Source organism: Zosterops lateralis, assembly GCF_965231275.1.
Source record: "Zosterops lateralis genome assembly, chromosome: 5".
Lineage (NCBI taxonomy): Eukaryota > Metazoa > Chordata > Aves > Passeriformes > Zosteropidae > Zosterops > Zosterops lateralis.
The window spans coordinates 1,976,727-2,046,863 of record NC_139766.1 but is presented as its reverse complement, the minus strand read 5'-3'; the positions used below and the strand labels follow the sequence as shown (position 1 = coordinate 2,046,863).

Genomic DNA, 70,137 nt, shown 5'->3' with positions numbered 1-70,137 from the left:
ATCCTCCCACACTCAGGGACACAGGGATTTTGGCTGTGTCCCTTTTTCCAAGAAACCCCGGGAGCTGTTTGGGATCCTTGGAATCTCCCCAGCGCCAGGAGATTCCCGGTGATTCCAGAGGCCGAGGGACCTGGAGGGAGTGTGGGATGAGGAACAGCTTTTCCCACCCGTGGGAGGTTTGGGATGAGGAACAACATCAGCAGCTTTGGGGTTGGAAACGTCTCGTTTTGGCAGGAAAAAAGGCGATTCCTGCCAAAACTCCTGGCAGGAAAAACCGCGGCTTGGAACTCCCGCCTGCCTGAGGGGGAGTTCAGGGAAAGTTGGGAATGTTTTCAGGCATCCTCCCCCATCCCGGTGTTTTCCCTGAGGAGTTCCCAGCTCCAGGAGGGGGGACACCCCAGAGCTGTCACCTGTTGGGGAAGATGAATCAGGGAAACCTTATCAATATGATTGCTTAGCAAAAGATTCTGAAAATATGAAACCTGTAATCGAAATAGAAATAAAAATTGGCTTTGAATTGTAGGATACTGAGCCTTAGTTACTGTATAACCTGAAAATAACAGCCTGGCCAGCTGAAGGAGAATCTCTTTTGATTGAACAATTACCTTTTTAATTGAATCCCTTTTAATTGAACAAGACCTTTCTGCTGGCTGAGGGATCCAAAGGTCAATGGAGCAAAACAGAAAGGTCTAAAGAGTAGTTTTTAGAGTTTAAAATATAACACATGGTAATGTGGCAGTTCTTATAGGCTGTGTGGAGATTCTATAGGATTTTGTGTCTGGATATTCTATAGGATTTTGTGTCTTGTATCAGTTGGTCACTGTAAATTAGAATATTCATCACAAAAGGAGATAGAATGGATTGTAACCAGGACCTCGCTCTCTCTTTTCCCTGCTCTCTTTTCCTCTCTGGTCTCTGCTCTTTTCCCTTCTCTCTTCCCTCTCTCTTTTCCCTGTTCTCTTTTCCCTGCTCTCTTTTCCCTGCTCTTTTCCCTGCTCTCTTGTCTCTGCTCTTTCCCCTGCTCTTTTCCCCCCTGCTCTTTTCCCTGCTCTTTTCCCTGCTCTTTCCCCTGCTCTTTTCCCCCCCTGCTCTTTTCCCTGCTCTTTTCCCTGCTCTTTCCCCTCTCTCTTTTCCCTGCTCTCTTTTCCCTGCTCTCTTTTCCCTGCTCTCTTTTCCCTGCTCTCTTTTCCCTGCACTCTTCCCCCTGTCGCCTTGCTCTCTCTCTCCCTTCTTGGCCCAAACCCTCTTATTTTCTCTCTCCCCATTCTCTCTTTGGGGTCCCCTCCAGCCCAGGCTGGTGTCTGAAGGCAAAAGGCCCTTTTTACCCACCACCCTCGTAATAAACCCACATATTCCAGAATATCTCAAGTTTTCAGAGTCCCTTGTCCCTGTAAGTCACGGATGCTCCTACAGGGACACGGTGACATTTGTCCCCTCTGCAGCGCTCGGAGCCGAAACTTGGGCAATTTTTGGCTGCTGGAGCAAATCCACGATGCTCCTGACCGCTCCCATCCCATCCTGAGCATTCCTGGGATCCCAAAGTGCTGGAACATGGCTCAGGGGTGGCCGCTGTCACATCGATGTCCCCAACACCGCTCTGGCTCCCAGCACTGCCGGGAGCGGGGGAATTGCGGTGGCTGATCCGTGTCCCCGAGACGTGTTTTCCTCTCTGTGACATCCTTTTGCATTTTTCTCCTCGTTTTGGCTCTTTTCACGCCTTTCAGGACCTGAACCATCAGTGCTGGCAGCTGCAGGAGGAGGGGGTTCTTCCCTTTTCCTGCGGGAGGGTGGGAAAAGTCGGGTTTTTTTTAATCCAAATCTTTATTTTTTCTGCCTAAAGAGTGACTGAGGGTGGGCTGTGAGATCCTGGGGAATTCCCGGCTCCCCAAATCCCTCTGGCCTTATCTGGCCAGGAGAGATCCCGGAGTTTGGGGTGCCCCAGAGGGGATGTTTGGGATGTTGGGGAGTGGGATATGTGGGATATGTGGGAAATACAGGATCTGAGGGATATATGGGATATATGGGATATTGGGGATATTGGGGAGTGGGATATATGGGAAATGTGGGAAATGTGGGAAATGTGGGATATATGGGAAATGTGGGAAATATGGGATATTGGGGAGTGGGATATGTGGGATATTGGGGAGTGGGAAATATGGGAAATGTGGGATATGTGAGATATGTTTGGTATATAGGATATATGGGATATTGGGGACTGGGATATGTGGGAAATATGGGAAATGTGGGAAATATGGGATATGTGGGAAATATGGGAAATGTGGGAAATATGGGATATGTGGGATATTGGGGATATTGGGGAGTGGGATATGTGGGCTATGTGGGATATTGGGGAGTGGGAAATATGGGAAATGTGGGATATGTGGGATATGTTTGATATATGAGATATATGGGATATTGGAGAATGGGATATATGGGCAATGTGGGAAATATGGGATATGTGGGATATGTGGGATATTGGGGAGTGCGATATGTGGGATATGTTGGATATATGAGAAATGTAGGAAATGTGGGAAATGTGAATTCTCCCACAGTGGGACAATGGGGACAGATCCCAGACAGGGTGGGAGTCACTTTTCCCTCCCTCAACTCCAGGAATTCCCGGATTTTAACCCCTCAGGAGAGGCGACAACCCACCTTTTTGGGGACCCCAAACCACCCCTTTGGGAACCCCAACCCACCCCATTGGGGACCCCAACCCACCCTTTTGGGGACCCAAATCCACCCCTTTGGGGACCCCAGCCCACCCCTTTGGGGACCCCACAGACGAGGCGGCAGCGCTGCCGCAGCCCCCGCCCCGTTCCGAGCCCCTCACGGTTTGTTTTTCTTTTTACTGGAGAATTCCGGCCGGCCCGGGGCCGGGAAGAGCCTCGGGAGCGGGGGGAGCCCGGAGAGACCCCCAGAGCAGCTCCCAGAGCAGGGGGAGCCCGGAGAGACCCCCAGAACAGCCCCCGGAGCAGGGGGAGCCCGGAGAGACCCCCAGAGCGGCCCCTGGAGCCCGGAGAGACCCCCAGAGCAGCCCCTGGAGCGGGGGGAGCCCGGAGAGACCCCCAGAGCAGCCCCTGGAGCCCGGAGAGACCCCCAGAGCGGCCCCTGGAGCGGGGGGAGCCCGGAGAGACCCCCAGAGCAGCCCCTGGAGCGGGGGGAGCCCGGAGAGACCCCCAGAGCGGGGGGAGCCCGGAGAGACCCCCAGAGCAACCCCTGGAGCGGGGGGAGCCCGGAGAGACCCCCAGAGCAGCCCCTGGAGCGGGGGGAGCCCGGAGAGACCCCCAGAGCAGGGCTGGGGGGCAGCCAGGGACACCCGGGAGGGGACATGGGGACACGGGGACAGGGGGACACCGTGGCAGGGACAGGGGTACCCTGGGAGAGAACATGGGGACAAGGGGGACCCAGTGGCACAACCAGGGACATCCCGGGAGGGGATATGGGGATAGAGGGACTGGGGGACCCCATGGCAGGGACAGGGACATCCTGGCAGGGGACACGGGGACAGAGCGGACGCCATGGCACGGCCTGTGTGTGTGTGTGTGTGTGTGTGAACAGGTGTGTGCACATGGAGAGAGAGTGTGTGTGTGTGTGTGTGTGTGTGTGTACAGGTGTACAGGTGTGTGCACATGGAGTGTGTGTGTGTGAACAGGTGTGTGCACATGGAGAGTGTGTGTGTGTGTGTGTGTGTGCGAACAGGTGTGTGCACATGGAGTGTGTGTGTGTGTGTACAGGTGTGTGCACATGGAGTGTGTGTGTGTGTGTGAACAGGTGTGTGCACATGGAGAGTGTGTGTGTGTGTGTACAGGTGTGTACATATGGAGCGTGTGTGTGTGAACAGGTGTGTGCACATGGAGTGTGTGTGTGTGTGTGAGAACAGGTGTGTGCACATGGAGTGTGTGTGTGTGTGTGTGTGTACAGGTGTGTGCACATGGAGTGTGTGTGTGTGTGTGTGTGTACAGGTGTGTGCACATGGAGTGTGTGTGTGTGTGAACAGGTGTGTGCACATGGAGTGTGTGTGTGTGTGTGTGTACAGGTGTGTGCACATGGAGTGTGTGTGTGTGTGTGTGTGAACAGGTGTGTGCACATGGAGTGTGTGTGTGTGTGTGTGTACAGGTGTGTGCACATGGAGTGTGTGTGTGTGTGAACAGGTGTGTGCACATGGAGTGTGTGTGTGTGTGTGTGTACAGGTGTGTGCACATGGAGTGTGTGTGTGTGTACAGGTGTGTGCACATGGAGTGTGTGTGTGTGTGTGTGAACAGGTGTGTGCACATGGAGTGTGTGTGTGTGTGAACAGGTGTGTGCACATGGAGTGTGTGTGTGTGTGTGTGAACAGGTGTGTGCACATGGAGTGTGTGTGTGTGTGAACAGGTGTGTGCACATGGAGTGTGTGTGTGTGTGTGTGTGTGAACAGGTGTGTGCACATGGAGTGTGTGTGTGTGTGTGTGAACAGGTGTGTGCACATGGAGAGTGTGTGTGTGTATGTGTGTGAACAGGTGTGTGCACATGGAGTGTGTGTGTGTGTATGTGTGTGAACAGGTGTGTGCACATGGAGTGTGTGTGTGTGTGAACAGGTGTGTGCACATGGAGTGTGTGTGTGTGTGAACAGGTGTGTGCACATGGTGTGTGTGTGTGTGTGTGTGAACAGGTGTGTGCACATGGAGTGTGTGTGTGTGTGTGTGTGAACAGGTGTGTGTACATGGTGTGTGTGTGTGTGTGAACAGGTGTGTGCACATGGAGAGTGTGTGTGTGTGTGAACAGGTGTGTGCACATGGAGTGTGTGTGTGTGTGTGTGTGAACAGGTGTGTGCACATGGAGTGTGTGTGTGTGTGTGTGTGAACAGGTGTGTGCACATGGAGTGTGTGTGTGTGTGTGTGAACAGGTGTGTGCACATGGAGAGTGTGTGTGTGTGTGAACAGGTGTGTGCACATGGAGTGTGTGTGTGTGTGTGTGAACAGGTGTGTGCACATGGAGTGTGTGTGTGTGTGTGTGAACAGGTGTGTGCACATGGAGCGTGTATGTGTGTGTGTGTGTGTGTGTGAACAGGTGTGTGCACATGGAGCGTGTATGTGTGTGTGTGTGTGAACAGGTGTGTGCACATGGAGCGTGTATGTGTGTGTGTGTGTGAACAGGTGTGTGCACATGGAGTGTGTGTGTGTATGTGAACAGGTGTGTGCACATGGAGCGTGTATGTGTGTGTGTGTACAGGTGTGTGCACATGGAGTGTGTGTGTGTGTGTGTGTGAACAGGTGTGTGCACATGGAGTGTGTGTGTGTGTGTGTGTGTACAGGTGTGTGCACATGGAGTGTGTGTGTGTGTGTGTGTGAACAGGTGTGTGCACATGGAGTGTGTGTACCTGTGTTCATTCCCGGGCTTGTCACCGGGAATGTGGGAATTGCGGCTTTGGGATGGGATGGGATCCCGGGAATGGGATGAGGTGGGATCCTGGGAATGCGGGAATGGCAGATTTTGGGATGGGAATGGGATCCCAGGAATGAGATTTTGGGATGGGATCCCGCGAACATGGGACTGAGATTTTGGGATGGGATGGAATCCCAGGAATGGCAGATTATGGATGGGATGGGATCCTGGGAATGGCAGATTTTGGGATGGGATCCCAGGAATTGTAGCTTTGGGATGAGATGGGATCCTGGGAATGTGGGAATGGCAGATTTCGGGATGGGATGGGATCCTGGGAATGTGGGAATGGCAGATTTTGGGATGAGATCCCGGGAATAAGATTTTGAGAGGGGATGGGACCCTGGGAATGTGGGAATGGCAAATTTTGGGATGGGATGGGCTGGGGTTCCGAGAATGTGGGAATTGCGGCTTTGGGATGGGCTGGGATCCCGGGAATGTGAAATGGCAGATTTCGGGCTGGGCTGGGGTCCCGGGAATGGGGAATTTGGGAATTGGGGAATTGGGGTGGCACGGCCCTGCCCCTCGGGCGCGCTGCCCTTGGCGGGGCGAGGGCAAAGGAAGGAAACGATCCAGCCCTTCCCTCGCTGGGTGGGATCCAGCCCCGCTCCCGGAGCGCCGGGAAAAAACCGGGAAAACCGGGAAAAGGGGGGGCTGGACTGGGGCTGGGCTGGGGGTGGCTGCACCCCCTCCCCTGTGGGGTCCCCTCGGCCTTGGGGTCACCTCGGTGCCACAGTGGGGACAATGTCCCCCATCCCGGTTTGCATCCCGGTTATCCCCATCCGTGCGGGATGGGGATGATGATGATGGAGAAAAAGGTTCCTCTAAATCCTCTGCAGCTCCAGGCCCGGGAAATCCCAGTTTGTCCCCAGAAAAGCTGGGAAGGAGCAAACTGGGAGCACTGGGAGGGAGGGAGGGAGGGAGGGGCTGTCTGTGTCCTGTCCCAGCTCCCGGGTTGGGGACATGATGTCACCCCGATGATGATGATGATGGTGGTGATGAAGGTTCCTCCCAACCCGCTGCAGCTCCAGGCCCGGGAAATCCCAGTTTGTCCCCAGAAAAGCTGGGAAGGAGCAAACTGGGGGCACTGGGAGGGAGGAGAGGGGCTGTCCGTGTCCTGTCCCACTCCTGGGTGAGGACATGATGTCACCCCGGTGATGATGATGATGATGATGATGATGATGATGATGATGATGGTGAAGGTTCCTCTAAACCCACTGCAGCTCCAGGCTGGGGAAATCCCAGTTTGTCCCCAGGAAAGCTGGGAAGGAGCAAACTGGGAGCACTGGGAGGGAGGGAGGGTCTGTCTGTGTCCTGTCACGGGTTGGGGACATTATGTCACCCCGGTGATGATGATGATGATGATGAAGAAAAAGGTTCCTATAAACCAGCTCTAGGTCCAGGCTGGGGAAATCCCAGTTTGTCCCCAGAAAAGCTGGGAAGGAGCAAACTGGGAGCACTGGGAGAGAGGGGAGGGGCTGTCCGTGTCCTGTCCCTGGGTTGGGGACACGCTGCCACTCCAATGATGATGATGATGAAGGTTCCTCCCAACCCCCCGCAGCTCCAGGCCTGGGAAGTCCCAGTTTGTCCCCAGAAAAGCTGGGAAGGAGCAAACTGGGAGCGCTGGGAGGGAGGGGAGGTGCTGTCCCACTCCCGGGCTGGGGACACGCTGCCACCCCGCTGTCCTGGAGGGGGACACGGGTGTCCCCACCGGCTGTGGCTCCGGCCTGGTTTCCCAGCCGCGGGTTCTCCGTCCTGCTGTTCCCGGGTTTCCTGTCCCGGCGGCATTTCCATGGGCCGGGCCTGAATTCCCGGAAAGCGCTACCTCATCCCTGTCGGGCCGCCAGGGACGCAAACACGGGCGGAGCCCCCGCCCTTGTCCCTGTCCCCACCCTCCAGAACCTTCCCCGGCTCGGGGACAGCGGGGCCAGCCAGGGCTGGGGGGGTTGGGACACCTGGACACCTCCAAAAAATCCCAGTGCGGCCCCAGGATAATCCCAAGTGTTGCTCTGAAAGCCCTCGCCTGTTCCCTTTGGGGTTTGGGGTCTCCTGGTTTAGGGGGTGACACTTTGTCCCCTCCCCGGTGTCCCCCACCGGTGTCACCCCCGTGGTCACAGCATGTCCCGCTCCAGGTCACCGCATTCCCGGCCAGGGGTTTCCTGGCCTTGATCCCAATGATTCCAGGGGGTTGATCCCAATGATCCCAGGGGTTTGGTCCCAATGATGCCAGGGGTTTGGTCCCAATGATCCCAAGGGTTTGATCCCAATGATCCCAGGGGTTTTCTGACCTTAATCCCAATGATCCCAGGGGTTTGATCCCAATGATCCCAGGGGTTTGGTCCCAATGATCCAAATGATCCCAGGGGTTTGATCCCAATGATTTCTGGGGGCTTCCTGACCTTGATCCCAATGATTCCAGGGGTTTGATCCCAGTGATCCCAGGGGCTTGATCCCAATGATTCCAGGGGTTTGATCCCAATGATTCCAGGGGTTTCCTGATCTTGATCCCAATGATCCCAGGGGTTTGATCCCAATGATTCCAATGATCCCAGGGGCTTGATCTCAATGATCCCAATGATTCAAGGGGCTTGATCCAATGATCCCAATGATCCCAGGGGTTTGATCCCAATGATCCCAGGGGCTTGGTCCAAATGATCCCAGGGGTTTGATCCAAATGATCCCAGGAGTTTGATCCCAATGATGCCAGGGGTTTCCTGACCTTGATCCCAATGATTCCAATGATCCCAGGGGCTTGATCCCAATGATCCCAATGATCCCAGGGGTTTCCTGACCTTGATCCCAATGATTCTAGGGGTTTGATCCCAGTGATCCAAATGATCTCAGTGATTCCAACAGATGAAATGATCCCAAACCTCAATGATCCCAACCCCCCCAATGATCTCAGTGACCCCAATGATCCAAATGATTCCATCAATCTCAGTGCTCCAAATTATCCCAATTTTCCTGATGCTCTGAACAGTCTCACCAATCCCAATGATCCCAGGGGTTTCATCCCAATGATCCCAGTGATCTCAGTGACCCCAATGATCCAAATGATCCCAGCAATCTCAGTGCTCCAAATTATCCCAGTTTCCCCAGTGTTCTGAACAGTCTCACTGATCCCAATGATCCCACAACCCCCATGATCTCAGTGATCCTAATGATGTGAACAATCCTAATTATCTCAGCCATCCCGGCAATCTCAGTGACCCCAATGATCCAACTGATCCCGATTATCTCGACCATCCCAATTATCCCAGCGCTCCCGACTCGGTGATCCCGATGATCCCAAATATCTCGGCTGTCAGAACGATCCCAATATTCTGCTTTTGTGGCTCCCACGGGTGGATTCTTCCCATTATGGACAATTTTGGGAATGACAGGATGGACCCTTTGCCTCCTTCCCTTGGGGTCTCAGAGCTCTGATCCCAAATCTGGGATCCCCCAGGCTTTGTCCAACCCTCTGGATCTCCCAGCTCTGATCCCAAATCTGGGACCTCCCATCTCTGATCCCACCCTTGGGATGTCACAGATCTGATCCCAAATCTGGGATCTCCCAGCTCTGCTCCCACCCTCGGGATCCCCCAGCTCTGATCCCAAATCTGGGACACCCCAGGCTCTGCTCCTGTGCTCAGGATCTCCCATATCTGATCCCAAATCTGGGACAGCTCAGCTCTGATCCCAAATCTGGGACAGCTCAGCTCTGATCCCAAATCTGGGACCTCCCATCTCTGATCCCAAATCTGTCCCCCAGGTTCTGCTCCCACCCTCAGGATCTCCCAGCTCTGATCCCAAATCTGGGACCCCCTGGGCTCTGATCCCACCCTCGGGATCCCCCATCTCTGATCCCAAATCTGGGACCCCCCGGGCCCTGATCCCACTCTTGGGATCTCCCATCTCTGATCCCAAATCTGGGATCTCCCATCTCTGATCCCACCCTTGGGATGCCACAGATCTGATCCCAAATTTGGGATTTCCCATCTCTGATCCCAAATCTGTCCTCCAGGTTCTGCTCTCACGCTCAGGATCTCCCAGCTCTGATCCCAAATTTGGGACCCCCCGGGCTCTGTTCCCACCCTTGGGATCTCCCAGCTCTGATCCCAAATCTGGGATCTCCCATCTCTGATCCCACCCTTGGGATGCCACAGATCTGATCCCAAATTTGGGATTTCCCATCTCTGATCCCAAATCTGTCCTCCAGGTTCTGCTCTCATGCTCAGGATCTCCCAGCTCTGATCCTAAATCTGAGATCTCCAAGCTCTGATACCAAATCTGGGACCCCCCGGGCTCTGTTCTCACCCTTGGGATCTCCCAGTTCCGATCCCAAATCAGGGATACCCCGGGCTCTGTTCCCACCCTCAGGATCTCCCAGCTCTGATTCCAAATCTGGGACCTCCCAGCCCTGATCCCACCCTTGGGATCCCCATCTCAGATCCCAAATCTGGGATCCCCCAGCTCTGCTCCCACCCTCGGGATCCCCCCAGCTCTGCTCCCACCCTCGGGATCCCCCCAGCTCTGCTCCCACCCTCGGGATCCCCCCAGCTCTGATCCCCCTCTTGGGATCCCCTGGGCTCTGCTCCCATGCTCAAGATCCCCCATCTCTGATCCCAAATCTGGGATCCCTGGGCTCTGATCCCAAATCTGGGATCTCCCAGCTCTGATCCCAAATCTGCGACCCCCCAGGCTCTGCTCCCCCCCCTCGGGATCCCCCATCTCAGATCCCAAATCTGTGACCCCCCTCTCACACCCCAACCCCACCCAGGACCCCCCTTTGGGGACGGGGCCGGACCGCGGGGAGGAGAATCCCGGGACCATCCCCGAGCTGGGGACAGAGCCAGTGACAAACCAGGGTGACAAACCAGTGACAGCCAGGGACACGCAGTGACAACCCCAGGGTGACACTGGGGTGGGGTGTGGGGTGTCCCCCCCATCCCGCCCGGCTTGGGGACACTTGTCCCCTCTCTCTGGGTGGCCGCGGGCGGGCGGGGAGCGGCGGGAGGATCCGGGATTGGGGCTGGTCCTGCCTCCTCCTCCTCCTCCTCCTCCTCCTCCTCCTCCTCCTCCTCCTCCCACATCTGCAGCTGGAATTGCAATTTGAGGCGCTGCCCGGGCCGGGCCCAGGGAGGGAGTGGGAGGAAACCGGAGAGCGCGGGGGGCTGCGCGGGGCCCCCGGCGGGGACACAGCCACAACCGCGGGCGGGACACGGGGACACAGCGACAGGGCCACCGAGCCCGGTGACAAAGCCCCGAGGGGTCCCCACACCCCTAATTTGTGTCCCCCCACCCCACCCCACACACACAGAGAGCGGTGAGTGGCCGGAGGGAGCAGGGAGAGAGGGAGGGAGGGGGGACAGGAGGGTTTGGGGACACGGAGGGAGGTGGCACCGCGTCCTGGGGTCACTGTGCGGTTTGGGGACATCCAGGGGGTGGCATTGGGGGGGTGGGGTGTTCCTGGTGGGAATTGTGGGGTGGGGGGTTGTGGGGGCGCGGGGGGGAAAAGGGGGTGGGCGTTGGGGTATTGTCCCCGTGTGGTCTGTCCTAGGGGACACCGCCGTGACCTTTGGGGACACCACTGGGGCCTTTGGGGACACTGCTGGGACACGGTCCCCGTGTGGTCTGTCCTGGGGGACACCGCGGGGACCTGCGGGGACACCGCGGGGACACCGCCGGGACCTCTGGGGACACCGCTGGGACATTGTCCCCGTGTGGTCTGTCCTGGGGGACACCGCCGGGACCTTTAGGGATACCACGGGGACCGTTGGGGACACCGCAGGGACCATTGGGGACACCGCTGGGACATTGTCCCTGTGTGGTCTGTCCTGGGGGACACTGCTGGGGCCATTGGGGACACCACGGGGACCACTGGGGACACCACGGGGACCATTGGGGACACCGCCAGGACCTTTGGGGACACTGTGGGGACCACTGGGGACACAACGGGGGCCATTGGGGACATCATGGGGACCACTGGGGACACCGCTGGGACCTTTGGGGACACCACGGGGACCTTTGGGGACACCAGGGGACACCACAGGGACACCGCTGTGACACCGTGCAGAGGTGGCAGCTCGTGTCGGGGGACTCGTGTGTCCCAACAAGGGCCGAGGGGACAGGGAAAGGCTCCAGGGAACCCTAAAAGCTTCCCTGGAGGATTTGGGGTGTCCCCAAACCCCACAAGAGCTTCCCTGGAGGATTTGGGGTGTCCCCAAACCCCACAAGAGCTTCCCTGGAGGGTTTGGGGTGTTCCCAACCCCTTGGCCTGGCACCGCGGGAATTTGGGGACAAACAGCTGCTTCTGTCCCAGCACATCTGGATGGGAGTCACAGAACTGCCCTGAGCCTCACAGGGGTCCTGTGGGGTCACCACGAGTTTGTGGGGTCACCCCGAGTTCGTGGGGTCACTCCAAGTTGTGGGGACACCCCAAGTGTGTAGGGTCACCAGGAGTTTGTGGGATCACCCTGAATTATGGGGACACCCAAGTTCATGGGGTCACTCCGAGTTGTGAGAGAAACCCGAGTTGTGGGGACACCTGAGTTATGGGGTTACCCCGAGTTATGGAGACACTTGAGTTTATGGGAACACCCCGAGTTTATGAGATCACCCCGAATTTGTGGGGTCACACTGAGTTGTGGGGACACCCCGAGCTATGGGGTCACCTCGAGTTGTGGGGACAACCTGAGTTGTGGGATTATCCCGAATTTGTGGGATCATCACAAGGTTTTGGGGTCACCCAGAGTTATGGGGTCACTCCGAGTTTGTGGGGACACCTTGAATTATGGGGTCACCTAGAGTTTGTGGGGACACCCCAAGTATGTGGGGACACCCTGAGTTGTGGGGACACCCCAAGTATGTGGGGACACCCTGAGTTGTGGGATCACCACGATTTTGTGGGATCACCCCGAATTTGTGGGATCACCCTGAATTATGGGGTCACCCAGAGTTTGTGGGGACACCCCAAGTATGTGGGATCACCACGAGTTTGTGGGGTCACCCCGAGTTGTGGGGACAACCTGAGTTACGGGGACACCCCGTGTTGTAGGATCACACTGAGCTGTGGGATCACCCCGAAGTGGGAGGGAGTTTGTGGGATCACCCCAAATTATGGGGTCACCATGAGTTGTGGGGACACTCCGAGTTTGTGGGGTCATTCCGAGTTATGGGGACACCCCAAATTATGGGGACACTCTGAGTTTGTGGAGCCACCCTGAATTATGGGGTCACCCCGAGTTTGTGGGGACATTCCGAGTTATGGGGACACCCCGAATTATGGAGACACCCGAGTTGTGGGATCACCCTGAGCTATGGGGATACCTGGAGTTATGGGGTCACCCCGAGTTGTGGGGACACTCCGAATTTGTGGAGACAACCTGAGTTGTGGGGTCACCCCGAATTATGGGGACAACCCAAGTTTGTGGGACACTCTGAGTTGTGACATCAACCCGAGTTGTGGGATCACCTCGAGTTTTTGGGGTCACCCAGAGTTTGTGGGGACACTCCGAGTTGTGGGATCACCCTGAGCTATGTGAGTTATGGGGTCATCCTGAGTTGTGGGGACACTCCAAGTTTGTGGGGATAACCTGAGTTATGGGGACAACCCGAGTTTGTGGGACACTCCAAGTTGTGACATCAACCCGATTTGTGGGGTCACCACGAGCTTGTGGGGTCACCCTGAATTTGTGGGATCACCCTGAATTATGGGAACACCCAAGTTCATGGGGTCACCCCGAGTTGTGAGAGAAACCCGAGTTGTGGGGACACCCGAATTATGGGGTCATTCTGAATTTGTGGGATCACCCCGAATTATGGGGACACTCTGAGTTTGTGGGGACACCCCGAGGTGGTAGGAAGTTTATGGGGTCACCTCGAGTTGTGGGGTCACCTCGAATTATGGGGACACCCAGAGTTTGTGGGGACACTCCGAGTTTGTGAGGACAACCTGAGTTATGGGGACACCCCAAATTATGGGGACACTCTGAGTTTGTGGGGACAGCCTGAGTTGTGGGATCACCGCGAGTTTGTGGGATCACCCTGAATTTGTGGGATCACCCTGAATTATGGGGACACCCAAGTTTATGGGGTCACCTCGAGTTGTGAGATAAACCCGAGTTGTGGGGACACCCGAATTTATGGGGTCACCTCGAGTTATGGGGACACCCTGAGTTGTGACATCACCCCGAGTTATGGGGTCACCCCGCCGGCCCGGCCGCTGTCCCCGCTGTCCCCGCTGTCCCCAGCCCGTGTCGCCTCCCCCGCCCCGATCCCGATCCCAAACTTTGTTTCCTTTCCCCGTTTCCGTGAACTCCCCGCAGAGGCGGAAACGGTGGAAAATCCTAAAAAAAAAAAAAAAAAAATCAAAAATCCCCGGGATCCCGCCCTGGAAAGGGACCCCCAGAGTGAGGGGGGGGGAGTGTCCCTCCTGTGTCCCCTGGGTGACAACAGGGTGGCCTGGGGACACCTGGGAGGGCTTGGGGACATCCACTCTCCTGGCCAGGAAAACTCCCCATTTTGGTGGAAAAAAATCCCCATTTGGGTGGGAAAAGCCACATTTTTGGTGGGAAAAACCCCATCTTGGTGGAAAAAAAGTCATATTTTGGTGAAAAAACCCACCCCATTTTCATGAGAAAAGCCCCATTTTGGTGGAAAAAAAAATTAGTGAAAAAAATCCCCATTTTTGATGAAAAAAAGCGCCCGTTTTGATGGAAAACCCCCTCATTTTGCTTGGAAAAAAACCAAAACATTTTGGTGGGAAAAACTCCATTTTTGATGGAAAATCCCCCATTTTGGTGGAAAAAAAAAATCTCCATTTTGGTGGAGAAAACCTGAATTTGGTGGACACCCCCCCCCCCACCCCCCCTTTTGGTGGAAAAAAAAAAAACATTTTGGTGGAAAAAATCCCCATTTTGGTGGAAAAGTCCCATTTTTGATGGAAAACCCTCCTATTTTGGTGGGAAAAACCCCCATTTTGATGGAAAAACCTTCCATTTTGGTGGAAAAAACCCATTTTGATGCGAAAAGCCCCATTTTTGATGGAAAAAAAACCCCAAAAAAACCTATTTTGATGGACAAAAAAAATAATTTTGGCAGAAAAAAACCCTGGACCACCCTCAGGACCCCCCAGGGTGTCACCTCACACAGCTCTGGGGTGGCCAGAGCTGGACCCCCCAAATTCCAGGGAAAACCTCCCCACTCGAGGGTTTTTTTGGGATTTTTTTTTTTTTTTGGGGGGGAGGCTGTGGGGTCGGGAAGGGAGCCAGGAATTGGGGTGTTATCCCAGGAAAAAAAGATTTGGGGTTGCTCCAGGCTGGGTTAAAATCCCTGGAATTTTTTTTTGGGATTTTTTTTCCTTAACAATCCCCCCCAAAAAAAACCACCCCCAGGCTTTTAAAAATGTGCAGGAGCAGCGATTTCCACACAGCTGTGCCCTGCACATCTGGATCCTGCACATCTGTCTGAGCTGCTCGGTGACGGGAACTCGTGTCCCTGTCCCCACGGTGACACCTGGGGACACCCTGGGCGGTGACAATTGTCCGTGTCCCAAACTGGGACAGTCACACCCCCTTGTGAGCTGGGATTTGGGGTCCCCTCCTCCTGACCCTACAAATCCCAGCCTGGATTTGGGGTCTTCACCTGCCGACCCTACAAATCCCAGCCTGGATTTGGGGTCTTCTTGTGTCAACCCTACAAATCCCAGCCTGGATTCGGGGTCTTCTCCTCCTGATCCTACAAATCCCAGCCTGGATTTGGGGTCTTCTCCTCCTGCCGACCCTACAAATCCCAGACTGGATTTGGGGTTCTCTCCTGCTGACCCTACAAATCCCAGCCTGGATTTGGGGTCTTTTCCTGCCAACCCTACAAATCCCAGCCTGGATTTGGGGTCTTTTCCTGCCAACCCTACAAATCCCAGCCTGGATTTGGGGTTCTCTCCTCCTGACCCTACAAATCCCAGCTGGGATTTGGGGTCCCCTCCTGCCGACCCCACAAATCCCAGCCTCATCCACGGGGTGGTTTTTGGGATGGGGTGACACTGAGGGGACACTGAGGGGACACTGGGGACACTGGGGACACCAAGGGGACACTGAGGGTTCACGGGGATGGATTTTGTCCCTCTCTTTTGCAGGTGGCGGCGCGGCCATGGCGATGCTCCTGGAGCCCGGGATGCAGAGCCTGAGGATGGGTGAGGATGTCCCCAGGGGGTGGCACTGGCTGGGATGTCCCCTGACCCCCCCCCCCGCCCCCCCCGCCCCAGGATGGTCATTCCATGTCCAGGTCCTGCTGTCCCCACTCTGTGTCCCCTCTGCAGCTCCCACACTGGGATAGCCAGGACCAGCTGTGGAGGAGACCTGATCCTGTTATCCCAAACCTCATCATTCCATCCCAAACCTAATCCTTATATCCCATATCTGAGCCCTCCATCCCAGATCTAATCCTGCCATCCCAAACCTCATCCTGCCGTCCCAAACCTGATCCCGCCATCCCAAACCTGATCCTGCCATCCCAAACCTGATCCCACCATCCCAAATGTGTCCTTCCATCCCAAACCTGATCTTTACATCCCAAACCTGATCCCGCCATCCCAAACCTGATCCCGCCATCCCAAACCTCATCCCACCATCCCAAACTTGATCCCTCCATCTCAAACCTCCTCCTGCCATTCCAAACATGATCATCCCATCCCAAACCTAATCCTTCCACCCCAAATCTGTGCCCACCATCCCAAACCTCATCTCTCCATCCCAAACCTGATCCCACCATCCAAAACCTGATCCTGCCATCCCAAACCTTATTGTTCCATCCCAAACCTGATCCCACCATCCCAAATGTGTCCTTCCATCCCAAACCTGATCTTTACATCCCAAACCTGATCCTGCCATCCCAAACCTGATCCCACCATCCCAAATCTGAGCCCTCCATTCCAAACCTGATTCTGCCATCCCAAGTCTCATCTCACTATCCCAAACCTCATCCTGCCATTTCAAACCTGATCCTCCCAATGTCCCAAACCAGATCCCATCATCCCAAACCTCATCTTGCCATCCCAAATCTGAGCCCTCCATCCCAATCCTGATCCCACATTCCCAGACCTGATCCCGCCATCCCAAACCTGATCCTGTTATCCCAAACCTGATCCTGCCATCCCACACCTGATCATTCCATCCCAAACCTAATCCTTCCACCCCAAATCTGAGCCCTCCATCCCAAACCTGTGCCTGTCATCCCAAACCTGTGCCTGTTATCTCAAACCTGAGCCTTTCACCCCAAATCTGAGCCCACCATCCCAAACCTCATCTCTCCATCCCAAACCTGATCCCACCATCCCAAACCTGATTGTGCCATCCCAAACCTCATCTCTCCATCCCAAACCTCATCCCGTCATCCCAAACCTGATCCCACCATCCCAAACCTCATCTCTCCATCCCAAACCTCATCCTTCCATCCCAAATCTTAGCCCTCCATCCAAACCTGATCCTGCCATCCCCATCCTGATTCCACATTCTCAAATCTGAGCTCGCCATCCCAAACCTCATCTCTCCATCCTAAACCTCATCCCATCATCCCAAACCTGATCCCACCATCCCAAACCTGATCCCTCCATCCCAAACCTCCTTCTGCCATCCCAGACTTGCTCTTTCCATCCGAAACCTGATCCTTCCATCTCAAACCTGATCCTGCCATCCCAAACTCGAGGCTTCCATCCCACCTCCTTCCTTCTCAATCCTGAGCCACCATCCCAAATCTGACCCCTCCATCCCAAACCTCATCCTTCTATCCCAAACCTGATCCCTCCACCCCAAACCAAACCAGGACTGTGGAGGCCTGTGGGGCAGGAATTCCCCGCCCGATCCCGATCCCGATCCTTCTCCGCAGGAACGAGGTTTCATGTCCCAGGCTCTCTGGGGGGGTCACGGGTCTCCCCGGCTCCGTCGCACGCGGAGGCGGCCGAGAGACGGTTCCCGTTTGTCTGGGATCAAATATTTATGGGACAGACACAGATACAGGGAAAAGCACTTACGGAGCAGGTGTAGGGGACAGCAGACGTGTCACTGTCACCGCTCCGGGGCTGTCACTGTCCCCAGCTCTGTGATGTGGCTCTGAGCCAGACATGGGAAATTGGGATGAGACCGATCCCAACCCCAATTCCAATGCCAATCCCAATCCCGATCCTGCTGTTGTTGGGGGATCCCAGAGCATTCCCTGGGGCTCCGGAGCTTCCCGAGGGTGTCCCAGTGGCTGTCCCAGTGCAAACTGGTGGCACTGGGAGCCAGGGTGGGTTTGTCTGGACACTGGGGAAGGAGAGATGGAGTTTGGCTCTTCCCTGGGGAGACCTCTCTGTTCCCAAATCCCTCCAACCACAGAACCTCCTCCATTCCCAAATTTCTCCAACCACGGAACCTCCTCAGCTGTTCCCAAATCCCTCCAACCACAGAACCTCCTCCATTCCCAAATTTCTCCAACCACGGAACCTCCTCAGCTGTTCCCAAATCTCTCCAACCACAGAACCTCCTCCTCTGTTCCCAAATTTCTCCAACCACGGAACCTCCTCTGTTCCCAAATTTCTCCAACCACGGAACCTCTTCCTCTATTCCCAAATTTCTCCAACCACGGAACCTCCTCCTCTGTTCCCAAATCCCTCCAACCACAGAGCCTCCTGCTCTGTTCCCAAATCCCTCTAACCATGAAACCTCCTCCTCTGCTGTTCCCAAATCCCTCCAACCACGGAACCTCCTCCTCTGTTCCCAAATTTCTCCAACCATGGAACCTCCTCCTCTGTTTCCAAATCCCTCCAACCCTGGAACCTCCTCTGCTGTTCCCAAATTTCTCCAGAGCCTGGCTGGGAGCGGCCGCTGCTCATCCCCGCTCCATGGCCTCGATCCCGGCTGGATCCCAACAGGATCCCAGCAGGATCCCAGCAGGATTGGCAATCCCAAGGGTCAGATTTTGGGCCCACAGTCCCTTCACCTTCCTGATATCACTGTCTGGACCCCACACCCCATTCCCAACATTTTACCCCATCCCAATCCCAATCCCTTGGGAAAGCCGCTCCGTCAGCTCCCCCAGCTCCTTCCAGCTGGAGTCTGTCCAGCGGCTCTTCCGTGGGCGGTGATTAATTAACGACGGCTGCTAATTAGAGCCAGGTGCCTGAGGCAGCGTGGGCGGGACAGCCCCGTGTCCCCGGTGTGGGGTGGGGACTCTGGAGCTCATCCCATCTCAATTTTGGGATCATCGGGGCTCCCCGGGGCTGGAATTCTGCTGCTGGAGGGGGCTGGGATGGCTCCAGGAGGAGGAAGAGGAGGAGGGACCATGATCCCTGAGGTCCCCACCCCAGATTCCTGGTGGTGTTTTGGAGTGTGGCCAGGGGTCTGAGCTGGACCCACCCTCCTTAACTGGTTCTCCATGGATTTGAGCCACAGATGTTTTCTTTCCCTCTTCCCAAATTTTCCCCAGTTCCCACTAATCCCAACTTTCCATCTGCTGGCCCAGAGCAGCTTCCCCATCCCTGGAAGTGTCGGAGCCACCTGGGGTAATGGAAAGTGTCCATGCCCATGGATGGGGTGGCACTGGATGGGATTTAGGGACCTTCCCAACTCCAACCATCCCACAGTTCCATGATTTTATGAGCTCCACATCTGGAGCCCCCACAGTGACTCTGTTCCCACCATCACCAAATCCACCCCAGATCCATCTGCATCGGGGTGTCCCCAGGTGGTCTCTCCTGGGGAAGGGTCTTTGGGAAGGGCTGTGGGATCCTTTCCCATCCTGTATCAGGATGTCCTGGGTGGTCTCTCCTTGGAGAAGGGTCTTTGGGAGGGGCTGGGATCCCTTCCCACCTGGATTGGGATGTCCCAGGTGGTCTCTCCTTGGGGAAAATCTTTGGGAAGAGATGGGATCCCTTCCCACCTGGATTCTTCTCCATTGGGATGTCTTGGATGGTCTCTCCTTGGGGAAGGGTCTTTGGGAAGGGCTGGGATCCCTTGATCCCTTCCCACCCTGGTCTGGGATATCCCAGGTGGTCTCTCCTTGGGAAAAGGACTTTGGAAAGGGCTGTGGAATCCTTTCCCACCCCAGATCTGTCTCCATTGGGATGTCCCAGGTGGTCTCTCCTTGGGAAAAGGTCTTTAGGAAGGACTGTGATCCTTTGATCCCTTCCCACCCTGGATTGGGATGTCCTGGGTGGTGTCTCCTTGGGGAAGGGTCTTTGGGGACACTGGGGTCACCCAGACTCACCTGTCATTGTCCCCAGGTGCCAACGGTGAGCGGTGCCCGACGCCGTCCCCGCCCGGCTCCCCGGGGACACCCCACGACAGCTGCAGCATCGCCCCACTGACACCATCCCAGTCACCGGTGAGTGCGGCACCAGTACGGCCCTGGGGGGACCAGTAAGGCCAGTGTGGGGGCCCAGTAAAGCCGTTTTATAGGGTCCCAGTAAGGCCAGTGTGGGGTCCCAGTAAGGCCATTATGGAGTTCCCTGTAAGGTCGTTGTGAAATTCCCAGTAAGGCCATTATGAGGTTCCCAGTAAGGCCAGTGTGGGGTCCCAGTAAGGCAAATAGAGGGTTCCCAGTAAGGCTATAGTGGGGTCACAGTAAGACCATTATGGTGTTCCCAGTAAGGCCAGTGTGGGGTCCCAGTAAGGCCATTTTATGGGGTCCCAGTAAGGCCAGTGTGGGGTCCCAGTAAGGCCATTTTATGGGGTCCCAGTAAGGCCAGTGTGGGGTCCCAGTAAAGCCATTTTATGGGGTCCCAGTAAGGCCAGTGTGGGGTCCCAGTAAGGTCATTATGAAGTTGCACTATGGCCATTGTGGGGTCCCAGTAAGGCCACTGTGGGGTCCCAGTATGGCCATTGTGGGGTTCCCAGTAAAACCATTATTGTGTTCCCAGTAAGGCAATTTTGGGGTCCCAGTAAGGCCATTATGGGGTTTCCAGTAAGGCCAGTGTGGGGTTTCCAGTAAAGTTGTTATGAAGTTGCACTATGGCCATTGTGGGTTCCCAGTAAGGCCATTGTGGGGTTCCCAGTAAGGCCACTGTGCAGCCCCAGTAAGGCAGTTGTAGGGTCCCAGTAAAGCTGTTGTGGGATCCCAGTAAGGTTGTTATGGGGCATTCCCAGTAAGGCAGTTGTAGAGTCCCAGTGTGACCATTATGCCATTCCCAGTAAGGCTGTGGTGAGATCCCAGTAAGGCTGTTATGGGGTTCCCAGTAAGACCACTGTGGGATCCCAGTAAGGCCATAGTGGGATCCCAGTAAGGCTGTTTTGGGATCCCAGTAAGGCCACTGTGGGATCCCAGTAAGGCCATAGTGGGATCCCAGTAAAGCTGTTTTGGGATCCCAGTAAGGCCACTGTGGGGTCCCAGTAAGGCCATAGTGGGATCCCAGTAAAGCTGTTTTGGGATCCCAATAAGGCCACTGTGAGGTCTCTGGGGGCTGTCCCTCTGTCCTTTCCCCCTCTGATCCTTCCCCCAGTCCGACCTCCGTCCCCTCCAGCCCCATAGGATGGGCCAGTCCATCCCCACGACCTTTATCCGTGGGATATTCAGGACTGGAGGGGTTTCCCAGCTCTGGAACGACCCAGCAGGAAAAAATTCATCCCTCAAAACTCCTGCTGGGTGTGGGAGGCCGCGTTCCAGAGCTGGATCCTCCCCGGAATTCCTCATCCCTGCACATTCCTGTGCCAGCCGCCTCTTCCCTGCTGATCCCGGCGGTTTTTCCTGGCCAGCTCCCTGTCCTCACTTATCAAAAAAGTTAACGAGGCTTCCAGCTTCCCCTGGTGACACGGGGACAGGGCCTTGTCACATCCTTAGGGTGTCTTTAGCACGGGGACAGCCCTGGAGGGAAGGGACAGGGACAGGGAGGAGGGGTGGGGACAGGAAAAGTGTGGGAGCAGCAGTGGGGACATCCCAAAACACCTGGGCCAGGGGGATTTTCAGCTGGGTGACCCTTGGGGACAGCTGGGACAAGGTGAGACTGGTCACAGGGAAGGTTTTTTGCTGAGTGACCCTTGGGGACACGTGGGACAATGTTCCCTTGGAGTGAGATTGGAAACAGGAAAGGATTTTGGCTGGGTGACACCTGGGGACAGCTGGGATGGTGTCACCTAGTCCAAGATGGGGAGCACGGAACAGTTTTGGTTCAGTGATCCATGGGGACACCTGGGACAATGTCCCTTGGAGTGAGATCAGTCACAGGGAAAGTTTTTGACTGGATGATCCTTGGGGACACCTGGGACAATGTCCCCTGGAGTGAGATTTCGTGTCAGGGGTGGTTTTCAGCTGGGTGACCCTTAGGGACACCTGGGACAAGGTGAGATTGGACACAGGGAAGGTTTTTGACTGGATGATCCTTGGGGACACCTGGGACAATGTCCCTTGGGCTGAGACTGGTCACAGGGAAAGTTTTTGACTGGATGACTCTTGGGGACACCTGGGACAATGTCCCTTAGAGTGAGGTTGGTGGCAGGGAAGGTTTTTGACTGGATGATCCTTGGGGACACCTGGGACAACGTGCCTTAGACTGAGACTGGACAGAGGAAAGGATTTTGGCTGAGTGACACATGGGGACACCTGAGATGATGTCACCCAGTCCAAAGTAGTCCACCTAGTCCTTCCCCGTGAAGGGTTTGGGTTCAGTGACCCGTGGGGAGACCTGGGACTATCTCCATTTGACTGAGACCGGACACAGGAAAGGATTTTGGGAATCTCAGCTCTGATTTCAGGGTCCAAGTGAGGGGGAATAAAATAATAGATAAAATAAACCACAATAAAACCAGGACTCCCCAACCACGCTGGCTGCTCCCATGGTGCCCATCCCTCTCCAGAGCTGCCCAAATCCCTGTGTCCCGTGGGAACTGCCTTTGGGAACAACCACACCCACCCCATGAAATACTTTTCCCAATGAGCTGAAGACGCGTAAGAAGAAAAAATCACAAAATTGGGTGAAAATCCGGGAAAAAAATCCCAAAAATCATAGGAGAAAAAAAAACTTCCTGAGGTTTTTATTCTTTTTCTGGCATCAGCCAGCCCCAGCTGATCCCATTCCTTGCCTTCCAGCGGAGCGAGGCGCGTTCCCAGCAGGCGCCGTCCTTCTCCGTGGTGGTGGCCATCGACTTCGGCACCACCTCCAGCGGTTACGCCTTCAGCTTCACCAGCGACCCCGAGGCCATCCACATGATGAGGTGAGCACCTGCCAGAGGCCCCCGAGCTGCTCCCGGAGCAGGGAAAGGGCTTTTGTGGCCCCCAAAATGGTCAGAAGTTGGGTTGGTGGGAGATGATTCCTGGAAGTGGTGGGTGGAAAGGTGTGGAATGAAGATATTCCCAGAGATGGAGCAACTCAGCTCTGGGAGAGCTGGGAATGTTCCCCTGGAGAAGGGAAAAGTGCAGGGAATGCTCAGAGTCCCTGAAGGGGAAAACTCCAGGAGAGCTGGAGAGGGACTGGGGCCAAGGGCTGCAGGGACAGGACACAGGGAATGGATCCCACTGGGAAAGGGGACATTGGGCTGGGATCTTGGGCAGGAATTGCTGGGAATGGAATTCCCACATTTGCTGGGGCTGCCCCTGGATCCCTGGAATTGTCCAAGGCCAGGTTGAGATGGACTTGGATCCACTTGGGATAGTAGGAAGTGACCCTACCCATGGCAGTGGGTGGCACTGGGTGATCTTCAAGGTCCCTCCCAACCCAAACCAGTCTGGAATTCCATGAAATTCTTCAGGGGATGGAGCAACATCACCCCTCCTCCTTTGTCCCCCTTTAAAGTCCTTCAGACCCCGCCCATAAAACCAAATCAAACCTGGCAGGACCCCATTCCCTGGAAGTTCACCTGCTTCTCTTTGGCTCCTCTTTGCAGGAAATGGGAAGGGGGGGACCCGGGCGTGGCCAACCAGAAGACCCCCACCAGCCTCCTGCTGACCCCGGAGGGGGCGTTCCACAGCTTCGGCTACACCGCCCGCGATTACTACCACGACCTGGACCCCGAGGAGGCCCGCGAGTGGTTCTACTTCGAGAAGTTTAAGATGAAGATCCACAGCACCAGCGTGAGTCCTGGCTCCCATCCTGATGTTCCTGGTCCTCCCAGGGGGATCCTGGCCAGGCTGGGGATGGAAATGTTGGAAAAACCTCTAATTTTAGCTCATTTTAATGGGTGAATTTGATGTTCTCCCATCTGAGCTGGTCCATAGTGGGTGGATGTGGCTGCACAAAGCTTCAGGTGCCTGAGCCTCACCTGTTGCGGTTGGCTCAGGGGGATGAGCAAATTCCTGAGGTTTGGTGATGGATCTGGCCTCCTCCCAGCCCCTCGGGTGATCCATTTGCTGTTCCCGGCAGGATCTGACCATGAAAACCGAGCTGGAAGCCGTCAACGGGAAGAAGATGGCGGCGCTGGAGGTGTTCGCCCACGCGCTGCGCTTCTTCAAGCAGCACGCGGTGCAGGTGGGGCCACCTCCATCCCTCCTCCTCCTCCTCCTTCCCAAATGGAATCCTCTGTGTCCTCTCCGTGTGAGGGCGGGGAGGCCCCGGAATGGAATTCCCAGAGAAGCTGTGGCTGCTCTATCCCTGGAAGTGTCCAAAGACATTGGGGCTTGGAGCAACCTGGAATAGCGGGAGGTGTCCCTGGATGGGACTGGATTGGATTTAAGGTCCCTCTCAACTTGGAGCCACCTGGAATAGCAGGAGATGTCCCTGGGTGGGACTGGATGGCATTTAAAGTCCCTTCAAACTTGAAGCCACCTGGAATAGTGGGAGGTTTCCCTGGGTGGGGCTGGATTTGAGGTCTCTCCCTGCTTGGAGCCACTTTGGATAGCGGGAAGTGTCCCCAGGTGGGACTGGATGGGATTTTAGGTCCCTCCCAACCCAAACCAGTCCATGATTCACCGGGAGCCCCCAGGCGTCACCTCCTGCTTGTCCCCTGGCAGGAGCTGAAGGACCAGTGTCCATCCCTGCCCGAGAGCGACGCCATCCGCTGGGTCCTCACCGTGCCGGCAATCTGGAAGCAGCCGGCCAAGCAGTTCATGAGGGAAGCGGCCTACAAGGTGGGGGGACTCCTGAGGGTGACCACGTGGTGACCCTCACAGGGGTTGTGGTCTCTGGGGTATCCCCTTCCTCCCTCAAAATGAGTTCCCACTGCCAGAGGGTAGAGTTAGGTGGGATCTTGGGAAGGAATTCCTGGCTGGGAGGGTGGGGAGGGGCTGGGCTGGAATTCCCAGATTTGCTGTGGCTGCCCCTGGCAGTGTCCAAGGCCAGGTTGGACACTGGGACTTGGAGCAACCTGGGATAGTGTAATGTGAAATTGGATGAGATTTAAGGTCCTTCCAACCCAACCCAACCAAAAGTTCTTGGGTGGGTGGGTGGATAATTTGCCATGTGGGTGGTTTAGTGGATGGTTGGGTGGCTGGTTGAGTTGTTCAAGGGTTGGGTTTGGTGATCAGGTCATTGGTTGAGCAGTTGTTTGGTTGAGTGGTCGTGTTGTTGGTTGATGTGTTGGTTGAGCAGCTGGTTGGTTGGTTGAATGGGTGGGTCATTGGTTGGGTGGTTGGTTGAACAGGTGGTCATTGGTTGGGTGATTGGGTTGGTGCTTGGGTCATTGGTTGAGCGGTTGGTTGGTCGGTTGAGCAGTTGGTTTGCTTTTCAGGACGTTGGCCAGTTCACTGGTTGGCTGGGTCATTGGTTGAGTGGTTGGATGATTGAGCATTGACTGGTCGGGTGGTTGTTTGAGTGGTTGGGGCACGGGCTGGGTGATTGTGTGGTTGGTTGGGTGGTCAGGTCTTTGGTTGGATGGATGGTTGGGTGGTCAGGTCGATGGTTTGGTGGTTGATTTGGTGGTCAGGTTGTTGGTTGGTTGAATGGTTGGATGGTCAGGTTGTTCATTGGTTGAGTAGTTAGTTGAGTGGTTGGATGGATTTATGGCAGGTTGGATGATTGGTTTGGTGGTTGTTTTGGTGGTCAGGTCGTTGGTTGGTTGGTTGTGTGGTTGGATGTATTTATGGCAGGTTGAGTGTCTGATTGGATGGTTGGTTGGGTGGTCAGGTCATTCATTGGTTGGTTGGTTGGTTGAGTGGCTGGATGTATTTATGACAGGTTGGGTAGTTGGTTGGATGGTTGGTTGGGTGTTCAGGTCATTCATTGGTTAGTTGGGTGGTCAGGTCATTCATTGGTTGGTTGGTTGAGTGGTTGGGTGGTTGTGTGGTCAGCCGGGTGTTTGTGTTGTTGCTTCAGCTCTTGGGTCATGCCTTGGGTGCTTGATTGCTCCGTTGAGTTTTTGGGTGAACATTCAGACCTTTGACGAGTGTTGTGTTCTCCACACTCCACAATTCCACATCCGTGTGAGCACCGAGGGGACAAGGACACCCCCAATCCCCATCCCCGCCGTGTCACCACCATGTCACCGCGTGTCCCCGCAGGCCGGGCTGGTGTCCCCGGAGACGCCGGAGCAGCTGCTGATCGCGCTGGAGCCCGAGGCCGCCTCCATCTACTGCCGCAAGCTGCGGCTGCACCAGCTGATCGAGCTGAGCTGCCGCCCCCCGGCCAACGGGGCCGAGACCCCCCTCAACATCGACTCCAGCTTCCGGCAGGGTGAGGGGAATTCCCAGGGAATGGGGTCAGGATAGGGATGGGGACGAGCCCCCACACCCCATTGACTCCAGCTTCTGGCAGGGTGAGGGGAATTCCCAGGGAATGGGGGATTCCCAGGAAATGGGGTTGGGATAGGGCCAGAGGAGCAGGGAATGGGATCCAGCCCTGCATGTCAGGTCTGGAGGGTCCACCAGCTGCCATGGCTGGGGAAGTCCCCCCATTCCCAGAGACCTTCCATTCCCAGAGACCTCTCGCTTCCAGAGACTCCCCATTCCCAGACACCCCCATTCCCAGAGTCCCCCCTGCTCCCAGAGACCCCATACCCAGACCCCTCATTCCCAGGCACCCCATTCCCCCTTCCCCAAATCCAGGGCTTTTTTTTTTTTGCTTTCCCACAAACCTCCAAGCCGTGTCCCCCTCCTGCCACCTCGGCCACCACCCCGTGTCCCTGGGCCACCTCCAGGGACTGTCCCCCCATGGATGAGACCCCGGGCTTTACTGGGACAGCCCCAGTTTGCCCAGCTGGGACCGAGCCCCAGAACTGGGATGTGCTGGTGGCGATCCCAGACAGACGGAGATTTGGGGTCCTGTGGGATTTATGGGGTTGCTCGAGCTGATCCCGAGGATGAGGAATTATCCAAAAATGTGCCAGGATAACCCCGCCTTTCCCAATCCATCCCGGCCCTTCCGGGAGGCTTTGATGTCCCTGGGACGAGGGAGGAGCAGAGGAAACCCCACCCGGGCTGTGGGGTCGGGGCGGAGGTGGCATCGAGGGTGGGCACACAGGGAGATCCCATGGGATCCAGAGGGATCCTTTGGGATCACAGCGGGGCAATGGGAAAGCTGGATCAGCCCATGGGTCATACTGGGGTCCATATTGGGATGGAGGGGAGGAGTCACCAGTGCTCCCAGTCCAGACCCCACGGCGGGAATGGGGTGGATCCCAGGGAATGGGCTGGATCCCAGGGAAGGGGATGGATCCCAGGGAAGGGGGTGGATTCAAGGGAATGGGGTGGATCCCATGGAAATGAGGGGGTCCCATGAAAATGAGGTGGATCCCAAGGAAATAGGGTGGATTCCAAGGAAATGGGGCGGATCCCATGGAAATGGGGCGGATCCCATGGAAATGGGGTGGATCCCATGGAAATAGGGAAGATCCCACAGAAATTGGATGGATCCCAAGGAAATGGGGTGGATCCCATGGAAATGAGGTGGATCGAAGGAAATGGGGAGGATCCAAGGAAATGGGGGGTCCCAAGGAAATGGGGTGGATCCCATGGAAATAGAGGGAAATCCCAAGGAAACGGGGTAGATCCCATAGAAATGGGGGGGATCCTGACCCCGGTCCGTGTCCCCCAGCCCGGGAGCAGCTCCGGCGATCCCGGCACAGCCGCACCTTCCTGGTGGAGTCGGGAGTGGGCGAGCTCTGGTCGGAGATGCAGGCAGGTACGAGGGTGGGGGGACACGGGTGGGGGTCCCCACTGGAGATTCCCAGATCCCGGGGATCCCCCTGGCTGTCCCCACCGTGGCAGAGCCACCCCCAGTGCGCTCCTGCCAGGGGGTGACACGGGTGGGGTCTGTCCCTTGACCCCAAAACAGGGGCGGGGTCTCCCTGCCACCATCCCATATAATCGTCTCTCCGCCCCTTCCCCAATTCCCAAAATTTTGGTTCATTTTCCCTGTGTCCCCGCGGGTGGGTGTGGCGGGGAGGGTCACCCAGGGCCGCCACCCTGTCACTGTGTCCCTCCCCCCCGCAGGTGACAGGTACATCGTGGCCGATTGTGGCGGGGGGACGGTGGATCTGACCGTGCACCAGATCGAGAAGCCGCAGGGGACGCTGAAGGAGCTCTACAAGGCCTCGGGTGGGATGAGGATCCCTGTCCATCCTTTATCCTCCCCGTTCTGGGATCCTCCCAGGACCCCAAATCCAGGCTGGGACCCAAAATCCAGCTGGGACTCCCAAACCTAGGCTAGAACCCCCAAATTCGGTCTGGGACCCTAAACTCAGGCTGGGACCCCAAACCCAGGTCAGGATCCCCAACCCGGGGTGGGACCTCCAAACTCGGGTTGGGACCCCAAATCCAGGCTGGGACCCCAAACCCGGCTTGGACCCCCAAATCCGGGTTGGAACCCTCAAACTCGGGCTGGGACCCCCAATCTGGGCTGAAACCCCCAAATTCGGTCTGGGACCGTAAACCCAGGCTGGGACCCCCAAACCCAGCTGGAACTCTCAAACTCTGGCTGAGACCCCAAACTCGGGCTGGGACCCCCAAACTCAGTCTGGGACCCCCAAACACAAGCTGGGACCCCAAACCTGGGCTGAAATCCCCAAATTCGGGCTGGGATCCCAAACGCAGGCTGAGACCCAAACCCGGTCTGGCACCCCCAAACCTGGGCCGGGACCTCAAATCCGGGCTGGGACCATGAAAGGGTGGTGGGTGAGGCTGTGGCTCCACCTGGTGGCACCGCGGGGAAGTGCAGGAGGACCGAGGGGACAGAGAGGGGACAGAGGGAAGGGAGGTTGAATTGTGGTGACAAGGAGGGACAGGAGTGAGTTAGGGGGACGAGGTGGGGCAGAGAGGATGGAGATGATGGGTGAGAGGGGACAGAGGGACAAGGGGCTGGGGTGGAGGGGACAGGGGCACGTGGGGGACATGGATGCCACAAGGATATGGGACATGGGGACGTGGTGATGGGGTGACACGGGGATGTGTGGGGACCTGAGGGTGGGGATGTGGGGAACATGGGGACGTGGGGACATGGGGACGTGGGACCTGGACCATGGGGGCGCCACAGGGACATGGGGATGGGGGACACGAGGGACATGGGGGAGACAAGGACATGGGGACAGAGGACATGGGGACATGGAGGATATGGGGACACAGTGACAAGGGACATGAGGACATCAGGATGGTGGACAGGGGAAGGGGGACATGAGAACATGGGGATGGGGGACATGGGGGTGTGGGTGCCACAGGGACATGGGGACCACAGGACATGCTGATGGGGGACGTGGGGACATGGGAATGTGAGGGACATATGGACACAGAGATGTGGCAGAAGGTGGTGATGGGACACGGGGACATGGGAATGTTGGGGACACAGTGACACGGAGATGTGGCAGAACGTGGTGATGGGGGACATGGGGACATAGGAATGTGGGGGACACAGTGACATGGAGATGTGGCAGAACGTGGTGATGGGGGACACGGCCACCATGGGGGACAGAGGGCATGGGAATGTGGGGGACACAGTGACACGGAGATGTGGCAGAACGTGGTGATGGGGGACACGGGGACATGGCAATGTGGGGGACACAGTGACACAGAGATGTGGCAGAACACGCTGATAGGGGACACAGCTGCCATGGGGGACACGGCTACCACGGGGCCACCTCCTGAGCCCACCCTTGTCCCCTCAGGAGGTCCCTACGGCGCCGTGGGTGTGGACCTGGCCTTCGAGAAGCTCCTGTGCCACATCTTCGGGGACGATTTCATCGCCACCTTCAAGGCCAAGCGTCCGGCGGCCTGGGTGGACCTGACCATCGCCTTCGAGGCCAGGAAGCGTGCGGCTGCCCCGAGCCGCTCCAGCCCCCTCAACATCTCCCTGCCCTTCTCCTTCATCGACTTCTACCGCAAACACCGCGGCCACAACGTCGAGACCGCGCTCCGCAAGAGCAAGTGAGGGGTGACCAGGGTTGGGGACGTCTCCGGGGCATGGGGACAGTCTTGGTGGCGTGGGGACACCGAGGGAGTGATTTGGGGTGGGAGAGAGGGGGAAGGTGGGATAGGGGTGGTAGGTCCAGGGAAGGACCAGGAGGGACAGGGTCATGCCCGTGTCCCCTGTTTGTCCCCCCCAAGTGTCAACCTGGTGAAGTGGTCGTCCCAAGGGATGCTGCGGATGTCCCCCGAGGCCATGAACGAGCTGTTCCAGCCAACCATCAGCCACATCATCCAGCACATCGGTGGGACACGCCCAGCCATGGGAAACCCCTGTCCCTGTCCCTGTCCCACCCCATGTCCCTGGGACCATTTCCATCTCTGGGACATCCCCACCCTGTTCCTGGGAGCCCCTTCATCCCTGGAATTCTTCCTGTCCCTGGGACCACCCCTGTCCCTGTGAGCCCCCCTGTCCTTGGGACCATCCCATGCCCGAGAGATCCCCATCCCTGTCCCTGGGACAATCCCACACTCTGGAACTCCACCCCTATCCCTGGGACTTTCCCTGTCCCTAGAATCCCCTTGTCCCTGGGACCACCCCTGTCCCTGGAACCCCCTTGGACCAGCCCTTGTCCCTGGAAACCTTTTTTTATCCCTGGAATTCTCATTCTCCCTGGAACCCCTCCCTGTCCCTGGAGCGCCCTTTGTCCCTGGGATCCCCCATTCCTGGAACTGTCCTTGTCATTGGAATCCCCCTTGTCCCTGGAAATCTTTCATCCCTGGGATCCCATTGTCCCTAGGACCACCCCCTGGCACCCTCGTGTCCTTGGGACCCTCCTTGTCCCTGGAAACCTTCTATCCCTGGAATCCCACTGTCCCTAGGACCACCCCTGTCCCTGGAACCCACCTTGTCCCTGGGATTCCCCATTCCTGGAACTGCCCTTGTCATTGGAATCCCCGTTGTCCCTGGAAACATTTTATTCTTGGAATCCCATTGTCCCTGGAACCTCCCTTATCCCTGGAATCCCACTGTCCATGGGACCCTCCTTGTCCATGGAACCCCCCCTCGTCCCTGGAAAACTTTTATCCCTGGAATTCCCATTGTCCCTGGAACCCCCTTTGTCCTTGGGACCCTCCCTGTCCCTGGGACCCTCCCTGTCCCTGGGACCCCATTCCACCCATGAAACCACACCCATTCCAGGACTCCCCCACATCCCTGATACCCCCCTGAATCACCCCCATCCCTTCCCCACACCCCATTCCTCCACCAACCCAATCCCAAACCTCTCCCCGCTTTTCCTGCAGACACCCTGCTGAAGAAACCCGAGGTGCACGGCGTCAAATTCCTGTTCCTGGTGGGCGGCTTTGCCGAGTCGGCCATGCTGCAGCGGGCGGTGCAGGCCGCCTTCGGCCACCGCTGCCGGGTCATCGTCCCTCAGGACGTGGGGCTGACCATCCTCAAAGGGGCCGTGCTCTTTGGCCTGGACCCCGGCGTGGTGCGGGTGCGGCGCTCCCCGCTCACCTACGGCGTCGGCGTCCTCAACAAGTTCGTGGAGGGGAAGCACCCGCGGGAGAAGCTGCTGGTCAAGGAGGGCAAGAACTGGTGCACCGACATCTTCGAGAAGTTTGTCACCGTGGACCAGTCGGTGGCATTGGGGGAGGTGGTCCAGAGGAGTTACTGCCCGGCCCGGCCCGGCCAGCGCAGGACCATCATCAACATCTACTGCTGTGACAGGGATGACGTGGTGTACATCACCGACCCCGGCGTCAGGAAGTGCGGCACCATCAGCCTGGAGCTGGAGGACGCGGGGGACACGCGGGGCCGGCGGGAGATCCGCGCCAGCATGCAGTTCGGGGACACCGAGATCAAGGTGACCGCGCTGGACACGCGCACGGCGCGCAGTGTCAGGGCCACCATCGACTTCCTGTCCAACTGAGGGGACCTGGGATGTGTCACCATTGACTTTCTGTCCAACTGAGGCCACCTGGGACGTGCCACTATCCGCTTCTTGTCCAACTGAGACCACCCAGGATGTGCCACCATCGACTTCCTGTACAATTGAGGGGACCCTGGGATGTGTCACCATTGACTTCCTGTCCAACTGAGGGGACCCTGGGACATGCCACTATCCACTTCTTGTCCAACTGAGGGGACCCTGGGACGGGCCACTATCCACTTCTTGTCCAACTGAGACCACCCAGGATGTGTCACCATTGACTTCCTGTCCAACTGAGAGTCTTTGTCATTGTGGGGACACCCCTGGGATGTGTCACCATTGACTTCCTGTCCAACTGAAGGGACCCTGAGACGTGTCACCATTGACTTCCTGTCCAACTGAGGGGACCCAGGATGTGCCACCATTGACTTCCTGTCCAACTGAGAGTCTTTGTCATTGTGGGGACACCCCTGGGATGTGTTACCATTGACTTCTTGTTCAACTGAGGGGCCCTTGGGATGTGCCACCATCGACTTCCTGTACAACTGAGGGGACCCTGGGACATGTCACCATCAACTTTCTGTCCAATTGAGGGGACCCTGGGATGTGTCACCATTGACTTCCTGTCCAACTGAGACCACCCAGGATGTGCCACCATTGATTTCCTGTCCAACTGAGGGGCCCCTGGGACTTGCCACTATCCACTTCTTGTCCAACTGAGACCACCCAGGATGTGCCACCATCAACTTCCTATGCAACTAAGGGGACCCTGGGACATGTCACCATTGACTTCCTGTCCAGCTGAGAGTCTTTGTCATTGTGGGGACATCCCCGGGACCTGCCACCATCGACTTCCTGTCCCACTGAGACCCCCCCAGGTGATGCCACCATCGACTTCCTGTTCAACTGAGAGTCTTTGTCATTGTGGGGACACCCCTGGGACCTGCCACCATCGACTTCCCGTCCAGCTGAGACCTTCCTGGAGATGTCACCATTGACTTCCTGTCCAACCGAGGAGCCCTGGGAGATGCCACCATCAACTTCATCTCCAGCTGAGACCCCGCCAGCATCGTGGGGACCTCTGGGACCTGCCACCATTGGCTTCCTGTGCAACTGAGACCTTCCTGATATGCCACTATTGACTTCCTGTGCAACTGAGACTTTCCTGGAGATGCCACCATTGACTTCCTGTCCGACTGAGACCTTCCTGAGATGCCACCATCGACTTTCTGCCCGACTGAGACCTTCCTGAGATGCCACCATTGACTTCCTGTCAAACTGAGACGGCCCAGAATGCGCCACCATTGACTTCCTGTGCAACTGAGACCTTCCTGAGATGCCATCGACTTCCTGTGCAACTGAGACCGCCCAAGATGTGCCACCATTGACTTCCTGTCCAACTGAGACCTTCTTGGAGATGCCACCATGGATTTCCACTCCAGCTGAGATCTCCTGTCACTTGTGGGGACCATCCCAGGACCTGCCACCATCGGTTCCCTCCCAGACTGAGACCTCCCCCCATTATCCTGGGGACCCCAATCCCTGTCCCCCACCCTCTCCCAGTCCCCCTTTAACTGGAATTTTCCTCATGACCCCTCCCCATGCCCCATCCGGGATTATTTGGGATTGTCCACCTGGGGATGTCCCCTGGGGGTGTCCCCTGTCCCTCTGGGGAGGTTCATGGAGGGGCTCTGGGCTCTCACCCCATTCCCAGTGGGATTTTCCTCCTTCCCGAGGTGGGATTTTGTACTTTAACCCCTTCCCCAGGCATGTAAGATATCTTTATATTTATATATATATATATATATATATATAGGCACATAAAACCTCCTGAAAAACTGCTCCTGGTCCTTGTACCGTGATGAAAAAAAAAGGGAAAAAACAGGAAAAAACTGAGAAAAACAAAAAGACCCCAAAAAAGAGGCGCTGGCAGCAACACAAGGACATGGCTGGGGGATGCAGCCCCAACCCCAGAGCCATGGGGGACTCCTGGGGTCCGCCCCACATTCCACAGGCAAAATTCCTCCCCCCACCCCAAAAAAGAGGAAAAGAATTCCCACCCCAAAAGAGGCACAATTCCCCCAAAAAACCCACCCCAGGGTGAGGGCGAAGCAGCGGCAGCAGCGACAAGCTGAGGGGAGGGTGGGAGAGGGTCCCTCCTCCTGCTTTTGGGGGGGACCGTCCTGTAACGTTGGAGATTTTTGGGGACCCCCCCACACCCCCGGGGTGGGGTTTGGGGTCAGTCGAAGCCGGGCCAGTCGCTCTGCTCCGAGTCGTATTCCAGATCGGCCGCCACGCAGCGCACCCCGTCCAGCAGCATGGGCGTCCCGTGGTGACGGTCTGGGGACAGCAGGGGACACGGCTCAGGGGACAGCGAGGGGACATGGCTCAGGGGACAGCAGGGGACACGTGGCTTGGGGGACAGTGAGGGGACACACGGCTTGGGGACAGCAAGGGGACACACAGCTCAGGGGACAGCAAGGGGACACATGGCTCAGGAGACCTCAAGGGGACACATGGCTCAGGGGACAGCAGGGGACACATGGCTCGGGGGACATCAAGGGGACACGCAGCTCAGGGGACAGCAGGGGACACATGGCTTGGGGACAGCAGGGAACGCAGGGCTTGGAGGACAGCAGGGGACAGCTCTATTTCCCTTTTAGGGATGTGAGAACAGTCTGGGGACATCAAGGGGACACACAGCTCAGGGACAGCTCTCTGTCCCTTTTGGGAACACTGGTTTGAGGACAGCAGGGGACATACAGCTTGGGGACAGCTCTCTGTCCCTTTTGGGGAGAGTGGGAACAATGGTTTAGGGACAGCAGGGGGACATACAGCTCAGGGACAGCTCTCTGTCCTTTTTGGGAACATCGGTCTGGGGACATCAAGGGGACACACGGCTTGGGGACAGCTCTCTGTCCCTTTTGGGGAGGATGGGATCACGGGTCTGGGGACAGCAAGGGGACATGCAGCTCAAGGGACAGCAAGCAGACACATGGCTCAAGGGACAGCAAGGGGACACACAGCTCGGGGACAGCAAAGGGACACATGACTTGGGGGACAGCTCGGGGACAGCTCTCTGTCCCTTTTGGGGAGAGTGAGATCATGGGTCTGGGGACATCAAGGGGACACACAGCTCAGGGGACAGCAAAGGGACACACAGCTCAGGGGACAGCTCTCTGTTCCTTTGGGAACACTGGTCTGGGGACATCAAAGGGACACATGGCTCGGAGGACATCAAGGGGACACACAGCTCAGGGGACAGCTCTCTGTCCCTTTTGGGAACACTGGTCTGGGGACAGCAGGGGACACACAGTTTGGGGACAGCTCTGTCCTTTTTGGGAATGCCGGTCTGGGGACATCAAGGGGACACACGGCCCAGGGGACAGCTCTCTGTCCCTTTTGGGAAGGGTGGAAACAATGGTCTGGGGACAGCAAGGGACACACAGCTCGGGGACAGCTCTCTGTCCCTTTTGCGGAGAGTGGGAACAGTCTGGGGACATCAAGGGGACACACGGCTCGGGGGACATCATGGGGACACATGGCTCAGGGGACAACAAAGGGACACATGGCTCAGGGACAGCTCTCTGTCCTTTTTGGGAACACTGGTCTGGGTACGTCAAGGGGACACACAGCTTGGGGACAGCTCTCTGTCCCTTTTGGGGTGGGTGGGAACTCCCCTTTTTTTAGGGTTTTTAGGGGGTTTGTCCCATCCAAGCAATGCCGGGCCAGGGTGGGGGATGTTGTCCCTTGTTGTGTCACCGCTGTGGTCACTGCTCAGGGGTGGTGACAACCTCAGGGGTAGTAACAACCTCGGGGGGGCTGGGATATGGGGTGGGGGACACGGGGAGCAAGGGGGGTGTTGGGGTTTTGGGGAGGGTCCCAGGGATGGGGGGAGGTCCCAATGACAAAGGGGTCCCAGGGACAGGGGACATCCCAGGGACGATGGGGGCTTCCAGGGATAGAGGACCTGGTGACACCCCTCACCCCCTCTCTTCACCCCTTCCCAGCGCTCTCATCAACCCCTGGGCTGGGGAATTTTTTGAATGGAATCACCTGTTTTGGGTGATTACTCAGCAATGCCCTGGAGCTGGGACAACTGGGAAGAGTGACTGAGCCTGGTGGTGGGGAGGAGGGGACAGGAAGGGACCCCAGAACCCCCCCAAGAGCCCCCCTTACCCATGACCCGGGCCTGGATGGTGACCTTGATGTGTTGGGGGCCGTGTCCGGCCAGGAGCAGCTCCTCCATCAGCACCCCCTCCTTGCTGGCCGTGTACTCGCAGCGCACGCTGTGCCCTGGGGGGGACAGGGGACATGGAGAGGGGGCCCGAGTGCTGCCTGTGCCTGTCTGCGCCCTCCTCACCCTTCCTGAGCCCTCCTCACCCAGCCTGCACCTCCCTGTGCCCTCCTCACCCTGCCTGTGCCCTCTTCACCCTGCCTGAACCTTCCTGAACCCTCCCTGAAACTTCTCTGCCCTCCTCACCAACCCTGTACCTCCCTGTGCCCTCCTCACCCAGCCTGCAGCTTCCTGCACCCTCCTCACCCTTCCTGCACCCTCCTCACCCTTCCTGCAGCTTCCTGCACCCTCCTCACCCAGCCTGCAGCTTCCTGCACCCTCCTCACCCAGCCTGCAGCTTCCTGTGGTCTCCTCACCCTGCCCATACCTTCCTGTGGTCTCCTCACCCTGCCTGTGCCCTCCTGAACCCTCCCTGAAACTTCTCTGCCCTCTTCACCTACCCTGCAGCTTCCTGCGCCCTCCTCACCCTGCCTGTGCCCTCCTCACCCTGCCCGAGCTTCCTGTGGCCTCCTCACCCTGCCTGAGCCCTCCCTGAAACTTCCCTGCCCTGCCTGTGCCCTCATCACCCTGCCTGCACCTTCCTCTCCTGCCTGAACCCTCCTCATCCTGCCTGCACCTTCCTGAACCTTCCTCACCCTGCCTGTGCTCTCCTTGCCCTGCCTGGACCTTCCTCAAACCTCCCTGAAACTTCCTTGCCCTCCAGGACCTTCTCTGCCCTGCCTGTGCCCTCCTCTCCCTGCCTGCACCTTCCTTACCCTCCCTACCATTCCTGAACCCTCCCTGCCCTTCCCTGTCCTCCCCGAACTCTTCCCACCCTGCTGGAATATTCCCTGCCTGTCCCGTCTGCCCTCCCTTGTCCCCTCCCTGTCCTGCCCTTCCCCTCCCTGCCCTGCCTGTACTACCCCCACTCGAGGGGATTCTCCAGGGCTCTTTTCCCCTGCCCCGGAGAGACCCCGATCCCAGCTCCAGTCCCGATCCCGGCTCCAATCCCAATCCTGGGTCCAATCCTGATCCTGGCTCCAGTCCCGATCCCAGCCCCAATCCCGGCCCCAGTCCTCATCCTGGCTCCAATCCTGATCCCAGCCCCAATCCCGATCCCGGCCCCAATCCTGATCCCGGCCCCAATCCTGATCCCAGCCCCAGTCCCAGCCTCAATCCTGGTCCCAATCCCGGTCCTGATTCTGGTCTTGATCCCAGCCCCAATCCTGGCTCTGATCCCAATCCCAATTCCAGTCCCAATCCTGGTCCCGGTCCCGATTCCAGCCTCGATCCTGGCTCCTGGCTCCAATCCCAGTCCTGATTCCTGTCTTGATCCGAGGCCCAGTCCTGGCTCTGATCCTGGTCCCGATCCCAGTCCCAATCCCAGTCCCAAACCCAGTCCTGGCTCCAATCCTGGTCCCAATATCTGTCCTGACTCTGGTCTTGATCCCATCCCCAATCCTGATCCCAATCCCGATCTCAATCCCAGTCCCAGTTGGGAATCTCCAAACAAACCCTAAACCACTTTTTAGGGACGGAGCCAGTGGCGGGTGGGAAAAGCCCCGTCCCTGCCCTGTCCCCACTGCCAGGAGGTGACAGCGAGGTGGGACACAGCATCCATTGGCCGTGGGACAACTGGGATGGGACCCCAGGGACCTGCGGTGACCTCGGAGTGGCACCCATGTCCCCAAGGAAGTGCCACCAGCCCCGGGTGACACTCAGCTGTCCCTGCTCCCGGATCCCGTGGATGTGGCAGTGCCCAATTGTCCCCAAAGTGGAGGGTGGCACCTCTTGGAGCAAATCCTTGTTCCTGTCCTTGTCCCTGTCCCTGCTCACCCAGAGACTCCCCAGGAAAAGAAAATCCCAACAACAACAAAATAACGGAATTTGGGGACATTGGGGACCTAGAGAAGAAGGAACTGTTACCTCCCTGAGGGGACACCTGGGTGTGGCCTCCCCCTTCCCCACCTCTGGAAAAGGGGCTGGATCCAGGATGGGGACACTGGGGACAAGGAGGAGACACTGTACCTTCTGGCATGGGGGTGACACTGATGACGCGCAGGTTGGGGTTGGGGACAGGGAGGGGACAAATGTCCTCCTCCAGTGTGGGCACGAGGGGCAGCACGAAGGTGATCTCGTACTTGTATTGGGTCCTCAGGAATCCCACCTGGAAAAAAAAAAAAAGGGATATGGGGTGGGAGTGGGGTGACACCACAGCTGGAGTGTCACTGTCACTCATTGTCACCTCCCCTTGGGGACAAGGGACACTGGAGAATCCCCAGGAAGGTGGGGACAGAATTTGGAGAGAGGGAATCGTATCCTAAACATTCCCCCTGTTAAACCCAGGGAGGAATTTATGCCCTAAAAAAAATTCAGGAAGCAATAAACAGGAATTAATTTAGGGAATAATTTAATCGGGAAAAGACAACAAAACACGATGATTTTTTCCCCAGGAAAGATATTTTGGGAGTAACGACCCCGTGGATGTCACGGGATGGAGCAGGGAGAGGTTTTCCAGCTGTCCCTGGAAAAGGCAGGAGTGTCTCTTCCCACAGAATTCCTCCTGTCATGACAAAAACCAGAACCCTCCAGAGCCTCGGGAAAAGCCATTTTGGGAAGGGAGAGAGCTGGGAATGATCCCTGAGGGAGAATCCAGAGGGTGGAATTGCCCAAAATCCCCCAACGGGCTGGGATCATCCCAAACAGCTGGAAAAGGATCCAGGGAATGCTCAGAGTCCCTGAAGGGGAAAACTCCAGGAGAGCTGGAGAGGGACTGGGGCCAAGGGCTGCAGGGACAGGACACAGGGAATGGATCCCACTGGGAAAGGGGAGATTTCTGTGGGATCTTGGGCAGGAATTGCTGGGAATGGAATTCCCACATTTGCTGGGGCTGCCCCTGGATCCCTGGGAATGTCCAAGGCCAGGCTGGATCCACCGGGGACAGTGGGAGTTGTCCCTGCCCATGGATGGGGTGGGAATGGGATGGGATTTAAAACCCTTCCCACACAAATGTTCCAGGATTCTGGAGCCCCTCTGCTCTGGGAGAGCTGGGAATGTTCCCCTGGAGAAGGGAAAAGTGCAGGGAATGCTCCGAGTCCCTGAAGGGGAAAACTCCAGGAGAGCTGGAGAGGGACTGGGGCCAAGGGCTGCAGGGACAGGACACAGGGAATGGATCCCACTGGGAAAAGGGAGATTTCTGGTGGATTTTGGGCAGAAATTCCTGGCTGGGCTGGAATTCCCAGATTTCCTCTGGCTGCCCCTGGATCCCTGGGAATGTCCAAGGAACCTGGACGAGCTCCAATCTCATTTCCCCCCCAAAAAAAAACCTGGGAAAAAACCCAAAAAATCTGAGATTTATCCCTTTTAAAACCCCCCTAAAAAACCCGCTCAGCACTGGGAGAAAAACAACCCCCAGAGTCCCCTCCCTCCCCGTGTCCCCCGTGTCCCCATGTCCCCGTGGGTGGCACTGCCACCTCCTCATCCCCAAGAATCACGTGCAGGGGGGGAAAAACAACAACAGCCTCCCCCGGATTTGGGATCAGAGCCTCACACGAGGCTGTGACTCAGCGCTGGTGGCAGCTGCAGGTGCCACACGTTGTTGGTGGCACCGTTGGTGGCACCGTGGGGTGGCTCCTGCTGGTGTCACCCACCCCCTGTTTGGAGGCAGCAGCACCCACGGGAATGTGGTTGGGATAACTGGGAATGGTGGCCTCAATGTCACCAAAACGGGGCAGAGGGGACAGTGCCACCTGTCCCCAGTGTCCCCAAAGCCACTCGAATGTGACAACAAATTTGGGGGGACAATCCGGCCCTCAGGAGGGAATTCTGGGCTGGGAACGCCTCAAAATTTGGGAATTTTCAGTGAGTTGGGAGCTCTGGAGTCCCCAGGGGAAGGTGACATCCCGCTGTTGTCCCCTACCTTGACCAGGAAGTGGCCGTCCTTGTCCTGTGTCACCATCACAGCCGAGTCGTGCAGCTGCTCCTGGAAATGGACGTGTGTCCCCTCCTGGGGGTGGTGGCCCCGTGTCCCCTCCCGGGGGTGGCCCTGTGTCCCCTCGCTGGAGAAGCGCACTCTTGTCCCCTTCAGCTTGCTGCCTGCGGGTGTGACAAAGTGACAAAGCCCCGCCCTGGTCACAGCCGTGTCCCCCTCACCCTCCAGGGGAGGTGGCATCGCGTTGGGGACACCACGGGAGGAGCGTGGTGGCATCAGGAGGGGATTCCTTGTCACCCCCTCCCTGTGTGCCAGGTGACCTGTGGGGACAGCCAGCTCCTCTCCGAGGAGGGACCGGCCACCAGCCCATGCCCAGAGGGTCCCCAAGTGTCCCCACGTGTCCCCAGGGTCAGCAAACTCCAATCCCTCCTATGATGTCCTTAGGACAAGTGACACAGGGCAGAAGGACACAGGTGACAAGTGACCACAGCCACCACCCCTCTGGGCAAGGCCCTGCCACCAGCCCATGCCCAGAGGGTCCCTGAGTGTCCCCAAGTGTCCCCAGGGTCAGCAAACTCCACTTAGGACAAGTGACACAGGGACAGAGGGACAGAGGTGACCACAGCCACCTCCTCTCCCAGCAGGGACCGGCCACCAGCCCATGCCCAGAGTGTCCCCAAGTGTCCCCAAGCTCAGCAGACTCCGCTCCCTCCTCGGGGCCAGGCGGTGACACGGGGGAGGGGGGAAGGTGACACCAGCAAGGTGACAAGGCCAGCAGGACAGGCCACTACCTTTGGGGACAGCGCTGTCCCCACGGAGGCCCAAAATCCCGTGGGATTTTCCACGTGGAAAACCGCCCTTCCCTCCTCCTCCTCCTCCTCCTCCTCCTCCTCCCGGGGCCGGGCCCCGCTCCCAGCTGGCAGCAGATTGTCACCAGCCGAGCACATTGTCGCCTCCCCTTGTCGCCTGAAGAAAAGGCTCTTTGTGCTGGGGCAGCGCCGGGAATCCCCGCAATTAACGAGCCGGGCTTTAATGAGCCGCGATTTAATGAGGGTCCCGCCATTGTTCGGTCCCCAAGGCCGCTCCTCGGGGCGGGGGGACAGCGAGGGGACACGGTGACAGCGAGGGGACACGGTGACAGCGAGGGGACACTCCTGGATGGCGCCGTGGCGTGATCCCAAAGATCCCAGATCCCAAAAATTCCCCCAATCCCAGTCTGGGAATCCCAATCCCCCAATAATCCCAAAGATATGCCTTTGTCGCCTTTGGTGGCACTTGGGGACAATATTCGGCCACCCCCCCCCCCCATCCCCTGCGGGGCTCTGGAATGAGCGGGAGGAAAGGGAAAATTCCCGGGAAAATTCCCGCCGGGAATCGGGAGGTCCCAGCCCGGGGACTTCGGGTGGCCTCGGGAGGGGACAGAGGGGACATGAAGGGGTGGCAGCAGGATCGGGGATTTGTGGGATGGGGATTTATGGGATCAAGGAATCCCCTGGATCTGGGATTTGTGGGATTTGGGATTTGTGGGAGCAGGGAATCCCTTGGATGTGGGATTTGTGGGATCAGAGCCTGTTGGACCATTGGGGTCACCGTGTCCTCCCCAAAAAACTCCAGGAAAATCCCTCAAATCCCTGGATAGGGGGAGAGAGATCCCAAAAACTCCCTCAAATCCCTGGATGGGGAAAGAGGGACCCCAAAAAAAATCTGGGAAAATCCTTTAAATCCCTGGATAGGGGGAGAGAGTCCCCCAAAATTCCGGGAAAAATCCCAAATCTGTGGATAAGGAAAGAGGGACCCACAAAATTCCGGGGAAAAAAACCAAATCCCTGGATAGAGGCAGAGGGACTCCAAAAACTCCCTCAAATCCCTGGATAGGGAAAGAGGGACCCAAAAAAATCGGGGAAAATCCTTCAAACCCCTGGATATGGGTAGAGAGACCCCAAAAACTCCCTCAAATCCCTGGATGGGGAAAGAGGGACCCCAAAAACTCCCAGAAAATCCTTGGATAGGGACAGAAGGAGCCCAAAAACTCCCAAAAAATCCTTGGATAGGGACAGAAGGAGCCCAAAACTCCCAGAAAATCCTTGGATAGGGACAGAAGGAGCCCAAAAACTCCCTCAAATCCCTGGATAGGGACAGAAGGAGCCCAAAAACTCCCAGAAAATCCCTGGATAGGGACAGAAAGACCCAAAAAAATCAGGGAAAAATCCCTCAAATCCCTGGATCTGGGTAGAGAGACCTCAAAAAAACCCCAAAAGACCCAGAAAAAACCCCAAATCCGTGTCCAGGCCCCTCACCTTTGCCGGCCGTCGCCATCTGTCGTTGTCCCCTGGCGGTGTCGTTGTTGTCGCTGTCCCCAAGTTCAGCGGCCGGGGGGCATCGTCCGGAAATTCTGCGGGAATTTAAGGGGAATTCCATCATCCCGGAAATCTCCAGGCAAAGCGGGAATTTTGGGAATTCCCCCTCCGCGTGTGCCTCAGTTTCCCCCAACGGTTTTGTTTGTTTTTTTCTTTTTTCCTTCCTCAATAAAAACGGCTGCGAGGTTTGGGATATTTTTTTTTTTTTTTTTTTTTTATTCCCAGCGCAGATGATTCCCCCCCCCCAAAAAAAAAAACCAAACAAAAATAACTTGGAGTTTTTCTGAAAAATCGCTTTTCTCGGGGATGAACGGGAAATTGGGGATGTGGCATTTGCAAAAATAAAAATAAAATAAAAATATTAATAAAAAAAGAAATAAAGATAAAATAAAAATAAAAAATAAATAAAAATAAAATAAAAATAAAATAATAATAATAATAATTAAAAATAAAAATAACTAAAAATAAAATAAAAATAAAATAAAAAATAATAAAGATAATAAAATAAAATAAAAATAAAATAAAAATAAAAATTAAATATAATAAAAATATTTTTTTTAAAAAATAAAATAAAAATTAGATAAAAATAAAATAAATAAAAATAAATCCTCTGGATGGAATTGGAGGGTCAAACCTCCTCCTCTTCTTCACCCCCACAGAAAGGACTGACCGGGACAGGGAATTGGGGAAGTGAAAAAAAAAAAAAAAAAACCACCAAAACGAAAGGCCGGCAAAATCCGTGGGGGGAAAAAACCGCCCAAAAAAATAACAATTAAAAAAAATTAATTTGGGAAAAAACGCGATAAAAACAAACCGAGCTGGAAGGAGGCGGGGGGAGGAAAAATCCAGGGATTTTGGGGCCACTCTGGACGAGGGAAAAGCCACCAAAGCTCAGCTCGGGGGTGACAACAGGAGGGGACCCCATGAGGGGACACCGTGAGGGGACATCCCCTCTGTGCCCCCCCCGCCCCTCCCGCCTTTCTCCCGAGCTCCCCCAGGCCCGATTTACCTCCGCCCCTCCTCAGGGGTCCCCCGGTCCCCTCTGCTGCCCTCCCTGGTGTCCCCAATGTCCCCCGGTGTCCCCCCGGTCTCGCCCCCGGTGTCGCTCACCCGCCGCTCCCGCCGCCCGCTTCCCGCTGTGGGGACGCGCCCCCGAGCTCCCATTGGCTGCCGCGCTCCTCATCCCGCGCTGCCGTTGGTCGGCGCGCACGCCGGTCACGCCTCCAGGCCACGCCCCCTCGCGCGGAGCGTAACGGGCGTTGCTAAGGGGCGGGACTGTTGTTAGGGGGAGGGGCTAAGGGGGCAGCCAATGGGAGAGTGAGAGCACTGCGGGGCGCCCCCTTGTGGGCGGCGGGGGTGGTGCGGGGGATGTTGTCATGGGAACGGGAGGGGGCGGAGCTAAGGGGCTTTCCCTTCCCTTCCCTTCCCTTCCCTTCCCTTCCCTTCCCTTCCCTTCCCTTCCCTTCCCTTCCCTTCCCTTCCCTTCCCTTCCCTTCCCTTCCCTTCCCTTCCCTTCCCTTCCCTTCCCTTCCCTTCCCTTCCCTTCCCTTCCCTTCCCTCTCAATTCCATCTCATCTCACTTCCATACCATCCATTTAATCAATTTCATTCATCCATTTTACCCTAATTCTGTTACATCCCATCCCAATTCCATCAGATCCTTCTAATCCCAAATTATGTCAGTTCCTTCCCATTCTATCCCGTTTCAATTCTGTCCCATCACATCCAATTTCTTCTTTATTTAATTTCTTCTCATCCCATCCCATCCTGATTCCACTCATCCATCCCTTCCCAAATTGTTTTATCCCATCCCATCCCAATTCCACCTGTCCATCTCATCCCAATTTCTTCCCATCCCACCCAATCCTATTCCATCCATCTCATCCTATCTTATCCCAGTCTGATCCCATCCCTCCTCATCCCATCTCAACTCAGCTCCATCCCATCCCATCCCATCCCAAATCATTCCAATTCCTTCCTATTCCATTCCATCCCATCCCAATCCCATCCCATTCCCTCCCCATCTCATTTTCTCTCATCCTGTCCCATTCCAGTTCCATCCCATCTGTTTCATCCCAATTCCTTCCCACCCCATCCTATTCCATCCCATTGCATTTCCTCCCCATCTCATTTTATCCCATCCCATTTCATCCCGATCCCATCTCATCCCAAGTCTGTTCCATCCATCCCATCCCATCCCATCCCAATCCCATCCCAATCTCAATCCAAACCCAAACCCAATCCCAACCCTAATCCCAGCCCCAGCCCCAACCCAAACCCAAACCCATTCAATCCCAATCCCAACTGCAATCCCCAATTCCAATCCCAACCCCAACCCCAACCCATCCAAACCCACACCCAATCTCAAACCCAAACTCATCTAATCCCAATACCAATCCCAATCCAAACCCAATCCCAGCCCAAACCCAAACCCAAACCCAAACCCATTCAATCTCAATCCCAATCCCCATCCCACACCAACCCCAACCCCAACCCCAACCCTTCCAATCCCAACCCCAAGCCCAATGCCAACCCCAAACACAAATCCATCCAATCCCAATCTCAGTCCACCCCACTCCCTGGTCACCGCCCAGCCTGGGGACATCCAGCCCTGTCCTGCCTTGTCCCCAATCCCGCCCTCCGTGTCCCTTCTCTCGGGGACAGGGGACGGGGAACGGCCACATCCCATCGGGACACGCCAAATTCCCATCCAGTTCCCATCCTGAGAGCACCGGGATTGTCCCTCGGGAACGCCGGGGGGACAGTGGGGTCAGGGGACACGTGAGGGACAGCGGGGACACGTGAGGGACAGAGGGGACACGTGAGGGACAGAGGGGACACGTGAGGGACAGAGGGGACAATGTCACACCCCCCAGGGAGCTGCTCCAGCTGCTGGAACGATTAAAAACTTGGGATCCACATTCCAAGAAATGTGGGATCCACATTCCCAGGGATCCCCAGAGCCCCCGGCCGTGTCCTTGTCACCGCCACGGTGACATCGCACCCGCCTTGTCCCCAAGGGAGGGGACACCACGGCCCCGGCTTGTCCCCCCTCCATTCCCACATCGGCCGGAAATCCCAATTTTTCCCTAAAAAAGCCACTCTGGAACAGTGACGGTCCCCAGGGCCACCCCTGGGCGTGTCCCCGTGGCTGGGGGTGTCACCTGGGGGTGGGGGGGACACACGGGGGATGTCGCTGTCACCTCCCAGCGCGGGGCGGGCGCGGATTTGCTCCGGGATGAACAAAAACAAGGGGATTTGGGACGGGATTAAATCCCGGCGGCCACCGCGCTGTCCCCAGGGTGTCGCCACGGCACCCCCACAATGTCCCCAGGGTGTCCCTACAGTGTCCCCACACTGCCATCCCCACCCTGCTGTCCCCACAGTGTCCCCCATCCCCACCCTGATGTCCCCATGGTGTCCCCACAGTGTCCCCACCCTGATGTCCCCATGCTGATGTCCCCCATCCCCACGCTGATGTCCCTAAGGTGTCCCCACTCTGATGTCCCCACAATGTTTCCCCACCATGTCCCCATCCTGATGTCCCCACAGTGTCCCCACTCTGCCATCCCCACGCTGATGTCCCCATGGCATTCCCATGGTGTCCCCACCGCGCTGTCCCCAGGGCGTCCCCACGGCACCCCCACAATGTCCCCAAGGTGTCCCCACGGTGTCCCCACAGTGTCGCCGCCGCTGTCCCCACAGTGTCCCCATGGTGTCCCACAATATTCCTACAGTGCCCCCAGTGTCCCCATCACTGTCCCCTCGGTGTCCCCACAATGTCCCCACAGTGTCCCCTCTATGTCCCCAAAACTGTCCCCACGATGTCCCCACAATGTCCCCACAGTGTCCCCACAGGGTCCCCTCAGTGTCCCCACAATGTCCCCATGGGTGTCCTCATGGTGTCCCCCCGCTGTCCCCACAGTGTCCCCACAATGTCCTCACAGTGTGCCCACAGTGTCCCCAGTGTCCCCTTGCTGTCCCCACAATGCCCTCACAGTGTGCCCACAGTGTCCCCTCCACTGTCCCCACAATGTCTCCACAATGTCCCCTCAGTGTCCCCAGTGTCCCCTCAGTGTCCCCTTCAGTGTCCCCACAATATTCCCACAGTGTCCCCAGTGTCCCCACCGTTGTCCCCTCACTGCTGTCCCCCCCAGTGTCCCCACGGTGTCCCCACAGTGTCCCCACAATATTCCCACAGTGTCCCCAGTGTCCCCACCGTTGTCCCCTCACTGCTGTCCCCCCCAGTGTCCCCCCCAGTGTCCCCACGGTGTCCCCACAGTGTCCCCACAATGTCCTCCCCACTGTCCCCCCAATGTCCCTACTGTTCTTCCCACAATGTCCGCACAATGTCCCCACAGTGTCCCCACAGTGTCCCCTCAGTGTCCCCACGGTGTCCCCACTGCTGTCCCCACCACTGTCTCCACAGTGTCTGCACGGTGTCCCCACAGTGTCCCCTCCACTATCCCCACAGTGTCTCCACAGTGTCCTCACCACTGTCCCCACAGTGTCCCCAGAATGTCCCCACTGTGTCCCCTCAGTGTCCCCACAGTGTCCCCTCACTGTCCCCACAATGTTCCCACAGTGTCCCCACAGTGTCCAAAAATTGTCCTCCCCACTGTCCCCACAATGTCCCTACTGTTCTTCCCACAATGTCCCCACAGTGTCCCCACAGTGTCCCCACAGTGTCCCCTCAGTGTCCCCACGGTGTCCCCACTGCTGTCCCCACCACTGTCTCCACAGTGTCCCCACTGTGTCCCCTCAGTGTCCCCACATTGTCCTCCCCGTTGTCCCCTCAGTGTCCCCACAGTGTCCCCACAATGTCCCGTCGCTGTCCCCTCAATGTCCCCTCATTGTCCCCTCAGTGTCCCCTCATTGTCCCCTCGCTGTCCCCTCACTGTCTCTCTCACCCTCCCAAGCTCCAACACTTTAATCCCCAGCGCTGGGATGAACTGGGCGAACTGGGACGCGCTGGGGGCCACCGGGGCTGTCCCTGGGCTGTCCCTGGGCTGTCCCCGGGCTGTCCCCGGGCTGTCCCCGGGCTGTCCCCGGTGTCCCCGGTGTGGCGGTGCGGTGACAGCCGTGTCCCCTGTCGCTGCTCAGCGGGGCTGTCCCTGGAGCTGCTGCAGCCGCCGGCTCAGGTCGTCGATCCGGAGGTTTTTGAGGAGCAGCAGCTGCTCCAGGCGCCCCACCTTGGCCTGCAGGACCTGCCCGTGCCCAGGGGGGTTTGAGGAGCCAAATCCCAAATCCTGAAATCCCCAAACCCCAAATCCCCAAAATCCAAAAGTACCAAAGTCCCAAAAGTACCAAATCCCGAAGTCCCAAAATCCCCAAATCCCCAAATCCTCAAATCCCCAAATCCCAAAATCTCCAAATCCCGAAATCTCCAAATCCCTAAAATCCCCAAATCCCCAAATCCTCAAATCCCAAAATCCCCAAATCCTGAAGTCCCAAAATCCTCAAATCCCAAAATCCCAAAATCCTGAAATATCCAAATCCCCAAAATCCGAAAATTCCAAAATCCCAAAAGTACCAAATCCCCAAATCCAAAAGTCCCAAACCCCAAAATCTCCAAATCCTGAAATCCCCAAATCCCCAAATCCCAAATCCTGAGATCCCCAAATCCCAAAATCCCCCAAATCCCCAAAATCCAAAGGTCCCAAAATCCCCAAATCCTGAAATCTTGAAAACCCCAAATCCCAAAATCCTGAAATCCTGGAATCCCAAATCCCAAAATATCCAAATCCCCAAATCCCTAAAATCCCCAAATCCCGAAATTCCAAAATCCCGAAATCCCAAAATCCCAAAATCCCCAAGTCCTGAAATGCCTAAATCCCAAAATCTCCAAATCCCAGAAACCCAAAATATCAAAACCCCTAAAATCCCCAAACCCCCAAATCTCCAAATCCCAAAATCCAGAAATCCCAAAATCCCAAAATCTCCAAATCCCGAAATCCCAAATCCTCAAATCCCCAAAATCCCCAAATCCCAAACCCATTCCCGGCACAGAAATTCCCAGAGAGGGAATTTTGGGGGTTTTTTTTTGTCCCCAGACATGGGGAACCTGAGGCAGGTGAGGGGCAGCGATGGATTTGGGATTCCCCTTTCCCCCCCCCCTAAAAAATTTGGGAATTTCAAATATCCCATCCTGGATATCCCAAAGAATTCCGGCCCTTCCCGAAATTTGTGGTGGGAATAAAAAAAACCCACCCGGATTTAGGGGAAAATTGGAGGGAAAGGGAAAAACTGGGAAAGACTGGGAATGGGGGACAGGGAAAAAAACGGAAAAAAATGGGAAAAATCAGGGAAAAAAGGGGAAAATCAGGAAAAAAAAAGGGAAAAATCAGGAAAAAAAAAAGGAAAAAAATCAGGAAAAATCAGGAAAAAGAGGGAAAAACAGGGAAAATCTGGAATAGGGGACAGGGAAAAGCCGGGGGAGGGATATAGAAAATTTTAGGGAAGAAAGGACAGGGAAAAACCGGGAAAAACCGGGAAAAACCGGGAAAAGGGGACAGGGAAAAGCTGGAAGAGGAGGAATCCCAGGAAATACTGGGAAAATACGGGAAAAAATCGGGAAAAATCGGGGAAAATCGTGAAAAAAAAGGGAAAAATCAGGGAAAAAAAGGGAAAAGCCGGGAACAGGGGACAGGGAAAAGCGACAGGGAAAATTTTAGGGAAGAAGGGACAGGGAAAAACCGGGAAAAACCGGGAAAAGGGGACAGGAAAACTTTTAGGGAAGGAGGAATGGGAAAAATCCAGGATAGGGAGATAAGGAAGAGCAGGAAAAAAGCCGGGAAAAACCAGGAAAAGGAGAAAGGGAAAAATCGGGAAAGGGGGACAGGGAAAAGCAAGGAAAAACCGGGAAAACCCGGGAAAAACCGGGAATAGAGAACAAGGAAAATTTTAGGGAATAAGGGACAGGGAAAAACCAGGAAAGGGGGACAGGAAAAAGCAGGGAAAAGCTGGGAAGGAGGGACAGGGAAAATTTTAGGGAATGAGGAACCGGGAAAAGCCGGTAAAAGGGGACAAGGAAAAGTCGGGAAAGGAGAATCGGGAAAAAACCGGGAAAATTCGAGAAAATTCGAGAAAAACCGGGAAAAACAAGGAAGGAGGGACAGGGAAAAGCCGGGAAAAACTGGGAAGAAAAAGGGAAGAGGAGGAAAGGAAAAGCCGGGAATAGGGGACAGGGAAAATCCGAGAAAAACGGGGAAAAAACCGAGAAAAACCAGGAAAAAACCGGGAAAACCCAGGAAGAGCAGGGAAGGAGGGGCAGGGAAAAACTGGGAAGAAAAAGGGAAGTGGAGGAAAGGAAAAGCCGGGAATGGGGGACAGGGAAAAGTCGGGAAAGGGGGATAGGGAAAAGCAAGGAAAAACCGGGAAAATCCGAGAAAAAACCGAGAAAAACCAGGAAAAACCAGGAAAAAACTGGGAAGAAAAAGGGAAGCGGGGGAGAGGAAAAGCCGGGAATGGGGGACAGAGAAAAACCAGGAAAAACTGGGAAAAAAAACCCGGGAAAAACCGAGGAAAAACCGGGAAAAAACCGAGAAAAACCGAGGAAAAACCGGGAAAAAACCGAGGAAAAAACAGGAAAATCCGGGAAAGGAGAACAGGGAAAACCCATGAAGAAGGACAGGGGTGGCCAGGCCGGTGTCACCCGTGTCCCCGGGGTGTCCCCGCTGACCTGGATGGTGTCCCGCGCCAGCTGCAGCGCCCGCTCGCGCTCCGCCAGCTCCTGTCGCATGTCCCCAGGGCCACCCCCGGGCGGGGCGGGGGGCACTGTCACTGTCACCCTGGAGAGGGGACACGGAGGTGGGGACGGGCGGTGACACCACCGAGGGTCCCCAAATCCCATGGGAATGGTGCTGAGCTCCACTGGGACACTTGGGGACATTTGGGGACACCCAAACCCCACAGTGACCCCAAAACCCTACAGAGACCCTTTGACCCCAATTAGGGACACCCAAACCCCACAGGGACACCCCAAACTACCACAAGGACCCCCCAAACCCCACAAGGACCCCAAAACACCACAAGGACCCCAAAATCAACATAGGGACCCTCTGACCCCAATAGGGACACCCAAACCCCACAGGGACCCCCCCAAACTACCACAAGGACCCCCCAAACCCCACAGGGACCCTCTGAGAGCCATGGGGACCCCCCAAACCCCACAGGGATCCTCCAAACCCTACAGAGACCCTCTGACCCCAGTAGGGACACCCAAACCCCACAGTGAACCCCTGACCCACATCAGGACCCCAAGAGCCATGTGGGGACTGCTTTGACCCCCTGGGGACACCCCAAAACCCCACAGGGACCCCAAAACCACCACAAGCCTCCCCTCCCCAAACCTCACAGGGACTCCCCAACCCCACAAGGATCCCCTGACCCCTCTCAGTGACCCCAAACCCCACAGGAACCTCCCAAACCCCACAGGGACCCCAAAACCACCATAGGGATCCCCCAAACTCTCACAGTGACCCTCAAACCCCACAAAGATCCCCCCAAACCCCACAGTGACCCCCTCAAACCACCACAGGGACCCTCTGACCCCCCGCAGTGACCCCAAAACCACCCCCAGGACCACCCAAACCCCACAGGGACTCCCCAAACCCCACAAAGATCCCCTGACCCCCCTCAGTGACCCCCAAACCATCACCAGGACCCCCCCAAACCCCACAGGGGCCCCATAAAGACCCCCTGACCCTCACAGTGACCCCAAAACCACCCCCAGGACCACCCAAACCCCACAGGGACTCCCCAAACCCCACAGAGACCACAAAACCACCATAGGGACCCCCAAACTCTCACAGTGGCCCCCAAACCCCATAAAGACCCCCCAAACCCCACAGTGACCCCCTCAAACCATCACAGGGACCCTCTGACTTCCTTCAGTGACCCCAAAACCACCATCAGGACCCCCTCAACCCCCACAGCGACCCCATAAAGACCCCCTGACCCTCACAGTGACCCCAAAACCACCCCCAGGACCACCCAAACCCCACAGGGACTCCTCAAACCCCACAGAGACCCCAAAACCACCATAGGGACCCCCAAACCCCACAATGACCCCCCTAAATCCCACAGTGACCCCCAAACCACCACAGGGACCCTCTGACCCCCCTCAGTGACCCCAAAACCACCACTGGGACCCCGCAGTGACCCCATAAAGACCCCCCCGACCCCAAAAGAGTCCTGTCCCCTCACCTGGCAGGGCCCTCCTGGCTGTAACCCCTTCCCAAATCGCTCCGGAGTTTGGGATGGCCTGGAGAAATCCCACAGGGATGGATTGGGGGTCACCTGCCCCAGACCCCAAAAGGTCCCGGGGCAGGGGGGATTTTTTTTGGATTTTTTGGGATTTTTTTTGGATTTTTTTTGGGATTTTTTGAGATTTTTTACCCGTGTCCAGGTATCCGCCCTCATCCAGCGCCTCCGGCTCCTCTGGGGGCTGCGGGAGAGGAGGGAAAAGGGGGAAAGGCAGAAAATAATCCTGGGAAAGTCACCTGGGACAGTCCTAAAGGATCCAAACCTGGCCTTGGGCATTCCCAGGGATTCTCTTGGAATTCCAGACCCTCCCAGACAGGAATTCCTGCCCAAAATCCCACAAAAATCTCCCTTTTCCTCCAGCCCTTGGCCCCAGTCCCTCTCCAGCTTCTCCTGGAGTTTTCCCCTTCAGGGACTCTGAGCATTCCTTGGATTTCTCCCTTCTCCAGGGGAACATTCCCAGCTCTCCCAGAGCAGAGGGGCTCCAGAATCCTGGAATGGTTTGATTAGGAAAAGACCTCAAATCCCAACAATTCCACCCTTTCCATGGGCAGGGACATTTCCCATCTCCCAGGTTTTTCCAAATCCATCCCAACCTGGCCTTGGGCATTCCCAGGGATCCAGGGGCAGCCCCAGCAAATGTGGGAATTCCATTCCCAGCAATTCCTGCCCAAGATCCCAGCCCAATGTCCCCTTTCCCAGTGGGATCCATTCCCTGTGTCCTGTCCCTGCAGCCCTTGGCCCCAGTCCCTCTCCAGCTCTCCTGGAGTTTTCCCCTTCAGGGACTCGGAGCATTCCCTGCACTTTTCCCTTCTCCAGGGGAACATTCCCAGCTCTCCCACCCTTTTTCCAGAGAAGAATCCTGGAATGATTTTTATTAAATCCCATCCCATTCCCACTCAAGGACAATTTCCTCTCTCCAGCTTCTCCGACTTTTCCCGGGACGCTCCAATTCCCGGGATTTCCCCATTTCCAGGGGATTTCCTCACCTGCCCGGCCCCTCCTTTCCTCTGCCTCTGCCTCTCCTGGATTTTGTCCCTGAGGAGCTGCAGGAGCTGCTCGGCCATTCCCGGCCGGCTCTGAACCAGCTCTCGGATCATTTCCTCCGGGAGCCGCAAATTCAGCTTACTCAGCACTTTCCTAAAATTTGGGAATCGAGGAAAAAACACCCGGGCGGGAGGTGACAGAGGGGACAGAGAGGGGACACAGGGGTGGACACAGAGAGGACACAGAGGGGACAGAGAGGGGACAGAGAGGGGACACAGGAAGGGACACAGGGGGGACACAGGGGGGACACAGAGGGGGACACAGAGGGGGACACAGAGGGGACACAGAGGGGACACAGGGGGACACGGGAGGGACACAGAGGGGGACACAGAGGGGACACAGGGGGGACACAGAGGGGGACACAGAGGGGGACACAGGGGGGGACACAGGGGGGGACACAGAGGGGACACAGGGGGGACACAGAGGGGGACACAGAGGGGGACACAGAGGGGACACAGGGGGGACACAGAGGGGACACAGAGGGGACACAGGGGGGACACGGGAGGGACACAGAGGGGACAGAGAGGGGGCACAGAGGGGACACAGGAGGGACACAGGAGGTGACAGAGGTGATAGAGAGGGGACACAGAGGGGACACAGGGGGACACAGCGGGGACACAGGAGGGGAAAAGAGGGGACAGAGAGGGGACACAGAAGGGACAGAGGAGGGACACAGAGGGGACACAGTAGGGGACACAGAGGGGACACAGAGAGGACACAGAGGGGACAGAGGGGACACAGGAGGGGAAAAGAGGGGACAGAGAGGGGACAGAGAGGGGACACAGAGAGGACAGAGAGGGGACACAGAGAGGACACAGGGGGGGACACAGGTGACACTAATCCAAACCGGCAGCACGCCAGGGCGGCTCTTGTGGCCACGCGGGTGTGACAAACACGGAGACACCACCCCTAGAACAACTTGGGGACACTCTGGGTTGAGGACGGGTGGTGGCACTTGTCCCCTACCTATTGAGGTGTCCCCAGTTGGCGACTTTCTGCGCCGTGGAGCAGCTGGGCACGAAGCTGTGCAGCTCCACCAGGGAGGGGAAGAAGAACTTCACCACCTCGGCCGCCAGCACTGCGTGGGGGACAGCGGGGACACGCTCAGGGGGTGGCACCGCCACCGCCATGGGGAGACAGCCCGCCCGGGGTCACCCATCCCTCCCGCCGTGTCCCTGCCAGGCCAACCGCCATCGCTGAAGTCGCGGGCGATGTTCCTGCGCGGTCGCGGACAGTGGCACCGTGTCCAGCCAGCGGTACAGGGACACCAGCGACGTGTCCGGCCCCGCGTCGGGACCCTCGGCCGCCATCGCGGCCCCGCCACAGCGTCCCGGTGCCATGGCAACGGGGGCGGGGCCTGGGGAAAGCGTCCCGGTGCCATGGCAACGGGGGCAGGGCCTGGGGAAAGCGTCCCGGTGCTATGGCAACGGGGGCGGGGCCTGGGGAAAGCGTCCCGGTGCTATGGCAACGGGGGCAGGGCCTGGGGAAAGCGTCCCGGTGCTATGGCAACGGGGGCGGGGCCTGGGGAAAGCGTCCCGGTGCTATGGCAACGGGGGCGGGGCCTGGGGAAAGCGTCCCGGTGCCATGGCAACGGGGGCGCGGCCTGAGGGGAGAGACCCAGTGCCATGGTGAGGGAGGTGTGGCCTAAGGGGGAGCGTCTCTGCTGCCATGGTAACGGGGCCGGGGTTTAATGGGAGAGCTTCTGCTGCCATGGCAACGGGGGCGTGGCCTGAGGGGAGCGTCGCGTTGCCATGGGAACAGGGGGTGGGGTTTAAAAGATAGCGTCTCTGCTACCATGGCAACGGGGGCAGGATTTAATGGGAGCATCTCTGCTGCCATGGCAACAGAGGCGTGGCCTAAAGGGAGCATCGCGTTGCCATGGGAACAGGGGGTGGGGTTTAATGGGAGCGTCTCTGGTGCCATGGCAACAGAGGCGGGGCTTCATGGGAGCATCCTATTGCCATGGCAACAGGGTGGGGCTTTAAGGGCCTGTCTCATTTCCAAGGCAGTGGAGGTGGGGTTTATTGGAAGGGTCACAGTGCCACGGCAACGGGGGAGTGACCTGCAGGGAGCATCCTATTGCCATGGCAACGGGGGTGGGGTATGGACACCGGGATGGGATATGGACACCATGGATGGGATATGGACACTGGGATGGGATATGGACACTGGGATGGGATATGGACACCAGGATGGGATATGGACATCATGCACGGGACATGGACACTGGGATACGGACAGTGGAGGGGGGATATGGACACTGGGATGGGATATGGACATTGGGATGGGATATGGACACGGAGATGGGATATGGACACCGGGATGGGATATGGACACCAGGGTGGGATACGGACACTATGGATGGGATATGGACACGGGGATATGGACAGTGGAGGGGGATATGGACACTGGGATGAGATACGGACACCGGGGATGGGATATGGACACCATGGAAGGGATATGGACACCATGGATGGGATATGGACACCATGGATGGGATATGGACACCAGGGATGGGATATGGACACCATGGATGGGATATGGACACCGAGATGGGATATGGACACCGGGGATGAGATATGGACACCGGGATGGGATATGGACACCATGGATAGGATATGGACACCATAGATGGAATATGGACACCGGGGTGAGACACGGACTGAGCCACAACCCCAGGAGGTGACAGTGACACCCCCAGACCAGGGGTTGGTCCTCCTGGTGGTGACATGGGACCCCCCAGGCGGGAGAACCGCCCCTCACCTGCACTTCCGGGAGGTTCTCAACTGCCACCCCCTCCTTATCTCATTCCCCATCCATGTTCCCCCCCCCCCCCCCCGGCCAGGCCGTGTCCCCAAAATCCCCCATCAAATGTCGCCCCCTCCTTTTTCCCCGATCACTTCCCGCCCTTTAAGCCACGCCCCTTACCATGACCCCGCCTCCTGACCCTATTCCCGCCTCCCATTGGCTACAGCACCCGTCAATCATCTGACTCCGCTCCACCTTCGCCTCGCCGCAGTGAGCACTTCCGCACTATCCCTGGCTCCGCCCTCAACCCTCTTCTATTGGTTGAACACCACGCCAATCTTTCTATTGACCAATCATATTCCGAATTTTTAGCTGGCCCCGCTGTCTTTGGGGGTTTTTTGAGGGTATTTTTTGGGGGCTTTTTTTTTTTTGAGGGTTTTTGGTTGGGGGGTTATTTTGAGCGTTAATTGGGTTTTTTGGGAGAGATTGGGATATTTTTTTGAGTGTTATTTGGGATATTTTTGAGGGAGTTTTGCGGGTTTTTTGGGGGAGATTTGGGATGGGAATTGTTGTGGTTTATTTGGGTTTTTTTGGGCTTATTTGGGTTGATTTTTTTGGTATTTTATGAGTTTTTTTTTTGTATTTTGGGGGTTTATTTGGGGTTTATTTTGGTCTGTTTTGGGTTTTGGGGGTTTTTTTGGCGGGTTGGGTTGTTTTGGGGGTTATTTTGAGCATTATTTGGTTTTTTGGGGGAATTTTTGGGGGTTTTTTTGGAAATTGTTGGTTTTTTTATGGGGGAGATTTGGGATTTTTTGGGGAGGAATTTTGGGGGTTTTGTGATGTTATTTTGGACTGTTTGGGGTGCATTTTTTGGTATTTTATGGGGATTTTTTTTTTGTATTTTGGGTGTTTGTTTGGGGGGTTATTTTGAGCATTATTTGGGTTTTTTGGGGGAAGTTTTGGGGTTTTCTGGGTGAGATTTGGATTTTTTTGGGGGGAGTTTTGGGTTTTTTGGGAGGTTATCTTGGGCTTATTTGGGTGGCGGGGTTTTGGTATTTTATGGGTTTTTTGGGTATTTTGGAGGTTTATTTGAGGTTATTTGGTTTTGTTTACTTTTTTTTTGGGGGGGAAGGTTATTTTAGGATTATTTGGGGATTTTTGGTGTATTTTGGGGCTTATTTTGGTTTGTTTTTCGCATTCTTTTCCATTATTTAAATCAATTTATTCTCTGCTCAGCCGTGAATAACTTGAGGGTGTCCCCAAAATATCCCTGGGGGGGTTTGGGAAACCCCAAAATTTCTGGGGGAGGGTGGGGAGGGGATGGGACACTTTGATCAGGGACAGATTTGGGGTGACTGAGGGATTTGGGACATTGGGGACAGGCCTGGGGTTGGGGGATTTTGAGATAAAAGGGGGATGATCCCAGTGGATAAAGGGAATGATCCCCCTGGTTTTGGGGGATGAGACCCCTGGATATGGGGGATGAATTCCCTAAATAGGGGGATGGTCCCTCTGGATAAGGGGAATGATCCCATGGTTTGGGGGGATGAACCCACTGCATTTGGGGGATGATCCTCTTGGATAAGGGGAATTATGCCCCTGGTTTTGGGGGATGAGATCCCTAAATGGAGGGGATGAGGTCCCTGGATATGGGGGATGAATTCCCTAAATACGGGGAATGATCCCTCTGGATGGGGGATTGATCCCACTGGATATGAGGGAAGAACCCACTGGTTTTTGGGGGATGATCCCACTGGATATGGGGGATGAATTCCCTAAATAGGGGGAATGATCCCACTGGTTTTTGGGGGATAATCCCACTGAATATGGGGGATGAGATCCCTAAATAGGGGGGATGAGACCCCTGGTTTTGGGGGATGATCCCACTGGATATGGGGGTTGAGACCCCTGGATATGGGGAATGAATTCCCTAAATAGGGGGAATGATCCCAACTGGTTTTGGGGGATGATCCTCTTGGATAAGGGGAATTATCCCACTGGTTTTGGGGGATGAGGTCCCTAAATGGAGGGGATGAGGTTCCTGGATATGGGGGATGAATTCCCTAGATTGGGAGGATGATCCCACTGATTTTTGGGGGATTGACCCCACTGGATGTGGGAGATGAGCCCACTGTTTTTGGGGGATGATCCTCTTGGATAAGGGGAATTATCCCACTGGTTTTGGGGGATGAGATCCCTAAATGGAGGGGATGAGGTCCCTGGATATGGGGGATGAGACCCCTGGATGGGTGGGATGATGCCATTGTTTTTTGGGGAATGATCCCCCTGGATATGGGGGATGAGATCCCTGGATAAGGGGGATGATCCCAATGGATGTGGGGTAGAACCCCCTGGATAGGAGCATATTCCCACAGGATTATTGGCATCACCCCACTGGTTTTGGGGGGTGAAACCCATGGATGAAGGGGCTCATCCCACTATTTTTGGGGGATCTGAGCCCCCTGGTTCCAGGAATCATCCTTTGGGATTAGTGGGATCATCCCACAGGATAAAATGGATCATCCTTTAGGATTATAGGGTTTATCCCACTGTTTTGGGGGAATCTGAGCCCCCCTGGATCCAGGAACCATCCTTTAGGATTAGAGGGACCATCCCACAGGACAAGAGGGCTCATCCCACTGTTCTGGGGGATCTGAGCCCCCTGGATCCATGAACCATCCTTGAGGATAAGAAGGATCATCCTTTAGTATAAGAAGAATCATCCCACAGGATAGGAGGGATCATCCCATTGTTTTGAAGGAATCTGACCCCCTGGATCAAGGAACCATCCTTTAGGATAAGAGGGACCATCCTTTAGGATAAGAGGGACCATCCTTTAGGATAAGAGGAACCATCCTTTAGGATAAGAGGGACCATCCTTTAGGATAAGAGGGACCATCCTTTAGGATAAGAGGAACCATCCTTTAGGATAAGAGGGACCATCCTTTAGGATAAGAGGGATCATCCTTTAGGATAAGAGGGATCATCCTTTAGGATTAGCAGGATCACCCCACTATTCTCAGATCCTCCCAATGCCCCCTAACCCCTCGTGCCCCTCCCTGGGGACAGCTCTCAGAGGTGACCTGGAGGTGACATTTGGGGACACTCAGGGGACACTCGGGGACACTCAGGGGACACTGAGGTCCCTCTGGCACACCCAGGGAAAGCTGAAGTTGCAGGTGTGGTCATTCCAGAATCCCAAAACCACCGGGTGGGTTTGGGCACAGCCCCTGGGGTGACAGGGAGGTGACACTCAAGGGACACCGAGGGGACACTGAGGTGACACTCAGGGACACTCAGGGGACTCTCAGGTCCCTCTGGCACACCCAGGGGAAGCTGAAGTTGCAGTTGTGGTCGTTCCAGAGCCCGGCGCCCACCGGGTGGATCTGGGCACAGCCCTCCCGGCCCCACTGCCCGTGGTCGGTGCTGTCCGGCTGTCCCGGGGCCCAGAAACTGCGGGAAAACGGGGACAGCGCTCAGCCCGAGGGGACAGAGGTGTCCCCAGAGGTCCCCAGGTGTCCCCGCCCCGCTCACCTGTGCTCTGGGCTATAGGGGGTCCCGTCTGTCCAGCGCCAGGAGCCCCCCGGGCCTGTGGCCGTCAGCCCGATCCAGTAGGTGCCACCGCGGGCCTCGCGGGCCAGGTACGCCTGGGGACAGTGGGGACACCGGAGGGGACAGGTGAGGGGACACCGGGACAGGTGAGGGGACAGGGAGACAGGTGAGGGGATATGGGAGGGGCTAGGGGAGGGGACACGGGAGAGGACACGGGGACAGGTGAGGAGACACTGGGACATGGGAGGGGACACAGGAGGGGACATGGGAAGGGACAGGGGACAAGGGGAACAGGTAGGATGGGGTGGGAAGGGGGGACAGGTAGGATGGGGTAGAGAGGGGGACAGGTAGGACAGGGAGCGGGAGAGGGGACAGGAGAGGACACGGGAGGGTGTGGCAGGGGACAGGGGGGACACCTGGGGGGACATGGGAAGGGAGGGGCAGGAGGATGAGCAGGTGGGAGGGGGTGGAGGACAAGAGTTGGGGACAACCACGGGCAGGTGAAGGGGCATGGGACAGGGCTTGGGGACAGGGGATGTGAGCAGGATTTGGGGACAGGGCTTGGGGACAGGGGCTGTGAGCGGGATCTGGGGACAGGACAGGATTTGGGGACACAGCTTGGGGACAGGACAGGGCTGGTGACAGACCAGGGCTTGGGGACAGGGGCTGTGCCTGAGAGTGGGGGACAGGGCTTGGGGACAAGGGCTGTGCCCGGGATTGGGGTACAGGGACAGGACAGGATTTGGGGACAGGGGCTATGGACAGGGCTTGGGGACAAGGGCTGTGCCCGGGATTGGGGGACAGGGACAGGACAGGATTTGGGGACAGGGGCTATGCCCAGGATTTGGGGACAGGGCAGGGCTTCAGGACAGGGGCTGTTCACAGGATTTGGGGACACGGGCTATGGGCAGGGCTTGGGGACAGGCCAGGGCTTGGGGACAGGGGCTGTGCCTGGCACTGGGGGACAGGGCAAGGGCTGTGCACAGGATTTGGGGACAGCACAAGGGTTGAAGACAGGACACGGGCTTGGGGACAGGACAGGGTTTGGATATGGGGGTTGTGAGCAGGGTTTGGGGACAGGACAGGGGCTGGGGACAGGAGCTGTTCTGAGGATTTGGGGACAGGACAGCATTTGGGGACAGGACAGGAGCTGTTCCCAGGATTTGGGGACAGGACAGGGGCTGTTCCCAGGGTTTGGGGACAGGCCCACAGCGGTGCACAGACAGACTCCCCTCAGCTGGCAGGGGACAGAGCAGGCCAGGGACAGGGGTGGCCGTCCCCAGCGGTGTCCCCAGGCTCACCTGCTCCTCGGCGCTGGTGACAGAGGCCAGGTGCGCGTGTGTCACCGCACAGGCGGCCTCGGCCGCGGCCCAGGGCTGCCGCTGGCCCGAGAACAGGTAAATCTTCCCGCGGTGGTAACGCCAGCCCAGCGCCAGCGCCTGCAGCCACCGCCCTGCCGGGGACACGGGGACCCCCCCTGTCACACCCCCCTGTCACACCCCCCTGTCACCGCCGTGCACGGGGACACGGGGACAGGGCTGTCACACCCCCTTGTCACACCCCCTGTCACACACCCCTGTCACACCCCCCTGTCACCGCCCTGCACGGGGACACGGGGACAGCGCTGTCACACCCCCCTGTCACACCCCCTGTCACTGCCCTGCGTGGGGACACGGCGACACCCTTGTCACACCCCCTTGTCACACCCCCCTGTCACCGCCCTGCCGGGGACACGGGGACAGGGCTGTCACACCCCCCTTGTCACACCCCTCTGTCACACCCCCCTGTCACTACCCTGCGTGGGGACACGGCGACAACACTGTCACACCCACTGTCACCGCCTTGTCACCTCCCCCTGCCACCACCATGCGTAGGGACGCGGCGACACCACTGTCACCACCTCCTGCCACACCCTCTGCCACACCCTCTGTCACCGCCCCTGTCACGTCCCTGCCACTGCCCTTGTCACCTCCCCCTGTCACACTCCCCGTCACACCCCTTGTCACACCTCTGTCACCTCCCCCTGTCACACCCTCTGTCACTGCCTGTCACCTCCTCGAGCCTGACACTCCACAGCCACTGCCCTCTGCGGGGACACGGCGACACCCCTTGTCACTGCCTTGTCACCTCCCCTGTCACCGCCCTACTCACCCCTGTCACACCCCCTGCCACACCCCTGTCACCTCCCTTGTCACACACCCCCTGTCACCTCCCCTGTCACCTCCCCTGTCACCTCCCTTGTCACCCCCCTGCCACACCCCCCCATCCACACTGTCCAATCCCATCACTGCACTTGTCACACCCCTGCCACACCCCTGTCACCGCCCTTGTCACCTCCCCCTGCCACACCCTTGTCACCTCCCCCATCACTGCCCTTGTCACACCCCTGCCACACCCTTGTCACCACCCTTGTCACCTCACCCTGCCACACCCTTGTCACTGCCCCTGTCACCTCCCCTGCCACACCCCTGTCACCTCCCCCTGCCACACTCCTGTCACACCCTTGTCACCCCCCTGCCACACCCCCCCATCCACACTGTCCAATCCCATCACTGCACTTGTCACACCCCTGCCACACCCCTGTCACCGCCCTTGTCACCTCCCCCTGCCACACTCTTGTCATCGCCCTGGTCACACCCTTGTCACCGGCCTTGTCACACACTCCCTGTCACCTCCCCCTGTCACCCACCGAGCCGGTCCTGCCGCCGCTGCACCGCTGAAGGGGTGTCACCTGTGGGGGGACACGGGGACAGGGACACGAGTTTGGTTTGGGGACACGGGTTGGTGACAGGGGCTGGGAACAGAGTCTGGGGACAGGGACAAGGGCTGGGGACAGGGACAAGGGACAGGGACTGCAGGTAAGGACTGGGACAGGTCAGGGACACGGGTTGGGGACAGGATTTGGGGACAGAGGCAGGGACTGCGGGCTGGGGACAGTTTGGGGACAGGATTTGAGGAGAGGGACTGTGTGCAGGATTTGGGGACAAGACGGGATTTGGGGACAGGGGACAGAAGCTGGGGACAAGGACTGTGTGCAGGATTTGGGGACACGACAGGATTTGGGGACAAGGTGGGATTTGGGGACAGCGGGTGCAGAACGGGGGCCGCAGGCACGGTCTGGGGACAGTTGGGGACAGGTTGGGGACAAGGCCGGTGCCGGGGTCCCCTCACCGTCGGGGTCGGGCCCCAGGGGGTCGGTGGCCGCCGCCAGCTCCACCCGCGCCGCCCGCAGCTCCCCCCGGCTCTGCACGTCTGGGAGGGGACAGGGACGTGACAGGACCCCCGGCCCTGCTCGGGGACCCTGCCCGGGGTCCCTGTCCCCTCCTGACCCCAGCCCGGGGTCCCTGTCCCCTCCTGACCCTGCCCGGGGTCCCTGTCCCCTGTACGAGGTCTCTGTCCCCCCCCGTCCCCTGGCCCGGGGTCCCTGTCCCCTCCCAGCCCCCTGCCCGCTCCCAGTCCCAGTCCCATTCCCACCCCTTCCTAAGCCCCCTGTCCCTTCCCAGCCCCCTCCCCATCCCATTCCTGACTCCCAGCGCCTCCCAAGCCCCTCTCCCACCGCCCGCCCACCCTCACCCCCACTCCCAACCCCTTTTCCCGACCCCTCTCCAGCCTCTTCCAGCCCCACTCCCAGTTTCTCTCCAGCCCTACTCCCTTTGTCTCCCAGTCCCTTTCCCAGCCCCTCTCCAGCGCCCTGCCCACTCCCAGTCCCATTCCCACTCCTTTCCCAGCTCCCCCCTAAGTCCCTTCCCAGTCCCCTCCCCATCCCATTCCTGACTCCCAGCCCTTGTCCGGCCCCTCCTCAAACCCCAGCCTCACTCCCGACCCTTCTCCCAGCCCTTTCCCAGCCCCTCTCCCACCGCCCGCCCACCCTCATCCCCACTCCCAACCTCTTTCCCGACCCCTCCCCAGCCTCTTCCAGCCCCTCTCCCAGTTCCTCTCCAGCCCCCAGCCCCAGTCCCCGTTCTCTCCCAGCCCCCTGCCCTTTTCCAGCGCATTCCCAACCCCTCCCCAGCTCCTCCCCAGACCCCAGCCCCGCTCCCAGCTCGTCTTCAGCCCCTCCTCAGCTCCCTCCCCACTCCCATCCCCTTTCCCAACTCCTCTCCACCCCCCTCCCCACTCCCAACCCCTGTCCCAGCCCTTTCCCAGCCCCCTCCTCACTTCCAGTGCCTTTCCAACCCCTCTCCCAATCCCTCTCCCGGCTCCCTGCCCTTTCCCAGTCCCAGCCCCTTTCCCAGCTCCTTTCCCACCCCCTGCCCACTCCTCGCCCCTTTCCCAGCCATTCTCCCAGTCTCCGTCCTCTCCCAGTCCCTCTCCCACCCCCTTGTCCACCTCCCTCCCCATCCCAGCCCCTTTCCCGACCCTTCTCCCACCCTTTCCCAGCCCCTCTCCCACTCCCGGCCCCGCGCCCACCCTCATCCCCACTCCCAGCCCCTTTCCCATCCTACTCTCACCCTCTCCCAGCCCCTCTCCGACCCCTCCCCAAACCCCAGTCCCACTCCCAGCGCCTTCCCAACTCCCTGCCCACCTTCATCCCCACTCCCAGCCCCTCTCCCGACCCCTCCCCAGCCTCTTCCAACCCCACTCCCAGCCCCTCTCAGCCCCAGCCCCATTCTCCGTCTCTCTCCCAGCCCCCTGCCCTGTCCCAGCCCTTTCCCAACCCCTCTCCCACCCTTTTCCCCTCCCCAGTCCCATCTCCAACCCCTCTCCCACTCCCAGCCCCTCCCCAGCCCTTTCCCAGTCTCATTCCCAACCCCTCCCCAGCTCCTCCTCAGACCCCAGCCCCGCTCCCGGATCCTCTCCAGCCCCCTCCCCACTCCCAGCCCCTTTCCCGACCCTCCTCCCACCCTTTCCCAGCCCCCTGCCCACTCCCAGCCCTTCTCCAACCCCTCCCAAGTCTCCCAAGTCTCTAGTCCCTCTCCCGGTCCCTTGTCCCACCCCCATCCCCACTCCCAGCCCCTTTCCCAACCCTTTTCCCCACTCCCTGTCCCATCCAGCCCCTCTCCCACCCTGTCCCCACCCCGTCCCCTCTGTCCCCACTCACAGAGGGTTCCCAGGGCCGCCGTGGCCGCCGCCAGCAGCAGCAGCGCTGCCGTTCCCAGCGCCCGGGGACACGGGGGACACCGCGGGGACAGCGCGGGTGGCGGTGCCCGGGCCGGGCCGGGGTCGCCTCGGGCCCGGGGGGGCGGGTACCGGATCTCCAGGGTCTCGTACAGGTCGGGGCTGTCGCTCATGGTCCTTGGGGACACTGTGGGGACAGTCTGGGGACAGTCTGGGGACAGGGACGGTGCTGCCCCCGCTTCCTGCCCCGCGCCCGCCGGGGAACAGGAACCCCGCCGGTGCCACCCGCGCCGCGTCACCCGTGTCCCCACGCCCCCGGGGACAGGGGACAGCCAGGGGATGGGCTTTGTCCCTGTCCCTGTCTGTCCCCATCCTTGTCCCTGTCTGTCCCTGAGACTTGCCCTTCAGTCTGTCCCCATCCTTGTCCCTCACTCTGTCCCTGATCATTTCACTGAACTTGTCCCTGTCCCTGTCTGTCCCTGGTCCTGTCCCCATCCTTGTCCCTCTGTCCCTGATCCTGTCATTGATCTTGTCCCTGTCCCCTGATCCTGTCCCTGGACTGGTCCGTGTCCTTGTGTCTGTCCCTGACTCTGTCCCTGACCTTGTCCTTGTCCCCAGTCCTCATCTTGTCACTGAACTTGTTCCTGTCCCTCTGTCTGTCTCTGATCCTGTCACTGAACTTGTCCCTGTCCCTGATCCTGTCCTTGTCCCCATGTCTGTCCCTGATCCTGTCCTCCATCCTGTCCCCATCCTTGTCCCTCACTCTGTCCCTGATCCTGTCACTGAACTTGTCACTGTCCCTGATCCTGCCCCTGTCCCCTGATCCTGTCACTGGACTGGTCTGTGCCTTTGTGTCTGTCCCTGATCCTGTCCTCCATCCTGTCCCCATTCTTGTCCCTGATCCTGTCATTGATCTTGTCCCTGTCCCTGATCCTGTCCCTGTCTGTCCCTGATCCTGTCCTCCATCCTGTCCCCAGTCCTGTTCCTGTCACTGAACTTGTCCCTGTCCCCGCCCTGGTCCCCGACTCTGTGTTTGATCCTGATCCTGTCACTGGTCTGGTCCCTGTCCCTCTGTCACTGTGTGTCCCCAGTCCTGTCCCCACCCTTGTCCCTGACTCTCTCTGTCCCTGCCACTGAACTTGTCACTGTCCCTGATCTTGTCCCTGTCCCCAACCCTGATCATGTCACTGCACTGGTCCGTGTCCCTGTGTCTGTCCCCATGTCTGTCCCTGATCCTGTCACTGAACTTGTCCCTGTCCCTGGTTCTGTCCCCAGTCCTGTCCCTTTTCTTGTTCCTGATTCTGTCCCTGTCCCTGACTCTGTCCCCACCCTTGTCCCTGACTTCTCTGTCCCTGTCACTGAACTTGTCCCTGTCCCTGACCTTCACCCTCCCTGTCCGTGATCTTGTCCCCACCTGTCCCTGATCCTGTCACTGAACTTGTCCCTGTCCCTCTGTCTGTCCCTGTCTGTCCCTGTTCCTGTCACTGAACTTGTCCCTGTCCCTCTGTCTGTCCCTGTCTGTCCCCAATCCTTTTCCCTATTCTTGTCCCTGTCCCTGACCTTGACCCTCCTGGTCCCTGACCCCGTCCCCATCCTTGTCCCTGACCTTGTCACTGTCCCTGTCCCAGTCCCTGACCTTGTCCCTGTGTCCCTGTCCCTATTCCTGACCTTATCCCTGTCCCTGTGTCCCTGTCCCCACAGTCCCACCCCAACCCCCTTCAACCCCAGTTCTCTTCTCCCACCCTCAGACCCCAAATTCCCATAGAAACCCCCAAAATCCCCGTGGGATCCAACTCCCCGACCCCAAACCTCACCCTGGGGAGGGTCATTCCAGCTTCTCCTGGAATCCTGGAATGGTTTGGGGCTGGGAGGATCCCATCAACCCCAAATCCCATCAACTCCATTCCCAGGTGGCTCCAAGCCCTGGGACACCTCCAGAAAAACCCAAATTCCTTGGAATTTTTGGGATGCTGACCCCATCCTCCTCTCTTTTCTTCCTCAGGTTCCCCCTCCTTAAAAGAGTTGGGAATTCCTGGAATTTCAAGGGAATCTTCATGGCCACAGTGATCCCCTGGGAATTCCAGAATCATCGGGATCAAGCTTTGAATCAACCCCGTAACCCCAGAATGGTTTGGGTTTGGGGGAAAATCAAAAACAAGACCCCAAAACTCCCGAAAACCCCCCGGAACAAACAAACAACCCCCCAAAAAATCCAACAACTACAAAAAAACAAAAACAACAACAACAACAACAACAACAACAACAAAAAAAACCAACCAAAAACAAAACAAAACAAAAAAACAACACAACAACAACAAAAAACCCAAACCAAAACAACAACAACAACAACAACAACAAACCTCCAAAAAAACCCAACAAAACAAAACCCAACCCAAACCCCAAAAAAATCCCAACCCACAATTTTGGGCTGGAACTTTTGGGGTTTTTTTTGTCTTCCCACATGGGATGACATTTCCCAGTTTGGAGTGAATTTCCCAAAACAAAAAAACAAACCAACCCCAAAAAAAACCCCAACAAACCCCCCCCCCCAAAAAAAACCAAATAAAACCCCAAACCCACAGTTTTGAGCTGGAACTTTTGGGGTTTTTTCTGTCTCCCCACATGGGATTTCCCTTTTGGGGACCTCGGGGGGTGACTCAGGCCGGACGTTCCCCAATATCCGGGACGGGGCCCCAGGAATGGGGAAGGAAACGGGAACTGGGTCGGGGGGGATGGGGACAGGGGGTGACTCAGGGGGGGACGGGATTTCCCAAAAGGGTCCCCAAAACCCACGGGGGTCTCTGAGTGTTCCCAGGGGGACCCCAGACCCCAAATACCCCGGGCTGGGGAGGATTCGCCCAGTTTGGGGTGGCTGGATCCATTTTTGGGGTGAATGTTCCCAGTTTGAGGTGGCTGGATCCATTTTTGGGGTGAATTTTCCCAGTTTGGGGTGGCTGGATCCGTTTTTGGGGTGAATTCTCCCAGTTTGGGGTGGCTGGATCCATTTTTGGGGTGAATTCGCCCAGTTTGGGGTGGCTGGATCCATTTTTGGGGTGAATTTTCCCAGTTTGGGGTGGCTGGATCCATTTTTGGGGTGAATTTTCCCAGTTTTGGGGTGAATGTTCCAGGTTCTGGGGTGAATTTTCCCACTTTGGGGTGGCTGGATCCATTTTTGGGGTGAATTTTCCCAGTTTTTGCAGAATTTTCCCACTTTGGGGTGGCTGGATCCATTTTTGGGGTGAATTTTCCCACTTTGGGGTGGCTGGATCCATTTTTGGGGTGAATTTTCCCAGTTTGGGGTGCCTGGATCCATTTTTGGGGTGAATTTGCCCAATTTTGGGGTGAATGTTCCCAGTTCTGGGGTGAATTCTCCCAGTTTGGGGTGAATTGATCCAGTTTTGGGGTGAATTTTCCCAGTTTTTGCAGAATTTTCCCAGTTTGGGGTGACTGGATCCATTTTTGGGGTGACCAGATCCAGTTTTAGGGTTTCCATACCCAGTTCTTGGGTGTCTGCTCCAGTTTGGGGTGAATTTGTCCAGTTTTGGGGTGACTCGATCAATTTTTGGGGTGAATTTTTGGGTGACTTTGCCCAGTTTGGGGTGGCTGGATCCATTTTTGGGGTGAATTTTCCCAGTTTGGGGTGGCTGGATCCAGTTTTGGGGTGAATTTTCCCAGTTTGAGGTGGCTGGATCCATTTTTGGGGTGAATTTTCCCACTTTGGGGTGGCTGGATCCATTTTTGGGGTGAATTTTCCCAGTTTGGGGTGGCTGGATCCATTTTTGGGGTGGCTGGATCCATTTTTGGGGTGAATTTTCCCAGTTTTGGGGTGAATGTTCCCAGTTCTGGGGTGAATTTTCCCAGTTTGGGGTGAATTGATCCAGTTTTGGGGTGAATTTTCCCAGTTTTTGCAGAATTTTCCCGGTTTGGGGTGGCTGGATCCATTTTTGGGGTGAATTTTCCCACTTTGGGGTGGCTGGATCCATTTTTGGGGTGAATTTTCCCAGTTTGGGGTGGCTGGATCAATTTTTGGGGTGAATTTTCCCAGTTTGAGGTGGCTGGATCCGTTTTTGGGGTGAATTCTCCCAGTTTGGGGTGACGAGATCCAGTTTTGGGGTGAATTTTCCCAGTTTGGGGTGGCTGGATCCATTTTTGGGGTGAATTTTCCCAGTTTGGGGTGGCTGGATCCATTTTTGGGGTGAATTTTCCCAGTTTGGGGTGACTGGATCCATTTTTGGGGTGAATTTGCCCAATTTTGGGGTGAATGTTCCCAGTTCTGGGGTGAATTCTCCCAGTTTGGGGTGAATTGATCCATTTTTGGGGTGAATTTTCCCAGTTTTTGCAGAATTTTCCCAGTTTGGGGTGGCTGGATCCATTTTTGGGGTGAATTTTCCCAGTGTGGGGTGGCTGGATCCATTTTTGGGGTGGCTGGATCCATTTTTGGGGTGAATTTTCCCAGTTTGGGGTGGCTGGATCCGTTTTTGGGGTGAATTTGCCCAATTTTGGGGTGAATGTTCCCAGTTCTGGGGTGAATTCTCCCAGTTTGGGGTGAATTGATCCAGTTTTGGGGTGAATTTTCCCAGTTTTTGCAGAATTTTCCCAGTTTAGGGTGACTGGATCAATTTTTGGGGTGACCAGATCCAGTTTTTGGGTTTCCACACCCAGTTCTTTGGTGTCTGCTCCAGTTTGGGGTGAATTTGTGCAGTTTGGGAGTGCCTGGATCCAGTTTTGGGGTGAATTTTCCCACTTTTGGGGTGAATTTTCCCAGTTTGGTGTGACTGGGTTCATTTCTGGGGTGAATTTTCCCAGTTAGGGTGATCTGATCCAGTTTTTGGGGTGAATTTTCCCAGTTTTTGGTGAATTTTCCCTGTTTTTGCTGAATTTTCCCAGTTTGGAGTGACCACATCCAGTTTGGGGTGACTGGATCCATTTTTGGGGTGAATTTGCCCAGAGTTGGGTGAATTATCCAAGTTTTGGGGTGACTTTGCCCTGTTTGGGGTGAATTTGCCCAATTTTGGGGTGAATTTTCCCAGATTGGGGTGATCTGATCCAGTTTTTGGGGTAAATTTTCCCAGGTTTTGGTGAATTTTCCCAGTTTGGAATGACCACATCCAGTTTGGGGAGAATGGATCCATTTTTGGGGTGAATTTTCCCAGTTTTGGGTGAATTTCTCCAGTTTGGGGTGACCAGATCCAGTTTTTGGGTTTCCATACCCAGTTTGGGATGAATTTGTCCAGTTTTAGGGTGACCAGATCCGGTATTGGAGTGACTGGATCCACTTTTGGGGTGAAATTTCCCAGTTTTGGGGTGACCAGATCCAGTTTTTGGGTTTCCATACCCAGTTCTTGGGTGTCTGCTCCAGTTTGGGGTGAATTTGTCCAGTTTTGGGGTGACTCGATCAATTTTTGGGGTGAATTTTTGGGTGACTTTGCCCAGTTTGGGGTGGCTGGATCCATTTTTGGGGTGAATTTTCCCAGTTTGGGGTGGCTGGATCCATTTTTGGGGTGAATTCTCCCAGTTTTGGGGTGAATGTTCCAGGTTCTGGGGTGAATTCTCCCAGTTTGGGGTGAATTGATCCAGTTTTGGGGTGAATTTTCCCAGTTTTTGCAGAATTTTCCCACTTTGGGGTGGCTGGATCCATTTTTGGGGTGAATTTTCCCACTTTGGGGTGGCTGGATCCATTTTTGGGGTGGCTGGATCCATTTTTGGGGTGAATTTTCCCAGTTTTGGGGTGAATGTTCCCAGTTCTGGGGTGAATTCTCCCAGTTTGGAGTGAATTGATCCAGTTTTGGGGTGAATTTTCCCAGTTTTTGCAGAATTTTCCCAGTTTGGGGTGACTGGATCAATTTTTGGGGTGACCAGATCCAGTTTTTGGGTTTCCACACCCAGTTCTTTGGTGTCTGCTCCAGTTTGGGGTGAATTTATGCAGTTTGGGAGTGCCTGGATCCACTTTTGGGGTGAATTTTCCCACTTTTGGGGTGAATTTTCCCAGTTTGGTGTGACTGGGTCCATTTTTGGGGTGAATTTTCCCAATTGGGGTGATCTGATCCAGTTTTTGGGGTGAATTTTCCCAATTTTGGGTGAATTTTCCCAGTTTTTTTGCTGAATTTTCCCAGTTTGGAGTGACCACATCCAGTTTGGGGTGGCTGGATCCATTTTTGGGGCGAATTTTCACAGTTTTGGGTGAATTTCTCCAGTTTGGGGTGACCAGATCCAGTTTTTGGGTTTCCATACCCAGTTTGGGATGAATTTGTCCAGTTTTGGGGTGACCAGATCCGGTATTGGAGTGACTGGATCCATTTTTGGGGTGAAATTTCCCAGTTTGGGGTGACTGGATCC

General features: G+C 56.8%; 3 protein-coding genes across 6 annotated transcripts; 1 reads left to right on the top strand and 2 right to left on the bottom strand.

Moving 5' to 3' along the window:
* Positions 1-10,566: 10,566 nt before the first annotated feature.
* HSPA12B (heat shock protein family A (Hsp70) member 12B) lies at positions 10,567-31,568 on the top strand (the record flags this gene model as incomplete). Its single annotated transcript, XM_083861463.1, has 13 exons — positions 10,567-10,729; positions 15,539-15,595; positions 19,661-19,761; positions 22,459-22,583; positions 23,253-23,439; positions 23,729-23,833; positions 24,316-24,432; positions 25,801-25,972; positions 27,332-27,418; positions 27,730-27,834; positions 29,394-29,652; positions 29,833-29,936; positions 30,937-31,568. The coding sequence occupies exons 2-13, from the start codon at positions 15,553-15,555 to the stop codon at positions 31,566-31,568; spliced, it is 2,037 nt and encodes a 678-aa protein (XP_083717589.1). The 5' UTR covers positions 10,567-10,729; positions 15,539-15,552.
* An 878-nt stretch (positions 31,569-32,446) lies between these two features.
* Positions 32,447-43,273, bottom strand: ADISSP (adipose secreted signaling protein). 4 transcript variants are annotated; one of them, XM_083861464.1, is made up of 7 exons: positions 43,243-43,273; positions 42,073-42,167; positions 39,764-39,939; positions 37,873-38,011; positions 35,748-35,864; positions 32,934-33,908; positions 32,447-32,812 (listed from the first exon to the last, which is right to left on the bottom strand). In XM_083861464.1, the coding sequence occupies exons 2-6, from the start codon at positions 42,089-42,091 to the stop codon at positions 33,808-33,810; spliced, it is 552 nt and encodes a 183-aa protein (XP_083717590.1). In that variant the 5' UTR covers positions 42,092-42,167; positions 43,243-43,273; the 3' UTR covers positions 32,447-32,812; positions 32,934-33,807. The 4 variants fall into 4 exon arrangements, with proteins under 4 accessions (XP_083717590.1, XP_083717593.1, XP_083717592.1 ...); XM_083861467.1 differs by lacking the exon at positions 43,243-43,273 and adding an exon at positions 43,142-43,234 and having other exon boundaries at positions 32,512-32,812; XM_083861466.1 differs by having other exon boundaries at positions 32,811-32,895; positions 32,976-33,908.
* A 3,958-nt stretch (positions 43,274-47,231) lies between these two features.
* LOC310909956 (sperm flagellar protein 1-like) lies at positions 47,232-53,753 on the bottom strand (the record flags this gene model as incomplete). The annotated part of the gene is given in 7 exon segments (XM_083862343.1): positions 47,232-47,339; positions 49,814-50,004; positions 51,433-51,580; positions 52,386-52,536; positions 53,410-53,521; positions 53,632-53,671; positions 53,673-53,753. Coding segments are annotated over 7 exon segments (831 nt in total).
* Between the last annotated feature and the right edge of the window lie 16,384 nt (positions 53,754-70,137).

Bases quoted from the DNA above. Each gene is read 5' to 3' on its own strand.
- ADISSP (XM_083861464.1), bottom strand. The intron at 38,012-39,763 runs GTAGGGGACAAC...TTTTTTTTCCAG, and splicing joins ACGGCCACTTCCTGGTCAAG to GTGGGATTCCTGAGGACCCA. The intron at 33,909-35,747 runs GTAAGGGGGGCT...TGCTGTCCCCAG, and splicing joins CATCCAGGCCCGGGTCATGG to ACCGTCACCACGGGACGCCC.